The following is a 61,201-nucleotide window of genomic DNA, read 5'->3' on the forward strand; positions in this document are numbered from 1 at the left end:
CTTGTGTCACTTCTTACACGTGCGGAGCTGCTTGTGTCATTGCTATACACCGCCGATGCGCTTCATGCCTTCATTTCAATGACACTTGGCGAATTTCTACCGGTTTCGAATAATGACGCAAAACCTAGCAAAGCAAGATGCGTGGTGCTTTGTAATTGGTTGTATTTTGTGGACTTTGGTAGTATGATGTGTCAGCTTGTGATAGGTCGGGAATTTTCCCTCTCTACAATGGTATTGGCAAGAGCCTAGATTCACGAGATATGAATATGACTACAGTAGATTAGTTCAATACGTAGAAGTTTTTAATGTGATTTTTCTTTTGGTTGACTTCGAATGTAGATAAGTTCAAATTTTCAATCCATTTCTTACACATTGATAGCTGATGTTGGAGCATTTATTAGTGCGTTAACGGCAAGGGCATACTCAGGGAAGTTAATCATAGTTGTCAGATTTTTGGATGCATGATTTGGCCTCTAAATGGCAAGCAACCGTTACATGAAACAACATTTTATTGATGCTATCTGCAAAAAAAATCTTGTAGACAAGTGCACAAATTTCATACACAGTTTTAGTTCCCCCTCCGGAAAACAATGGTACTTATGAAATTTTCACAAATTTGAAGTAATAATGCTACGGGGTTGTTTCTTTCACACAACACTGTGATTTTATAACTAAAAACGTGAATTTAACTCATGTTATCGGTTTATTATAACACATCTATACTGTGTGAAAGAGAATTTTCTCATAACGTTAATTTGCATAAAAAGTAATGCTAATGATATTACAAATTTTACTACATTGATAATAGAGCTTACAAACTTATGTGTCATCAATCACAAAAAAAAAAATCATTAATTAGGTGGTTGAACTTAAAGCTTAATAATCACATTCTTTGTAACGGCAGTTTACAAGTTTTATATAGTAAAAGTTTTTGTAGTACCTTTTGCATTATTCATTTACATAGATTTTTAGCTAGCAATTTCATTTATTTACTGGAAATAAACAAATTATAATTACCAAAACAAAGGACATAAGCAAATTGACAGTGGAAAGACCAGCTTATTAGAATATAGTGGCATTCGTGGGAGTAGATTGAACATATAGCATGGCCTAGTTTCAAGATAACCCAAGCTTGGAGCCTCCTGTACTCAATTTCAAAAGAATGATATTCCCTCAGGAACCCTTAGGACCGATTGATGAAAATCAAAAGACAAAAACCATGATAACACAAGGCAAATGTAAATTGCTTCAGGAAATGTCTAGTATTAGCATAATGGAGACAATAACAAATAGTCAAAAATCAGAATTATTGAATGAGTTTATTTCAAGTTTCAAACATGATCCTTTCTACTTTTGAGTCGAAAATCCATATCTACATTTATGGAAGCCATTTCTTTGTCCATAAACAATTCTTCATCATGTGTAGACTATTCTCCATGAGCGCACCTATAGTTTCATGTAACATGTTCAACTTTGGCAGCCAACCTAAAGTTTCAATAAAATCTTTTTTTCCTAGCCAGTTCCTGAAGTTACTGGTCTGCAGGCCACCAATTATGACTTAACACCTCCCATATTATGTCCATCACGTCTCCATTAAAGATTTATTATGCAAATTTACACATGCTCGTTCCTCTTTCCCTAAAATGCTAGCTATAAACTTCCTCGTTCTCTACGTTGCAAGAAATTTTTATTTTTATTTTCACTGGTAAGTTACACGCGCAGCTAATATGCAAGAACTGCAGAGGAAACTTACCAGGGGAGGAGGCCAGTTGAACTAGAACTCACTAGCCAAGTTGCAAGAAATGTCTACATTGCCTCATTGCCAATTACTGCCCACAGTATGATCTTTTCATCATAAGGGCAAAACAAAAGGCTGAGACAAGATTTTAAAAATATTGACATTGTCAAAATTTTCGAGGTCATTAGCAAAGTTTCATCTAGAGCTCCCCATATGTGAATTTTTACAGCCAAATCCCAACTGATCATATGTTTAATCAACTGAAAATACAAAGGAATATGTCCAATTTTATTTTGCATTAAGATAACATTTGCTCTATAGACAAAATTAAAGAAGATTTAGTTCTGGATCTAAATAAAAGAAGATAGCTTGGGCTCCAAATTAGTAGGCCACAAACAGCCCTGTAAACAACACATAATTTCAATAGCAATAGCCTAACTAATGATATGTTCAAGTTTAATCGACTGAAAATTTGAAAATACAAAGGAATATTTTGACTTTGACTTTGCATTAAGATAAATTTTTAGTATAAAAACAAATTTAAAGAAGATTTAGTATTGGCCCTAAAATAGTTGGCCATAAAATAGTTTCTTGTATTACTTATGTTTTTTTTCTTTTATTAGCTAGCTGAACTCACCCAAGAAACTAGTAGACAATGAAAGAAAACTAAGCATGACTTTGTTATCTGACAACAGTGAACTAATACAACTGGTGTAACAGTAACATTCCGCAAATTTTGCATTGCTTGTGAACTGAACTAAGTATCAATTCAAGAATTGTTGAATCAAATGCTAAAAGGAAAAGGAAAAAAGAATACCATGATCAGGTAGGGGTCCACCCATCAATCATTTGATGAAACAGAAGAGATCTTATCCAGAATTTGATCATGTAAGTTGCCATTAGTTACAAGGATTCCGCCTGAAGGAAATATAATCCTCCGTCCATCTTTATCTGCAGCAAGATCAACTTGACTCCCTTTCCAGTCAGTAACCTGATTTTTATTCAAAATTTATTTATGTCATCAATGTAAGTGAAATAGTTCTCATATATGCTCTTTTTATGAATAACAATCTATGAGGACACAAAAAGCTTACAAACAAAAACGGCTGATAAAAATCCAGAAAGCCAAGAAAGGAAAAACAGAAAAAGGAAACTGAAGACTTTCACTGCTAATCAATGATCTCAACATGATACCTATTATATTTGACATAGACAACTCCCAGTCATAAATATGTGGAAGAAGAGGATGAACAATTGTAACTTGTTTCCCCTTATATGATGTATTATGTCACATTTATGCAAAAGGAAAAGGTACAAAATTTTGATGTCGACCAAAGCTCTACTCCTTGGGTAGGTCTTTTATACACATTTAAAAAATTGAAATAATGACATAATGGCATAGATTATCAATAAGCAACATGGTATAAACACTGCATACATGGTTTCCACAAAATCAAAAATAGCATTTCTTCTATGCACATGTAAACCTCAGTGAAAGAGATTTTAGCATGTTGGAGACGAGGGGCTCAGAGCCTAAGAGACGCCATAATTCCAATGTGTGGAATTCTATGCCATTATGTCTGACTGGAGTTTATGGAGGGAATCAAATTCTAGAAAATTCAAAGAAGTTGAGACTTTGGTCTTTATTCTTAAATCTTTGCTAAAATTTATTATAAGGGATATTGAGAATCTAGATTGTACTTCCTTTATTGAATTTCTAGATCTTTGTAATTTTAGATGTTAATTGTTTGGTGGGGCTCTTTTTTTAATAAAAATATATTACATGCAAATATATATATACACATACACACTTATGTGGAACATTTGTCTTCTCACATTATCTACTTTGTTGGAGATGATTACACATTTCTTCCTAAATTAAGTTCCATTAAACTTTTCATATATATAGTTTGAAAACACTATGAATGCGAGAATAACAATGACATTGATGAAAAGAATTCTATTAGCGAATGTTATTATTATTATTTTTTCAGGGCTCAAAAGTTTGATCAGTTTAGCTTGTTTGTGGTTTGAAAAGGAGTATTGCATACCTTTCCCCCTGCTTCGAGCACACATATTATGCCAACAGCATGATCCCAAATCTAAATTGTAGATAAGATCAGGAACTAAGTTATACAACCACAATATTTGCAAGAAATTGAGATCTAGAAATCAATGTGATACCTTAATACTTGTTTGAGCTTTTGCTCGATGAATATAAACAGAAGCCCTACCTGAAGCCACCATTAAATACTTGCATAAGCTGCATAAACCAAAAAGAATGTGTGACATACAAGTTAAAAAAATTCATAAATCCATTAACAGGTTGATGTGATGATTCACATTTGATAGGCAGAGCAGAAATTAGATAGCATACATGGAACTCAATAAGAAATTATGTGCTACAAGTTTTATTGAGATATCTGATTGAAAAATCAAAACAGTAGGTCCTTATGACACTGAAAATTTGTAAATTAACTCACAAGAAGTGTATACAAGCCTGCTTTCTGCCAAGTCAGGAGCTAATTATCAGGGAGCACCTCAGATCTCAAGTTAAAAAACCAAGAGTAGAAAATACAATTTTTGTTCCATATGCTTTTACTCTACTAAAGAATGCCAATGGCTTAGGCATTGGCATGTTGAGTGAAACTTAAATCCTTATGGAATTGAAAGCTGGCATTTTATTCCTCAGAAAGAGCAGTTGAGGATCCTAGGTAAAGAGCTCATTACTACAGAACAAAGTACTTAAAGCTCTTATGGTCTTGTTTTGGTACTTTCTTAACACCAAAACAAGATTAGGAAAAGAAAGAAGAAAAATCTAAAATGGTCAATGAAAATAGCAGTCAATTACCCAGTATTCACACCTGAAATGTAGAATGATTCGCTTTATGCTCTGAAAGAACTCTTTAGTTAGCAATATAACCAATGATAGGGCTAATTTGAGAATTTTGTGAAATTTTTGAGAATTTTTGTTGCGTCCCTAGCTTTATTGAGGGATTATTTCAGATTTTCCAAGTTGGGACACCATCTATATCAAGAGTTTACAAACATTTATTTCAGGTTTTTATTGCTTCAGATTTTTTTATTTTTTCATTTAAGATACCAGTTGACATTTTGAATTTGGAATTTGGGTTTTATGAGTGAGTTTTTGGGATGTAATTGTGTCCTGCTGTAATTCTTGAAGCTACTGAAAAGGCTCCAGGAATGGTTTAAGACATTGAACTTTGAATGAAAATTTTCTTTAACTTGGTGGTGATTCCAAACCCCTATGTGAAGCGTAGAATTTTGTATTCTACCTGTTATTTTCTTTTTCTTTTTTCAAATACATTCTGCATTGAACACAAAACAGAGTAAGGTAAAAGGCTGACCATTGAATAAGTGAGCTAAAAGGAACTAGACAAAGACAAGACTTAAGAGATTTCAAAAGTCAAGGAAGACAGAAAAAAAACAACCTGTACTTGTTGAAGCACACTATTGTCAGTATCTCTTTTAAGCCTTTCCTCAAATGAAGCAGAGAATCTTAAATTAAAAAGTTATTCTAAGCCTTAGAGGAACAACTTTTAATAGATGCATTGGTGAGAATGAAAATTACAAAAAACCAATCAGTATTTCAGTGAAAGCAAGGAAATGTATATGAGAAACAGTTACAAAAACCTAGAATTAGTTCCAGCATAAAATAAAAGAATCAACACTAGGACAGTTTGGATGCATAGAGGGAAGAGAAAAGCATGCGTGGAGAGAAGACATGAGTGCACAAAAAAGGAACCATAATTTATCAAACAAAAGAAAAACAAGAAAGAGTTTCAAATTAGTCTTCATGCATAAAGCAAAGAATAGCATCACCATATGGGAATGAAAGACTTTAACAAGGACGATTCAATAGAAAAATTAAAGAACAAGAAAATAAAGATAGAGAACCTAGGAGTTGGCACCTAAGCTTGCTTGGACTCAACACCGAGCAGAAGAAACCTCTAAGAGTCAACACCTAAGGTTGACTAGAGTTGACAACAGACCATGGAGAACAATTTCCACAGAGATTTTATTTGTCAGAATATTCCCCCTTCATAGGAGTACAATACTTTGCTCATATGGGAGTGCTAAATCCTAATTCTAACTGACATAGGAAAACTCTAATTGGCTTATATTATTAAATACCCTTGACGTTAAATAAAAATACTAACTAAATACTAGGACCTAAAATAAAAAATAAAGTTGACTCACCAAATAAAATAAAACTAAATAAAAATATGATTTTTCTTGCACTTCCTGCATCAACCTCTAATTCAAATTCTACATAGGTAACTTGACACTGCAAAACCAAACTTTGGTTATGTAAACACAAGAAATAATCCTCCCATAAACAAAGGCAGAAAATTAAGTCCAATACATGCATGTGTATGTACAGTAGATGTTTCGTTTTGGATCTATGCATTGGTTGATGTTGGCAGATAGAAGAACTCTAGCAATGAGTTAGCACCTTCTCGCAACATATTAGCAATCAGGATTTCAAGTAGAAGCAGGTAAGTAGGAAGATATAGTTTTACTATTAATGAAACAAATGTAAACCTTCCACAACATGTGGGCAAAAGAAGAATTTGATTATTCCCAGCACTGTCTGCAATTGTTGTGGTGCTAAATGTTGTTGACAGTGGAAATGAGTCTGATGATTGACTATCTGGAGCACAAAAGCGTGCCTCATGTATTAAGCGACATCCATCTACAAAGCATCTGGTCCAACCATTAATCATTTTGGTTGTGGTATACAGCATATCTGATAACCTCTTTGTCCATACTCCACAACCAATATGAGCAATCATTATGATACCTGACCCAGCTAAGTTTTTTCTAATTTCCTGGACCTCAGTAGTAGATTCAATGGAAGAATCATACTGCCAGTTAGGGCAACCCATAACACCTAGTACAATCTCTCCTTCAACTACAAGAGCCAAACCTACCTGAAAAGATTAGGGAGTTCCTTGAGCAAAAATCAAGATATTAAGAAGGATACCCTTATAGGGAAAACTATGTACAATTTCCATACAATGAATATATATCTTTGAAGAATATATTTTGGAATTTTTCTGTATAAATTATATAAAATCTGTTCAATGTTGTTTATTTGAGACTAGCAGCCCAAATGTTTAATTCCTTCTCTCCTGAAACAGAGAATCAATGAAACAACCATTATAGATAATAGATTGCATTTAGAAGTGTTTTCTTAACCTTGTCATCATACAAAACATACAATTACCCTTTTTTTAGTTTCGGAATTAGAAGTGTTTCTTGGTGAAAGTATCAATCAGTATCTATTTGGTCATAGAAACCCACTTCATAGCTACCATCAATGTCCAAGAAGTTGACACAAACTACCAATACCACAACAACTAAGGATCACATATCCAACCCATTACAAGCATTAATTATGGAAAAGAGTTTTTATTGTTACTGTTCTTGTATCCAAAACCTATTTATTCAAAAGAAAAAAGTTTTATTAAAAAAAAAATCAACAACAACAACTATAACAGAAACTATGCTATATGTAATTACAAATGTTATAAGTTCACTATCTATCTTACTTTTCAAATGTAAAGCACTCATAGTTCTTGAAGGATTAAATTTCATACTTCAGTCTTGAAATGATATAAGCTATTATATCAACAAGTTGATTCTATTCTATCCACCAGCTGAACAAAATCCAAAACTTCATTCTTATGCACATCTCTTATTATAACTTCTGATTTAAATTCAATTTAGTTTTACTCATGGTTTTAAAGACCATATTGGACTAGTTAGTCTGACTGGATCAACCACAAACCAGGATCTATACTGGTCCAGTCCACATTCAAAAACCAGAAAAGGTCAAAAACTGATCAACTGGTGGTTCAACTGCCAAAACTGCAAACCAAAATTAGTTTGGACGAATCCTGACTTTCTTTTAATGTGTTTGGATGAGCTTATTTTCATCAAATTATTTTGTTTATTATGTAAGAGTACAGTTGTACCTTGAAAAAAGTGAAGCTTTACATTCCAGTTTAAGATGGAAATGAGCTAACCCAAATGAGCAACCTTTCTAAATTAGAAAGACTTACCACATATAAGGCCTCACTTCCTTTTAGAAATCCTCGTGTGCCATCTATGGGATCAAGTACCTGCATTGAGTTAACACCTCAATAGAAGTAAATAAAGTACAAATCCAACCAAAAAGCATATTATGAAGTCAAAAACTATGAAATTAATTAACACCTAAAAGGCCATGAAAGACACTAAACTGAGAACCCCTTTCTGATAAGAAGCAGAAGGTACCCTTAGCCCACACTCATAGATCATATCATCATACAAGTTGCAAGTCAAGGAGTCCACAGATATATACCAACTAACACAAGCATACAGGGTGAGTGATCATCCCAAACAGTATAAGAACTCGTTAAACCAACCCAATATGTGGCTGGCTTGGTTCCAAAGGTAAAAGCTTCCTTCCCTCCTCTGTCAATTGCCTTAAGCACATCATCATGTGTCAATGGCTTATCTTCAGCACTTGCTTGACGAGTTACTGCCTTTACCACAGGATCTTCTAGATTATTTGAACGTACAAAGGCAGAATCCTCTTCAGCCACCAAGGGAATAGAAGGGAACAGTTTGCCCAATTCTGTCACCATAATCACAAAAGGAAAATCATTAATGCTTGGATTCTAGACAAAGAATTTTAAGATATCAACAAGTAAAAAATTTCTTTCACTTGGAGATTGCTTATTAGACAATCATATTATTCTTTTCTTATTTATACATTGTTTGATGAGCATTACATATAGCACAATTTATGGTTATGTCACTCTACAGTGTAAATCGCATGAAGCTCTAAGACTTGTGATATGAGACAAGGTGATGCCTAACTTAAGCAATATGCCCCTATTTCTTCTCTCAGGGCTGTTTGTGCTTATGTTTATTGCTAAATCCACAGTCATAAGATGACAGGCTTAATATTATCATGCAATAATGACGCACTGAAGCAACATTTGCAATATTAGATAAATTCCCTTGTCCAAATGTGCATCAAATGGTACAATCATGAAAACCCATCAATAAGAAATCACGATTACCAGTCAACATGTTTAACAGTCAAAGAGCAGGTTCAATTAGTTGGCATGGAGTAATTTCAGGGACATGAAGATCAATCCACGCATATCATATGTAGGAAATTTTACCTCTTTCCATTTTATCATCAGACTAAGACACTAATTCTTGTATTCACACAACAAGATTCACGCAAGGACACCCAAAAAAAAACACACATTAACAAATTTTCAATTAATAATAAGTATAAGCAAACAAAGAAGTTATAAGCAATGAGCATTTTCAGATAACTACCCAAACTGACCAGAGCCTGCACCCCAAAATCTGCAACCGTGACCGGAGTCTGGTCAATCTTTTCTACGATCCGTCCATCACTCGAAAACAAAGATGCTTTCACCTATAAAATTTTATCAATTACAATTTAATGAACATAAATACAATCAATTAAAGAACAAGAAAAATAATAAACCACAAAGTATTGTTTGGTTCCCTAGAAAATGTTAGAAAGAAAACAAAAGGTCTAATTCTCACTTCGTTATGCAGAGCTTTTGAGTTCTTTGCTCCACAAAATTAAAAACAAAACACACACACACAGCATCGTATGGACCAGCATTTTTCACAATAGAGTTCTTGCTTCAAAAACCAATAATTTGCATTGTAGAAAAAACAAGAAACAAGACGCGATCGATAGAAGCAGCAAATAGCGATTCAGAATGTTGCAAGTTGTTTTCCTTTCTGGCATTTTCTCAGTAACCAAACAGGCAATTAAGGAAGACAAAAACAAAAGGAAATTACGTCGACACAAAGATGACAAGCTCTCTCAACTACATCCACGGCAGCTTCCAGCTCTCTGTAATACTTCGCTTCCTGAATCGGAAATGGCAGACTCGCCCTGCAAAATTCACCGGACTATTCAAATCTTTTTTTTGTATTTCATAGAAAACAAATAAATACTAGCTAGCAACTTTAGCATAGCAAAGCAAGCAGAGGCTATATATATATGTGTATGAGTGGAGGAATAGAGTGCAGAGACCTTACAGTAAAGAGTCGTGTGCGAGTGATCAGTGGAGAGGTAGTAGTGGTAGTGGATCTGGAACGATGAAGAGTGTGGATGAATCGGACGGCGGGGAAAGGAGGAGCGAAGTGGAGGAGATTCATTGATGGAGTTTTTAACGGTGTAGATTTGTTGGATAGTGGAGCCGAGTCAGTGATGGTAGTGGCCACTGGGGAAGTGTAGGTGCTTGCTTTGGGTTGGAGTGTTTGTGGAGTTGAGAGAAAGAGCGGAAGGGGAGAGGGGGAAGAAATCTTAACGGTCCTTTTGGGCGAACACGTTGGTTGGTGAGATTGGAAGTTATGCTAAATGTCACACGTGTGGGATGACGTTCAGCTATTAAACTAAAGGCTATGTTTGGTCAAAGGGAAAAGGAGAAAGGGAAATGTGTTTTTTTTTTTTTTTTATTAAGAGTTTTAACTTATGTCGTCGTTCATTCGTTTTTTATAGTGTTTTTTATCCTCAAACTAAGATATCAGAGATTTTATCAATTTAGTTAATTGGAATCCATAGAAAATATTATTTGAATATAAAAGAGGTGAGAAATGAAAGGAATGCAATGTGTTTTACAATTTTATCCTTTTAATTTATAAAGAAATAACTATATAAATGTAATTTGACACAAAGAGTCAAAACTTTTTAGGGTATAAGAGTAAGTTTATGGATTCAGAGGGAAAGCTAAAAATACAAAATTGGTGGGATCTACAGAAATCTTTTCTCCCTTATATTCTCTTCTAACTAAACAAATGACAATGGCCAATGGATCTTTTCTCTTCCCTTCTCCCCACATTTCATGTGAACGACTTATTTCGGATGTTGAAATATAGCACTTCATTGAATTCTTTAGAAATTGAAGACAACCACCAAAATCTTTGTAATTTAATTGTTATCGAGAATGTTTTGCTACGAGGGCCAAAAATGCAAGATTAGCCCAAATTTTTCCTTGGGTTCTTTAAAAATGTTTATTTGTGGAGAATTAAGCCCAAAATTCCAAATATATGATTAATAAAAGACTAATGGTGCTTTAACAAGAATGAAATCAAAATGTCATAACTGAAATATAAGAAAATGTAGAAAAAGTACATAATAGGTCTGAAATTTCGACCCACAATCAGTAAGAAGAGGAAATTGAAAGAGGTTGTGAGGAAGAGAAAGAAAGTTCCACTATATCCATATTTCCACCTCAAAGCTTTAGAATTTTGAGGATGTTAGCTAGCTGAATGGGCTTTTGCTCTAAAGTTTCAACTTTATGGGAAAAATGTGGTTCATTGGTTTTTTAGTTGAAGAAGGACTCTTGTATTGAACTTAGGGTGTTGCTCTAAGAGTAAAATGTGGTTGGTTTTGTTTTGAGCTGAAATGAGAGTTTTATAATAGCCTTTAGATGTCCTTAATGACTGGTTTTTAAGCTAGAAGATGAGGCTATAGACCTCCAAGATGCTAAGTTGATGTTTGGTTTAGATTTGCTTTAGTTGGGTAGAAGAGTTAGCTTGCTTTATATATAATTTAGGAATTATTTGACTAAGCTCCCATTAGCTTTTCATTTTTAGTTGTTTCAGACTCTTGGAGGCTCACCTAAGTGAGGGCTAGCAGCTAGAGTTGGCCAATGAGAGCCAACTATTTAAAAAAAAAAAAATGGTTTGATTAGAAACTTTGAGTCTGAGTTAGCCAAAACATAAAAGCTCTTTTAGCGTGAAAATTTTGGATTCAAGATCTTCTACATGAGCCTGAAGTGCTACCAGTGTCCTTTGCCCATTTGGTAGCACGTATGAGTTGGGTTCATGCAAAAAGTCCAAAAGAAACCGACTCATACCCTCTAAACCATACTTTCTCAATTTCCCCCAATATGTCGCCGGGCTTGGGTCATACTTAAAAAAAATAAAATATAATACAATACATGAATTGGACTTGTAAAAATGTGTCACAAAAATAAGTATCAACAATTGTCAGTTTTTTTTTTTTTTAATATTTTGAATGGAGGATTCAAAAAGTAACAAATTAGAACTTAACCCAATTAATAAAGCCACGTTCTGTTTGGGGATTTAATACGGAATGAAAGGCTAATGTGTTACATTTCAAAATCAATAGAATTAAATTTCTCTAAAAACCTATCTCATATTATTGTTGAGTTGGATGCTCTTGTGGCGTTGTTTTTTTTTTTTTTTTTTTCTCACTTAATATTCATCCTAAGTTGTTGGCTTTGGTTGATGACTGCATATCGCTGTTGCGGAGCATACCTAACTCTCAAGTCTCCTATAAAAAAAAAAAACTCTCTCAATTTCACCATGTTTTTAGAGTAGAAAATAGAAGTGCTGATGCACTGCCTAGTTTGGAGTGATCTCAAATTGAGGATTTTGTTATCTTTTTTACCCTACACTCTATTAGGGGTGTTTTGTAATGGATAATTCTGTAGTGTCTTGCACTTGCACCCGCCTTTTTTCTGCTGTTTAGGCAGTTTTATATACAACCCTTTTTATCCAAAAAAGAAAAACTCAATATCTAATTTAGAGAAAATTTAATGAATGCTTTAATGGCATTGATTTAAGAAATATTTTTAAAAACTTTTTATGAAAAAATGAAAAAAGTAACTGGGTTTTTTGAAAAAGTTTATATTTTCTATAAAAATAGTATCAAAACTTTCTTGAAATAGTCCATTAACAAAAATCCTAAGGGCACCTGTTAATTGGGAGAAATTATTAGGTCAATTGGGATAATTATTGAAATGGTCCTCCTAGTCAATGAAATGATGTCACCTATGCAAATGTGTGAGTAAGCTTCATAATCATCATAATTAATAACTATCCTCTGAGCACGCACGTGCAAATGTGTGAGTCAGCTCCATAATCATCATAATTAATAACTAACCTCTGAGCACGCACTCACGCACGTGCTCAGAGGCTCTTCTATTTTTTGCGTAAGAGTTAATTTAGAGCACTCATTATAATTTGGGATTACTACATTTTTCAATTACAAAAAAATCTACGGACGTGATGAGCATTATGACTTTGTAGGTGAAATAATTTTCATCACACCCCTAGGTTTTTTTGGTTTAATGTCATAATTTTCATCACACCTCTATTATGCTCAAAAGCTCTTCTATTTTTATGGAAAAAATTTTCAAGGTTGATGTATTTTTCAGTCACAAAAATCTCTAGGAGTGTGATGACATGTAGCACATAATATAAACACATTTGGAAATACATAAATCTAATCACATCTCTAGATATTTTCATGATTGAAAAATGAATCAGTCCTAAATTATGATAAATGAAAAGTAGTCTCTTAGAGAAAAGTAAAAATAAAAAGAAGAGTCTCCAAGAACGTGCAAAAATGATAGTTTCTTCTAATGTGTTTGTCAAATTGTTTATATCATTAGAAAATTAGTTTTAGAAACATTACCCAATTTGAATGCTCCTCAAACTAATGCTTATGTCCAATAACATAAATGAGCTAAAATGTACATAATAGCCCTTTTGTGCATGTTTAGAGACTTTTCTATTTTTTAAATGTCAATACCTTCTTTATCTTAATTTTTTCCCATTAATATACAAATTGTAATTATAATGATAAGATACAAAAAGAACAAACTTTTGTCAATGGATTCATCTCTTCCTACCTTTACTTGATTTATAAAGAAAAAATTTACCAAAAATTAGTGTATAATTAATCCCAACATCTTAAAAGAATTATGTAAACATCTAGAATCGACTATTAAAATATTCATAATTTTTTGACCACTTTAAAGCCAACAAAGCATTTATTATTCAAGTAACAATACTTTGTATTAGTGTCATGATTATACTTTGTATTAGTGTCATGATTAATACGGTACAAAATTAAGACTCATCTTCAACTAAAATATTTATAAAAAAAAAAAACTTAAACTAAAATATTCTTCTTCTTTTTTTTTTTTTACATTCTTGGAGGAGAGAATAAAAATCATTATGGAGAACTTTTCAGTTTTTATAGAATCTAAATTCAAATGAGAAAAGAATGGAGGAAAAAGAAAAGGCCTTGAAAGGTAAATGATTTGTATATCTTGCAAAGCTATGATATTTCTAAAAGTTTTGAATGCATGTGTGTAGAGACCTTTTTATTTTTGTAAAATTCGTCATTAATGATTTCAACATCAATAAGTGTTTTTTTTTTTCTTTTGTGTGGGAGATCAAAGCATGCCTTTTAAAATACCACTCGTACTATACATGAATTTGAAATCCACTTTCATTTGTAAGATCTTAGACATATTCCCATTCACGGTTTTTTGGAGCCATAATTTGCTAATGAAATTGTATAAGAAATTATAAAATCTAAAAAGTAAAGGAAAAAAAAAATTCAAAGAATAAGTAAGACGTGATCATGAACATCAATTCTCAACATGTTCATCCTCACTTAATTTTTTTTTGATACAAGATAGAATTACTACTCTAGCCAAGGTTGTCAAAATCGGGATCCTACGTAGGATCGTGGGAGGTAGGTAGGATCGGAGATCGTAGGATCGGATCGTGAATCGTAAGATCCTACCTATTTTCAGATTTTAAGCAAAAAACTTATTGATAGTGACTTTGTATGTTATATAATTACTTAAAATATAAATCCATCCATTAAAAGAAAATTGCATCATAAAATGTAATTTGCACGCACTACATCGTTCTTATGTCATTCTAATGAAGCAAAATATATTTAACTTTTGACATAATGTATTTAAAAAGTTCAGTACATGTTTAATTAGCAACTAAGTACCAAAATATTATCTACACATATGAAAAATGTTTTCCAAATTCTAAGTTCCAAATCCAAAATAAGTTAGGCTAGTTAGCATATAAAAACTAGCTAACTACAATTTTACAATATGTAATCTAAAAGAAAATTCTCAATCTAAGGTAAACTAGCTAATTAAATAATGAAGATCCTATTTCATAATTTTTCAAATTTTACTTAATTTAGTTAACAAAATAGAAAAATAAAAACCTTAAAAGCTTTGTCAAAATCATATACGCAACACAACAATATGGAATTAAGCTAACAAAGTACAAATAAATGATAAACTACTAAGTACTAACTACCAAAACAAATTACTAGAAACCTTAAAGGCAGCAATGGCTCATGGCAACATTATTGAGAGGGTTGAGAGGTGCTGGGTTTTTTACTGAGTTTTTTTTTTTTTTTTTTTTAAACGTTAAACTTAAGTTAAGAAAGCTTAAAGGCAGTGATGGCTCACCATTAACAGGGCTGAAAGATGCTGTGTTTTTGACAAATGGCTAGTTATGGCATTTTTCACGTTTTATATTTTTGATAATATCGCAATCTCGATTGATCGAACTAGATGTCAAGCTTGAAATCGAAAATCTTATACGGTCTAGCCAGGAATCAAGCTAGCAGTCAAACTGATAGAAACTTTAGTTTTCTTGCTCTAAACTTGATTCTTTCTTGATCTGAACTTGGGTCTTTGTCTTGGACTATAAAATACATCTTTAACCCACTTAAGACACACCAAAAACACTATGAATTGATTACATTTATCGTATTTGCCAACTACAAAAATATGGACTCTACAAAATGCATTTTCTTTTCTATGAAGTTAGAAACACCACTGTTGTGAGTACTAAAACTGTTATTTCTAAGGTAAAGTTCCTAAATCTAATGCTTTAATGACATTGGTTTCAATTGTGTGGTTTTATTTTTTATTTTTGGTTCTAAAATTGATATTTACTTTTTTAGGTCTTATTATTCTATGAAAAAAAATAGTTCTTCTTAACTCAATAAAAATAATCACTTCAAAATTATATAAAACATGGTTGCCTACAGATAGTGAAACACAAGTACATCATTAGATTTTATGTAACAACATTTGTGAAGGCGATACAAATAGATGATTAATTTAGCATAAGTATGTTAATATTAAAAGTGAATTGGCTTCTACAATAGTTTAAAAAAAACAGGAACGGTTAAAGAAAGAAAAGGTTTTGTTTTTTAAAACATTAAACTTATACCATAGGTTTTTTTGAGATTTTATGTTGACATAGGGGTAAATTTGGGACTTCAATTCATTATTGGGCTTCTAAAACCTGTTGGGCTTGTGGGTTTAGGTTTACCCAAATGAATCCCACTTAAAAAAAAAAAAAAAAAAAAAAAAATTCAAGCCAAATGGTAGGATCTGTAGGATCGGTAGAATCCCATACGATCCTACGATCCTATACGATTCTACACGATCCTACCTACGATCCTAACATTTTTGCGATCCTGCTACGATTTAAAACTTTTTGGTGAGGTGGAATCGTAAAATCGTGCGATTCTACGATCTGGATCGCGATTTTGACAACCATGACTCTAGCATAATCTAAGTGTATATGTGTGTGAAACTCTCTCCTAGAGACTTGAACCCCGGCCCTTGCCCCCACACTCCACAAACATTTATACTTATGGAGTAACCATCGCACTAAGGGTGTGCGATGGTCATCCTCACTTAATTGAGTGTAAAAGAATTGCTCCCATACCAGAAGGTCTTGTCTATGCAAATCTTTTGCAAAATACAGAAAACCAACTGACAAAATTAACATGCTATAATTTGTTGATAGAATTATATAAGAAATTCTAAAATCTAAAAAGAAAAAAGAAAAATTAAAATTAAAAGATTTGGGCGTAATAAAGTTCTAGGTTTTAGGCATGCAGAAGAAATGCTATCATGGTCTTGAAATATTTTGGCAAACAGAAACCAGTAAACAAAAAACTAAAAATTGAAAAAGAATGTGAAAGAGATAGGGATGCTTAGCATATAGTTAAAATACTATATCAAATTTTTGTCAATAAATTACAACCCATAAAAACCAAAATTGGGGATCACAACACAAAAACTCAAATGTCAATAACAAAATATAGAGAGAGATAGAGTACCTTCCTTTTAAATTCTTTTTTGAGCGGTGGCACATTTTTTTTGCACTTCATCTCTACCTTTTTTCTACCTAGCTGAATTCCCTCACGATGTGCGGCACAACTTATTATTAGTTTTCTCCAATATTTCAATAATTTTTATAAAGAATATTGTAGCTTAACTGGTTGGCACTCAATTTCTAATAGAGACATTTATAATTTAGATCCCTCAATTATTGATGTGTAAAAAAAAAAATCAATAAATTTCCTTGTAAAAATTATAATCTTTAGTTATTTTATAGATAAAATAGAAAAATACTAAGAGTAGTGTAGTGATTTGATCACACTATATATATGTGTTCACTAATTGAAAATTACATGATATAATGGTTAATATAGATAAGCATGATTCCTCTCTCAAAAAAAAAAAAAAGATAAGCATGATTTGTGCCTACTAAAAAAGGCATATATACTTTTTTTTTTTTTAATATTCTTGATTGTGTGTTACTAATTTTCTCCCTTTTTGTTGGGCATTGCATCAATTGTTGCATAATACAGTGTTTCAATTGTTTCTCACGTAAAAAAAAATTGTTTCTAATATGATTCTAAGAAAAAATGATACCCCTCCATTCTAGTTTGTTTGTTCTCTATTCTATTTTGGAATGTCCCAAAATATTGTCCAGTTTCAAAAAATAAAAGTCATTAATATACTAAAGTTCCTATTATACCCCTACTTTATTTTCAAAATTATTTGAAAAAAAAACTACCAAATATTTTTAAAAATCAATATAATTGAGACACCTTTTTAGTTATCTTCTTAACAATAACTCTTTAAAAAAATTGATAAATTTATTTAAGAATAGTTTTGGAAACACAAGACAATAAATGATATTCCCTTAAAAAATTTGACTTTTCAAACAGGACAAACAAATTGGGAGGGAGTGAGTATTAAAATTTCATTATGCTATAACAAAATAAATAAATTTATTTTATTACACACACACTTATATATATATATATATATATATATATATATATATATATATATATATATATATATATATATATGAAAGGAGTTAGGAAGTTTAAAGGATTAGCAACTAGACATGAGTAAGAATGTCATATTCTAAATTTATTATTATTATTCCAACTAATAATTATTAAAGTTTATAAAAAATAATCATATACATTCATTTAATATATATAATTAATACACAACTATAGATAATTAATATATGCATTTAGATATTTTATAGAAGATGGTTTTGGATAATATTGTACATATATTATAAAGAAAAAGTAAACTAAATTAGAGTAAATAAACATATATATTTTGAGATATTAAAAATTAATTTAGTAGTTTCACTGGATATTTATAACCTTCTTAAGGTAAGATTATTTATATTTTTTTATAGTCATGAAACCAAAGATAAATGCAAAAAAGTAGTAGGACCATGAAAATCAACTTATTTGTGTTGTGTTCACATATTTTATACCGTAAAATGAAGGTATACCCAACTCTCTCACCGTCTTCTACTCATCAATAGTGTAACATTAAGACATGATGTAGGCAAGTGTATATGCATGTATCTTATAGATAATTTAAAATTAAATTATGGTAGAATATGACTTTACATTGTGCACCAAATATTTTCTCTCATTATATACCCAAAATAAAAATCATCCAACCAAATTACCCAAACCTAAATTATTTTTAAGCCCCTAATTTTAAAAAGAAAAAAGAAAAGAAAAAACCGTAGGGGTTTCAGCATCTTGATGGTAATGGGCAGCTGGTATAACAAAGGTAATGACCTCTTAGATTCCTCTTTCTCTCCCTTTCAAATATTTTGTCAGTCTCAGATCTTTTATTTTAGTAATATATAGTGAAACAATGCGTTTTATTTAACAATCCATAACGTTTTTGTGTCTTTCTATCTTTTTTGTGTCTTATCTAGTTAGTTATTACTATTAGTTCTTAATTATTATTATTTTTTAAAATACTAAAATAGTGGGTATACTAAAAGACATGAAGAATAGAAAAATATGTGGTGTAAGTTTAATCAATTAATTGATTCTCAAAAAATAGTTTAATCAATTAATGAGACATTAATGAGATAACAGTAAAATAAGTTGATGTGGACTTTCGGATAACAGTGAAAAAAAACTTAATGAAAGAAGTAAAAGAAAAAAAAAAACTAGATGCAAAATTAGAGCTCCACTTAGCAGGACTTCGTGCACTCTCGCATGAGGTCTCTACTTTTATATATACTAACCTCATCACATGCGTTTCGCATGTGCGATGGGGTTTTTCTTTTTTAGTGGTCCTATTTTGTAGTAAAAACAAATATGTGTTTTTATTATATATACATATAATTTTTATTTTGAGAATCTAATTTATAAGTAGATAAAGAAATTTGAAAATCAACAAAAGAGTGGCTCTATTTTTTAGGCAATACTTAGTGGGAGTTAATGTTGTATTTTTACCTAACTGTTTTTTAGTTTTGTTTCTACTTAAACATAGGAATATACAAGCATTTTTGAAAAAAAAAAAAAAGGAATCTAAATGGGAAAGCCCCATAAATAGTAGTATAGATATTGATTTTTTGCTTTGATCACAGTCTTCTCTATCTCTTAACGTAGGAAGGTTGGTTTTTTTTTTTTTTTTGGTTTGAATTAGCATTAAAGATGGGATGTGACGATTAGGATGGCTAGCCTTAAGGTAAAATTGTAACTGCAAGATTGCTAAGTGCTAACTAGTTGATGATAATGGGGAGTTTAATCTTTAAATTTGTATTTTTTTTTGAGGAACTTTAAATTTGTACTTGGGTTTGTACATGGGTGAAATTGTGGATGAGGATAACTATAAGTAGTTTTTTTTTTTTTTAAGTTTAATAGTTTTTATTTATTTTTGTTGCGTTAAAAGGCTTACATGAAAAAACTGAATAAATTAAAAGCATTTTTTTAGGAGTAAAATATGGGAAGTGAAATTTAAATATAATTGGTTTTGAAAAAAAAAATTTAGTAATTGAAAAAGTGGAAAATGTTATATTAAAACTAAAAGCACTTTTTTAGGAGTAAAACATGGAAAGTGGAATTCAATTTTTTTTTTTTTTTTTTTACGTATTTATCTTCTATACTATTATTTAAGGGGCTTCCTTATTTAGATTCCACATTTTTTTAGTTAAAAAATACCTCTATTTCCCTATATTTAAGTAAAGACAAAACTAAAAGACAATATGATAAAAATGCAACTCTAACTCCCATTTAAACATTACCTAAAAATAAGATCACTAACCTGTTAATTTTCAAATTACTTTATCTACTTATAAATTAGATTTTCAAAATAAAAATTATGTATATAAAATAAAAAACTATTCATATTCATATTTTTTTTCTACAAAAAAACTAAAGGCTAGTGTTCTCTAATTTGTTTTGTAAGGAAGACAAAAGCAATATATTCATATGATTATCGGTACATATTAAGAGGATTCAGAAATCTGTATATATCTGTATATATATGTATATATTAGGAGGATTTATTTGTATATCTGTATATATTAAGAGGATTCAAAAAATTAGTTATTACTTTTTTTTTCCTGTCAAAAATACCCCTAAATTAATTAACCAACAATTTAAAAATGTGGTTAAAATAGTAAATTGGCAAAAGAAAATTAGTTATTGCTTTTTTTTTGTCAAAAATACCCCTACCTAAAACTTAAAAATGGGGTTAAAATGGTAAATTGACAAATATATATTAAGAGGATTCAGAAAGTTAGTTATTACTTTTTTCCCTGTAAAAAATACCCCTAAATTAATTAACTAACAATTTAAAAATGTGGTTAAAATAGTAAATTGGCAAAAGAAAGTTAGTTATTGCTTTTTTTGTCAAAAATACCCCTACCAAAAACTTAAAAATGGGGTTAAAATGATAAATTGACAAAAATAATAAATTCCTACATCTACGTTGAAATGTCTTCCTGCTTATAATAAACTCTTTTTTTTACGTTGATTTAAATTCTTACATCTATTCACTAACTCCCTACAAAATAGGAGCACTCTTTTGTTAGTTTTAAAACTCCTCAAATCTACAAAACTCATCCCACGTATTCATCATACCCTTAGTTTTTTTTTTTTTTTTTTTTTTGTGATTGAAAAAAGTAGAAATTCCAAATTATAATAAATGTAAATTATTAATTTTTATCCAAAAAATAAAAGAGTCTCTGAGCACGCACGTGAGTGCGTGCTCAGAGCCTAGTTATTATTATTATTATTATTAATTTTTTATGTGAGAAATACAGTTCAACCTGTAACTCGATTAACTCAATCTACTCACAAACAGTTTAAGATAACTTATGTACCCTATTTGACTTAATCCATTTGCCAAATCTACTTATTTATAAAGGAAAAAATATGACATGGATTAAACAGAATTTTGCATCTATCCAAAATCCCAAATGAATCAATATGTATCATGTATGGTATCCATAGTTCACATTAGTTTGTGCAAATTTTTATTTGTTTATTTTAGTATAAGTACCCACTTTTTATATATTATATAACTACTTTTTTTCAAAAATTCAACATTAAATTATCCATTTTACACTATATTTTATTAAAATATTATTTATTTTATCAATTTTTTTTATTACTCTTCCAAATGATCTTATACTGAATTCAAAACTAATAATAAAAACTAATGTAGTGAATTATTTTAATAATGATGACCTATTCCATGTTTCTAATGTGGTGAATTATTTTACTATTTTACCTGATGTAAATATTTCAACTTTCTACATTTATCCATCAATTTCTTCATAATAAATTTTGTAAATATTTTCATATGCAATTTGTAAATATTTTTATAGTTACAATTTCATTATGCATTTTCAATATATGCACTATTTATAAGATTTATTCAGAGGATATTATTTTTCCTCCCCCTAAAGGTTAATACTAAATTATAGCATCATCTTCAAATCAATAACACATTGATTACTGCATAAACAAAATTGGCAAAAATGGATAATAATTATGGAATACTAGTCTTTGAGCAAGTGCTCACGCGCGTGCTCAGAGGTTCTTCTATTTTTTGGGTAAAGGTTAAATTAGATTATTTATTATAATTTGGGATTACTACATTTTTCAATCACAAAAAAACCTAAGGGTGTAATGAGTATGTGTGTGGTGAAATAATTTTTCATCACACCCTTAGATTTTTTTGTGATTGGAAAATGTAATAATCTCAAATTATAATAAATGTTTTAAATTAACCTTTACCCAAAATATAGAAGAACTTCTGAGCACGTGCGTAAGTCTAGTGTTAGTTAAAAAACTTGTAAGAGAATAGATTAAAGGTATTTTGGGCATCAAAATTAAGGAATCCAAATAGGAAAAGCTCTTTAAATAGTACTATAGATAATAATAATACTCCTTTCGTCCCAATTTGTTTATCCTGTTTGAAAAGTCAAACTTTTTAAGGGAACATCATTTATTGTCTTGTCTGCCTTATAAAAATGTACAAGTTTACAAACTACCCTTAAATAAATTTATTAGTTTTTTTTTTAAAGAGTTATTCTTAATGAGACAACTGAAAAGGTGCCCCAATTACATTGATTTTTAAAAAATATTTGTTAGTTTTCTTTTCAAATAGTTTTGAAAATAAAGTAGGGGTATAATAGGAATATTAGTAAACTAATAACTTTTATTTTTAGAAATAAGACAATATTTTGGCACATCCCAAAATGGAATAGAGAATAAACAAACTGGGACGGAGAGAGTAATAAACTACCAGGTGATGTCACACTTGTATGAATGACAACATTTTATTGGTTAGAAATACTATTTTAGCAGTCCTTCAGTGGACCTATTAATTTCTCATTAACCAGGCTCATCAATTTATTACTTTTAAAACTATGGTTTAATTTGCTAAACCCATAAGGTATAGGGCTTTAAATATTGTTTTCTTATTTAAGTATTTTTAATGTTAGAATACATTACACAATTATTATATTGTGTTTATTTTTTAAGAAATTTTATCTATACTACTATTTAAGGGGCTTCCCCTATTTGGATTCCTATTTTTCTAGTTCAAAAATGCCCCTACAGTTCTATGTTTAAATAGAGACAAAACTAAAGGACAATCCGGTAAAAACTCATTTTTTTAGTTCAAATATGCCCTTACAGTCTTATGTTTAAGTAGAGACAAAACTAAAGGACAATCCGGTAAAAATGCAACTCCAACTCCCACTAAAATATTGCCTAAAAAATAGGACCACTCTCTTATTAATTTTTAAATTGATTTATTCACTTATAAATTAGATTTTTAAAATAAAAATCATATATATATATATATATATCTATAAAATAATTAAATACAGTTTTTTTCTACAAAATAAGACCACTAAAAAAGAAAAGTCTCATCACACACACTTCGCGCGTGCGATGAGACTAGTTTTTAATAATAAAATTTTAATTTGTAAAGACAAGCAGTTTCCAAACATGCCTTAAGGATACGCCAGCCGCTATGTTTCCTAACGCTACTCGATTGGGTGCTGTCCTGTCCACCTAATACTATAGGATATGAATATGATGTATTCTAAAAATGGTCCCACATTGATAGCATCGCTTGTATATGAATAAGGCTTTTTGTAATTTTACATAAGTAGTAATGCTATAGTTACAAACTATTTTACAACATTTTTATAAACTATTGACATGACAAATTCTTATTTGTTCTAATATGGGTCCACCATTAATATCACATTTTTACTTACCAATAACTATTGAGAAAATGCTAAAGCCATATTAGCAGCTTGTAAAAATATTGTAAAATAGTTTGTATCTGTAGTATTACTCATTTTTCATAGTCAAAATTTGATGTATAATGCCAAAGGCTTTGCAGCTGAATTGACACCCCCCATGTACAAAATGCTTGAAGGTGTATGGGGGAAAGGGTTCGAGTTGCGGGATTAGCAGCATGTTGTAATTATTTCTCAAAAAAAAAATTAATGTATAATTCTCATGAAGTAATTTTTAATGATTAGGGGGGGTGTTTGGGAGAGTAGTTTTAGTTATGTTGTTTGGGTGTTTTTGATATACGTGTGGGTGAAAAAGTGTGTGAAAAAGTGTGTAATGTTGTTTAAAATGTGAAAAATGTTACTAGAACTAATCTACCAAACACGCTATAGATAACCTCTAAGTTGATTTCTATTAAACTCATAAAATGATTTAATAATTTTAAATTATAGATTAATCATTTGTGTCACTAAAACCGTAAAGGTTAACTTGAAAATAATATCAAATTATATAGTTTAGTATATAAGATTTCAAAATTTATTCTGTATGCACCCATATTTATGAAAAAAAATAAATTGTTACTTAAAGACTATGACACCTTAATCCTTTTGAAAGGTAACATTTTATTTTTTGTTGTAATTTTGTCTCTTCAATTAAAACTTGTACTTATATAATTCATTTTTATATTATTGTTTTTCTTTTATAACCTTTGAACTAAAAAAAAAAAAAAAGGAAAATTTTCTTTCTATTTTTCAATGAAGCTTATAACATATAAAAGAAATATATAAATAGAATATACATAAATAAACATAGAAAAAGAAAATAAAGTATGAAACAAGGACAATTTAAAATATATATATATATTTCTCTGGCAAGGTAGAGGTATTCCTAGGATCATCAAATTTTATGAGAATTTAAATATTAATAAAAATTATAATTCGCGAAAAATTTGTTGTAGGAATAAGTAAATTTTCATGATTTTTACAGAATTAATAGTTCAAATTTCAACTTTTTACAAAATGTACACCTCCTTCCAAGAAAGGATTGGAGAATATGATAATGTAATAATTTTTTTATAATTTAATAATTAGAATAAAGAAAATTAATGGATTCAAACTCTGGAAGGAGGTGTACATTATGAAAAAGCCAAAAGCCTTTACACGTAAGATAATTGACAAAAGCCTTTACATAATGAAAAAGCCAAAAGCCTTTACACGGTTTCCTTTGGACTTATTCTTCACATTCCGATTTTCAATAAACAATCTAATCTTCTCAATGGTGATTGAGATAAACACGTGTAAGATAATTGCCCCTATAAATGAAAAAGACGTTAAGAACAAAAACAAAATGGTATTACTTGCTACTTTTATTAATAGGCCTTTTTTTCAACACCCTCAAAATATCATGGCTTAGAAACATCAAATTATATTATCCGAATAGAAAAAAAAAAAAAAAAAAAAAAGAAGAAACTTCCAGAATCCTACGTAGACATCACTCGTCCTTATCCGAATATTTTAACAAGTAACCTACACGTGTCATCAACCCACAGGATCATACGCCAATGCGGCAATGCCCCTTGTTTCTTTGCAGACTTTTGCTCAAAACATAGCCATCACTGCCGGTTGTTTCCACGAAATCTAGAGGCTTTATTACAAAACCTTTGGCTTTGGTAATGGTTTACTTTATAAATATTTTGGGTCCCTAAAAAATTTGAAAAAACCCATCATTTTTGTTGCAAAATCTTCATAGTTCATGTTGTGTTTTATTTTTGGAAAAGCTAGGCTTTGAATGTTTGTGAATTTTTCGGCATGAGTAGGGCGTTGGGTCAGTCAGGAATGAGGGTGATACAGGGGATGAAAGACCAGGTTTCTAAGTGTGATTCCTCTGTTAATTCTCTAAGAGATTCGGCTTATTCTTCTTCATCAGCCAAGCAGGCAAGGCTTCTCTCTACTGCTTGTGATTCAGCTGCTTACAAAGCTGCAAATAGCGAGAAAATTAAGCAAGCTGAGGAGTCTCTTAGGACTGTCATGTACTTGAGCTGTTGGGGTCCTAATTGAACATCAGAAAAGTTGTATTATGAGATGAGAGATTAAGATTTGCATGGCAGTCAGATTGATGAAGAATTAATTAGTTTTCTGTTTTTCCTTTTTTTTTTGTTGCTTAGAGTTTTATATTTATAGACAGCTTCTAAAATTTGTAACTATGGTTTTGTATATATTGTCAATCAGATGCATGAACAATACAGGCTTTGTTGATTCAGAGCTCTTCTTCTTCGTTTTGTTTAATATTGTATTTGGTCCAAGTAAAAGATCTTTTTTTTTTCCCTTATGTAGAAATATGCTCCCTTTACGTTGTCATTACAATAAGGTTTATCTTGCTGAACAAGATAAGATGACAAGGCTTCCAACATGAACATTAGCATCTCATGTATGATGTTTGAATAAGGAATCTAGGTATAATCTTCACCTACAGAAAAAATTAATTAGAATATTAGTCTATTAATAAAAAATTATAATCAAGTGCGAATGCTACAGATTAAAACACTCTTAAAAGAAAATTAAGAGAGTTTAGTATAATTTATGTTGGAGACATTCACTCTAATTTAAGAACATAATTTCATAAATATCATTATAAAGAGGGATATATAGAAAACCTCAAACATCCCGTACACTTACAACTCATTCATGAGCAAATGAGAATTCACCCCCTAGTACCCTATTTCTCTATGATAAGAGAAACCTGTCGATGTTCCACAAAGTCGTATGACATATATTCCAGAATAGATTTAGACCAAAGCTTGCACAAATTCAAGTACTCCACCCTAGGTCTTTATCACTTCAAGCCATGGCAATGTAACGAAGCATTCTAAGGTATATGAAATTGGTGTAAACAAGTGCAGTATATCCCTCACGTGGTCATATAAAATCAAATCCATCATATATCATTAGTTCTTATTTAAGGAGAGGAGATATATATCATTCAATCCAAAAATCATTAAGTAATTAATATTTTAATCACAATATTAACTTTGTGATGATAATAACTTTATTATATATTGAGTTTTTGGCTTGTAAAGACTCCACAAAACAACACATGGGATGGAGGAAAATCCAAAATCCTGAAATTAAGGGATTAATTGGCCAAGCCTTTTATGAGGTTTGAAATGTGGATGGGCAAAACATCTTTTTTTTTTTTGAGAGGTGCTACGTCCACAACATTTTTACAACAAATCATAGGTGGTTAGTTATTATTGGTTCAAATTTGAACTTAACACTAAGATTACTTTTTTGCCCTAACAATAACAACCAGTAACAACCTGTCACTTAAGATTTGTTGTAAAAATGTTGTAAAAATGTTGTGGACATATCATTTCTCTTTTTTTTTAGGATAAAGAGAGATGCTACCTCCACAACATTTCGCAACAAATTGAGATGGTTAGTTGTTATTGGTTTAAATTTGAACTTATCACTGAATTACTTTTCTACATCACCATTAACAATCCGTAACAACTTGCCACATAGGATTTTTTGTAAAAATGTTGTGAAAATGTTTTGGACATAGCATTTTCTTGGGATAAAATATAGTTTTAGAGTTGTTTATGATGCAACTAGCCACTTGCATGCCAAATTGTCATGTGTTAAAAAGATGGAAACTTGTTTTGGGGGGTTGCAATGTCAGAAGACTTGATCATCATACAAGGTCAAAACTCCCCATAGTTAAAAACTTAAAATTAAAATGGGGGGCTACATAATTTGTACAAGATATGGAAAGTGCAAAATTTTCCCCTTTGAATTATATAAATTCATATTTGGAGCAGGTTTATAATAATTTCTCTCAAAATTGACTATTTGTTCCTCAATCTGATCGGTTTTTATTACCTTTTATCATTAGTTGTTGTTACCAATGGATGGAGGAATTGAATAAAGAAAGCAAACATAATTATAACACTCTCTTCATATCCCTCACTCACGTATTATACACACCTCAAATTTGATTATCTTTCCATCGTAAAGTCTAAAACTCTCTCAAGGTGATATAGATTTTCATTTACTTTTATACAATTTACATCTATCTATTTTTGTATTTGCATGAATTTGCATATATGAATGTATTTAAATGTTTATATTTATGTTTATGTATATGTATAAAGAAGTATAGCTTAGTTTATTATAATTTCATGAAACGACACTCCTCTTTGAGATTCGTATAAATATAAAGATAAGTCAATTCCTTTCACCCTATGATTTCCCCTATAGAATAGGCGATTTTCAAAAAAGATTCATACTCAAACTATAGACAAAAGGACACTCTCTCTTGAGGTTAGTAAACAAGTAATAATTATTTTTATTTTAAAAAGAATATCCCTCATAAAGTGATACTCCTTTATGTAGAATTATATGTTTCTTGATAGCAATATTTTCTCGATTTCTTTATACCACAACTGCAATTGCCTTGTTTTTTTTTTATGGCAATCACATTAAGTCAAAGTTCGTTTAATTTTTGAAAAAAGGCTGGTGAGTACAAAACTTGCATCATTATTGATATGCATTCCAACTTTTGTGGCTGTAGACAAGAAGTGTGACTTTGGAAATAATGAGAAGGCAATCTATAACAAATCCTCAACAAGTTAATGGGCTTGATTAACTTAGGAATAGTTAAATCTTGCGTTTAAACAGATGCTCATCTTGATTCTAAATAATTGAGTAACCACCACTAGAAAACTAGATAATTCCACTATAGCGCAACAACTATTCATATAGTCCAAATTAGTAGATTGATCTCAATTGATTATGTTTCTATATATGTATTAATTGAAATACCCTTCCCTCAATAAGGCACAAACCAACCCGTTAACATGAATTGTCACTCCTAACCTTAGGATTAATTGTAATAGAAGAATATTTTTGTAAATGCAAATCTCAAAGATGGAGGGAGAAGGAGTGAGTCTCCCTCCATTCCAAACAAACCATTAATTTCCAATTTTCACTCATATCATACCAATCAAAGTACTATTATTTTATGGAATCAAACCAATTATAAAATACAATTGGATGACACACACGCGCGCGCTAGAAGATGATATGTGATCTTAACACAAAGACGTACCGAAACTTCGCTTAGAAGCCATGGTCACACACATGTTTATGTTTTTGTTTACATAGAAAGTATAAAAAACATAACAAATTGTGGGAATTATAACTGATATTCTGGTACTTAATTTTAGTGGCATTTTTAGTGTTTCCTATTATCAAGATTCATATTTATAAAATAATAAATAAATAAAAGTCTCAAGAGAAAAAAGAAAAAAATAACATGTATTACCCCAAATCTAGCACCTAGCACTATGATTTTGCCATCACAATAAACCTTAAGTTGATAATGTATGATAAAAATTGTCCACTAGAAAGTGAGAAACAATTAAGGACAAGTAGCATGCTCTTGATTTTATGCTACTTAACTTCATTGACATCCTTCATTATGTTATACTATTGACATTCATAAAGAAAAAAAAAATTATTTTAAGAGGAGTACTAGTATAACTCTAATATGTATTACATATAGAAACAGTAACAGGGTTAGGATTTGACTTTAGGGGTAGAAAAACTTATATACGCTGTGAGTGTGCACTGGAACTTGTATAAATGTATATTACTTGATATACAAAGTAATTCATATGAATTTTAGTGATATTTAATAAAATAAGAGCTACATAATAATAGCATATTCTCTATATTTTGTTAAGAAGTAAAGCATATCTATTACAGCCAGTTGTTTCTCACAAAATGTAGAGGCTTTATCACAAAACCTTTGGCTTTGGTAATGGTTCACCTCTATAAATATTTTGGGTCCCCAAAAAAGGTTGAGAAAACCCTACATTTTTGTTGCAAAACCTTCATAGTTCATATCGTAGTTTTATTTTGGAAAAGCTAAGCTTATGTTTGTGAATTTTTGGGCATGAGTAGGTTATTGTATCAGTCAGGAATGAGGGTGATACAGGGGATGAAAGACCAGGTTTCTAAGCGTGATTCCCCTGTTAATTCTCTGAGAGATTCAGCTAATTCTTCTTCATCATCCAAGCAGGCAAGGCTTTTCTCTACTGCTTGTGATTCAGCCGTTTACAAAGCTGCAAATAGAGAGAAAATTAAGCAAGTTGAGGAGTCTCTTAGGACTGTCATGTACTTGAGCTGTTGGGGTCCTAATTGAACATCACCAAATTAAGTTGTATTATGATCGTGAGAGATTAAGATGTGCATGGCAGTCAGATTGGCGAGGGTTATATAAATATATATATATATATATATATATATATATATATATCCCTTTTTGGCTAAGAGTTTTATATATATAGCTTCTAAAATTTGTAAATTTGGTTTTGTATATATTTTCAATCAGATAAATGAACAATGCAGGCTTTGTTGATTCAGAGCTCTTCTTCTTCGTTTTGTTTAATATTGTGTTTGGTCCAAGTAAAGATCTTTTTTCTGTTGAAATATGCTCTCTTTACGTAATCATTACAATAAGGTTTAACATACTGAACAAGTCAAGATGACAAGGTGCTCAACATGTCTACTTGTCCTTTCACCAACAATTTTTTTTAAATTGAATAAGAGATATGTGGGTCAATTTTGTCCATACTAAAAATTGATTGGTATTTTGATTTGATAAAGAGCTATTATCAAAAGCGGATGGAATAGGTTAAAACGCTCTTAAAATTTTTTTTAAGAGAGTTTAATATAATCTTGTAGACATTCACTCTAATTTAAAGAACATAATTTCATAAATATAATGATAAAGAGGGATAGATAAAAAAATAATAATAATAATTAAAAAAAACCTCAAAACAATCCGTACACTCTTACAACTCATTCATGAACAAATGAGAATTTCATCCCCTAGTACACTGTTTCTCTATGATAAGAGAAATCCGTTGATGTTCCACAAAGTGGTATGACACATATTGCAGTTTAGATTTAGACCAAAGCTTGCACAAATTCAAGTACTCCACCCTTGGTCTTTTATCACTTTAAGCCATGGCAATGAAACGAAGCATTCTAAGGTATATGAAATTGGTGTAAACAAGTGCAGTATATCCCTCACGTGGTCATATAAAATCAAATCCATCATATATCATTAGTTCTTATTTAAGGAGAGGAGATATATATCATTCAATCCAAAAATCATTAACTAATTAATATTTTAATCACAATGTTAACTTTGTGATGATAATTACTTTATTATTATATTGAGTTTCTGGCTCGTAAAGACTCCACAAAACAACACATGGGATGGCGGAAAATCCAAAATCCTGAAATTAATTAATTGGGCAGGCCTTTTTTGAGGTTTGAAATGGGGATGGGCAAAACTTTTTTTATTTTATTTTTTTAATGTGGATAAAATATAGTTTTAGAGTTGTTTACGATGCTACTAGCCACATGCATGCCAAATTGTCACGTGTTAAAAAGATGGAAACTTGTTTTGGGGGTTTGCAATTAAGGTCAGGAGACTTGCTCATCATACAAAGTCAAAACTCCTCTTAGTTAAAAACTTAAAATTAAAATGGGGGGCAACATAATATGGACAGGTATTAAATATGGAAGGTGCAAAATTTTCACCTCTGAATCATATAAATTTATATCTATAGGAGGTTTACAATAAGTTCTTACAAAACTGACTATTTATTCCTCAATCTGTTAAAAGTGTTCCAAAAATCTAGTAAATACTAAATAGCTCTACAAACAAATAGATCAGATCAAATTGAAAAAATGGAAAGATTTGTACAAGTTATACCTTCTCTTGTTACCACTTTGTGAAAAATTGTTTGATATGAATATATTAGATACTTGTAATTTGATTGGTTAAAATCATGAAACAGTATCTCTCCAAAAAAAAAAAACCATGTTTTGTTTTTCACCGCCACGCAAATAAACCAATTGTGCTGAAACTTGGAAGAGTGAACAAGTTAAAAAAAACATGGTTGGCTTTTGATCAGAATTGGTTAGCTTTCAGAAACAGATTGACTACCCTACAATCCACATGATACATCCCTCCTAAGCCTAACCATTTATTCCTTTCACCAAAAAAAATAAATAAATAAAAATACTACCATATATAATAACTTTCCTTTTGTTCGTCCTCATTTGATTCCTATATCCGATATAAATCTTCCCATAAGGAAAATTGCCATATAATTTGGGATTAATTGCTATGCATGAGCACGACCAATCTCTATTCTCTACCAAACGAAAAAAAAAATTAGTATACATCCGACCTATACAATTTATGTGAGACTGTCATGTGTCTTATACGCCAGCAATAAGGCCTACATATCAATTTCACATAAGTCTTATACGCCAAATGTAACTCACATGTCAGTTTCACATAAATCTTATACACCAGACATAACTTAACAGCCGGTAAGATTAGTAGGACTGAAATTAGCCCCCAATCTACTTGACAGTGCATTCCCAAGGACCCACTTGGTCCAATCATATAATTGGATGTGTTCCAAATATATGATATTTACACACCCATCTCCACCACATAATGGTAACTTGCAATCAAACAAAGCCGATAAGCCTTTCTCTTCCTCATCTTCTTCTTTCCTCTACATAATCATTAGCTCCAAAAGAAACAAACCAGTTTTTGCTCATAAGTGCAAAGTATGATTCTCTTGAGACCATGTAAGAGCTTCTTTAACTCTCCATTTCTACACAACCCTTCCAAGCTCCAAAAACGAACGATAGCACAAACCAAGTTCGCACCAAGCAATAAGGTAGTGGCTGAGGATAGAAGAAAACTTGGGGTTACAAGATGTAGCGGAGAAGAAGGAGAAAAGAAGTCTGAAAGGCGAACTTTCTTGAGCCTTGAGGAAGCTGGGTTGGTGGAAATTTCTGGCTTGAGCACTCACGAACGCTTCCTTTGCCGTTTAACGGTACAATCTCCCTCTCTACACAATATGAATGCAAATTTTGTACGCAGTTTTTTGTTGAAAGTTGGTAAATGTGTAGTTGTATTTAGATAGAAAGTATGGTCTTAAAAGACTGTATATTAATAAATTAATTAAAAAGTTAAAAGAAAATATTGTTAACAAAGTACATTTGAGTAGTACTTTTAACTTGAGATGAAATTTAGATACACTTTATTAGGTGTTATATTAAGTGTACTTTAGGTTCTCTAATAAAATTATATTATATCTTTACATTGACCAATGTAGAATAAAAGATGTTATATTCCCCCAAGGATAATTAAACTCAACCATAAGGTTCATTAATTAATACAATCACATAATTGAATTTTTATTCTTTACTAGTGTTTTGAAAAAATATTACCAGTTGGCAAACGAGGCTCTTTATCCTATTTGTAAATCTATAAGGAAAAATGTAAGATAGTGTCACGTGGTAAATGGTAATATTTTACCAAACTTTATTTGTTAAATGGTAGAATTTGAATTACAAGCATGAGACACCATAAAAGATATCATTATTATGGAACTATCACTTAAACTTGAAAACCCTCTTTGTACTATTGACTTTATGACTTTTAGATTTAAAATGCTTGTTTAATTTCTATGCAGATATCGTCACTGAACTTACTAAGAGTGATTTCGGAGCAAGAAGGATGTCCAATCGAGGAACTGAATGCTGGGAGAGTATGTGATTGGTTTTTGAAGGATAAGCTAAAAAGAGAGCAAAATCTGGATTCCGCAGTACTTCAATGGGATGATTCTGAGTTGCAATTTTGAGCATTTTATTTTCTGAGTTAAAGATGGTTTTGATCTTTCATGAAATACTTAATTTGATGTGTACATGTATTGGTTCGATTCAAAGCCACTAATCAATATACTTCTCCCCCATTTGAAAAGGGTAGGGAAGGATATCAGTCCGTGTGCAAGATTTCTACTTGGGCATAACCATAGCGTCCTTTACTTAAAAATGGCTTGACTATTTATTATTGATTTTTGAGATGTTTCACATCGGAAAAATGGCATATAATGCATATTTTCGTGATGATGCATATGGTGGAATAAACAAGTATTAACTACTAAATAATGGATTAGTATTAAATATTAAATACTTTAGGGGAAAAATGGCATATAATGCATATTTTGGTGATAATGCTTAGTGTATAAATATGGTGGAATAAACAAGTATTAACTACTAATTTAATGGATTAGTATTAAATATTAAAGAATTTAGGGGAAAAATTTAGAAAATGTTATTTGCATAATAAATTTAAGGAAATATCTTGTGGTAATCTTGCCGTACTTCAATTAGTTTAATTAATTTATATAAAATCTTGAGTTTCAAGTCTTAGGGAATGTTGTTATTAAAAAAAAAGCTTAGAATGTACAAAAATTTAGTAAATTTCAGTCACCTACTCATCTCTTAACTCCCATTCCACTCTTTTCTTAAAAAAAAAAAAAAAAAAAAAAAAATCCCATTCCACTCCGTCCAAACATAAGGGATAGTTACATAATTGTCATCTTTATTATATAATAAAAAAACTGCAATTATTAACGATTTGAGTTCTTATTTGGTTTTGTTTTTTGTTTTTCTATTGTTCATCTAAAAAGAAAATGTACAATTTTAAAACTTTATATATATTTTTAGTGCAATGGTACTTTTATTTGACTTATTTTAAAGTACAATAAGTCAATAAAAATAAGTTGTACCAAACAAAACTACTTAATTTTGTATATAAATTATTACATAGCATTGGGTTTCAATGACAATAAATCAAGGCAGTCAATTACGTAAAATTTGCTTAGTTTGCTTACCGATACGATATATTTCGAGATACGATAATAGGTGTACGTTTCAAGTTTACCGCTATTATATATATATATATATATATATATATATATATATATATATATATATATATATATATATATATATATATATATATAGACACACACACACCAAATTCTCTAGAACCATGTTTATAAGCATATAATATTTCACTTATATTATAGTAAATATAAAAGTTTATCATAAAATATTACCTCAATTCAGAACAAATTATTCATAGTTTTAGACTTTAGTATCAATTAAAAGGAAAAAAAAAAAACACAATATAAAAAATAGAAAGCTTAATTGTTCATTGCATACTAAGAAAATAAATAATACTAATAAGTTAATGTAAATAAGTTACCATTATACCCTTACAAAAATTCAAAAATTAAAAAACTATAAAAAAAAAAGTTTTTTTCTGTACCGGCCGATATTGCCCAAAATTGGCCGGTACGCAACCGGTACAGTCGGTATTTTTTTTCGGTACAAAATAGAAGTGTACCAGTACCAGTGCATTGGCCAATACGGTATGTACTGGTACGGTATCGACCACCCTGCAATAAATACATCGCCCAACTTATTCAAGTCAAGTTTTGGGTATTGATACAAACTATTATAATGAACTAATCAAGCAAAGATAGTGGTTGATAAATATAAAGTTTTTATGAACTTCTAGAAGGAGGGTTTCACTTGGGTCAAAGAAATGATGACTTTGCTTCCAAGTTTCTTGCTCCAATTAGTCTCTTCAAGTGAGAATAAGTGTCTTCTAAAAAAAAAAAGGTGAGTGTAAGTGTGTCAAAACTCTTGTAATTTAATGGTATTGATTGATCTCATTTATAATGAGAATTATGATTCAAATCTATCTCCCCATTAATTGTAACAATTAGTAATTTTAAATATATATAATAATAAAAAACATAAATGTAAAAGGCTCATATATTTGCAAAAGAAATGACTATTGCAACAAAAAATATTGGCTTGATTGCTATCAAGCAAAAATTATATTGCCTTATGAGTATGTGAGCCTTCATAATTTATATATTTGTGAGTGATCTGCTTCATAAAACAGGCTTAAGATATACTTTCTTGATTTATACAACAAGGAAGTCCTCACAAGTATGTGTTCGTCTGTTTGGCATTAACTTATAAGTTCAGCTTTTAGTTTTTAGATTTTATATATAGCTTTAAAACCCTATTTTTTCTCAATTTTTTCACTTTTTCAAGATATAAGTATACTTTTGAATAGCAAAAAGCTTTCAGCAAAAACCTAAAAAGACCGCATATTAATAAATTAATTAAAAAGTAGGAAATATTGTTAACAAAGTACATTTGAGTAGTACTTTGAACTTGAGGTGAAATTTAGATACAGTTTATTAGGCGTTATAGTAGGTGTACTTTAGGTTCTCCAATAAAATTTAATTAATCTTTACATTGACCAATGTAGAATAAAAGATGTTATCTTCCCCCAAAAATACTTAAACTCAACCATAAGGCTCATTCATTAATACAATCACATAATTGATTTTTTGTTCTTTACTTAGAGTGTTTTGGAAAAATATTACCAGTTGGCAAACGTTTTGAAGGATAAGCTGAAAAGAGAGCAAAATCTGGATTTCGTAGTACTTCAATAGGATGATTCTGAGTTGCAATTTTGAGCTTTTTATTTTCAGAGTTAAAAATGGTTTTGATCTTTCATGAAATACTTAATTGGATGTGTACACTGTAAGTATTGGTTCGATTCAAAGCCACTAATTAATATACTTCTCCCCCATTTGAAAAGGGTAGGGAAGGATATCGGTCTGTGTGCAAGATTTCTACTTGGGCATAACCATAGCTTCCTTTACTTAAAAATGGCTTGACTAGTTATTATTGATTTTGAGATGTTTCACATCAGAAAAATGGCATATAATGCATATTTTCGTGATGATGCATATGGTGGAATAAACAAGTATTAACTACTAATTTAATGGATTAGTATTAAATATTAAATACTTTAGGGGAAAAATGGCATATAATGCATATTTTGGTGATAATGCTTAGTGTATAAATATGGTGGAATAAACAAGTATTAACAACTAATTTAATGGATTAGTATTAAATATTAAATACTTTAGGGGGAAAAAGTTAGAAAATGTTATTTGCATAATAAATTTAAGGAAATATCTCATGGTAATCTTGCCATACTTCAATTAGTTTACTTAATTTATATAAAATCTGAGTTTCATGTCTTAGGGAATGTTGTTATTATAAAAAAAAAAAGGTTAGAATATACAAAAATTTGGTAAATTTCAGTCACCTTCTCATCTCTTAACTCCCATTCCACTCCGTCCAAACATAAGGGATAGATACATAATTGTCATCTTTATTATATAATAAAAAAACTGCAATTAGTTTTAAATTAATCTTAACGATTTGAGTTCTTATTTGGTTTTTTTTTGTTTTTTTTTCTCATCTAAAAGGAAAATGTACAATTTTTAAAACTTTATATTTTTTTTAGTGCAATTGTACTTTTATTCAACTTATTTTAAAGTACAATAAGTCAATCAAAATAAGTTGTACCAAACAAAACTACTGTATTTTTTATATACTACATTATTACATAGCATTGGATTTCAAATAACAATAATTACATCACCCAACTTATTCAAATCAAGTTTTGGGTATTGAGATAAGCTATTATAATGAACTAATCAAGCAAAGATAGTTGTTGATAAAATTAAAGTTTTCATGAGCTTCTAGAAGGAGGGTTTCACTTGGGTCAAAGAAATGATGATAATGGTTCCAAGTTTCTTGCCCCAATAAGTCTCTTTTAGGAGAAATTATTAGGCCCACTAGAGGATTGTTGACGTAGTCCTCCCAACTAATGAAATAATGTCATTTATGCAAATATGTAAGTAAGTTTCTTAATCAGCATAAATAATAAAAAATAAAAAATACTAGGGGATGTCACATTTGCATTAATAATAATATTTTATTAGTTGAGAGGTTAAGGAGGACCACGTCAACAGTTCTCCTAATAGACTTAATAATTTCTCCTCTTTAAGTGAGTATAAGTGTCTTCTAAAAAAAAAAGTGAGTATAAGTGTGTCAAAACCCTTGTAATTTAATGGCATTGATTGGTCTCATTTATAATGAGAATTATGATTCGAATCTATCTCTCCCATTTATTGTAGCAATTAGTAATTTTAAATATAAAAAAATAAATGTTAAAGACTCATATCTTTGCAAAAGAAATGACTATTGCAACAAAAAATATTGGCTTGACTGCTATCAAAAAAAAAATATAATGCCTTATGAGTATGTGAGTCATGCATAATCTATATATTTGTGAGTGATCTACTTCATAGAACAGGCTTAAGATATACTTACTTAATTTATACAACGAGCAAGTCCTCACAAGTATGTGTTCATTTGTTTGGCATTAACTTATAAGTTCAGATTTTAGTTTTTAAATTTTATATACAATTTTTTAAAATCTTATTTTTTTCTCACTTTTTCAAGATATAAGTATATTTTAGCATAGCAAAAAGCTTTCAGCAAAAACCTAAATAACTTTGTGAGTGGCCACCTCATGAAATTGGCTTAAAAGATGCTTTTTTTTTTTTTTTTTTCCTTGCTAGGGAGACACACACACACCTATAGAAAGAGGCTATAGTGAAGGAGCAACAAGGCCCAATCTTCTGTTATGTGTGGATGATGGTAAACATGCCCTTGAAAGTTGAAACAGTCTTTCCCACAGCAAATATTTATTAATGAGATATATACATTCTTGTTCCCCCAATGGCTAGTAAAAGCATTGAGTCCACCAATTTTCACCACACCCAGTTTCATTCAAAAATTGATTTCTAGTGACACATTGTAGTGGATGCCATGGGCCCCTGGTTGGTCTTGCACCTGCTCTCTAATGGCCTCTAATTTTTTGGACTTAAACAATGATTTTGTATTCTTTCAATTAATATATCATCAATTTTGCACATTATTCACAAATCTCACCTCCAATTTAGCCGTGATTGATTGCCATTAGTGAACTTGGTGTAGTATGCCTCATATTTTGCGTCAGCCTGGAAATTAAGTAGTGACGCCTCTTCGTTGAGTTTTAGTGACTTTTGCACTACTTTCTTGTGTTCACATTCAATCCAGTTCTTAATCAATGACTTGAAAACGCGTCGGTAACCTTTGTTTTTTTTGAGAATGAAAAACGCGTAGGTAACCTGATACTACAATTCCTACCATAGAAAATAATTATAAAAAAAAAACCCCCACCTTTGAACTGCTCTTATTTTTTATTCGCCCAATAAATTACATTTGTTGTCTCTCAAATTCAAATATGGGGTCAATCATTAAACCCGACCCTCAATTATTGAACTATATATATGACAAAAGTTTTTAAATTCTCTCAAATCATTCATTCTTAAAATTGTCTAAACCACACTTTTAATTATAAAATCTATCATCCATCTGTAAAATAAAAAGACTACTAAATTATTATATTCTAAAAAACTTTAAAAATGTAATTATAAAAAGTTTAAACTAAATATGAACAACCTTTGAATTTTTATTTTTATTTTTATTTTTTAAATTAAGAGTTTTAAAGCTTACGAGCCTATTTGGATAGAGAGATACTAACTCTACTTTACTTTCTCCTATTCTCTTTTATTTTCCATCTCTCTCTCTCCATCTAAACAAAAATTAACAACTTGTATACTTCATTTAGAATAAAGATGTGTTTGTTTGGAGATAAACAAGGTGGATGAAAAATTTTGAAAAGAAAATGAGGAGGGAAAACTTTTTAAAAAGTGTTTAATTGAAAGGAAGAGAGAAAAAAATGTAGTGTATTTTCTCTTCGGGTCTACCAAAATATTTTCTCCTTAAATTAAGGAGAAAACTGGAGACAACAAAAATTGACAAAAGCACCATTGTGCAACTGTGATGTTGCTCAATGTTAACTGGGTTTTGATTTATTAATTTTTTTGATAAGCAAACTGGGTTTTGTTTTAGGTGTTTTTTTTTGTCATTTTCTGTGCAACGTTTACTTTTTTTTTTTTAATAATATATTTCATTTCCTACTTTGGTTTTTGTTTTTTTTTTTTTTTTTTCTATACTTCACATATTCGGTTGTTCTTTTCTTCTTCTCTTTTCGTGTTTCATTCTTTTTTTTTTCTTCTTTTTTTTTTGGTTCATCCCTTCTTTCTTTCTTTCTTTTTTATTTTTTATTTGCTACTTTTTTTTTTTTGTTTTTAATTTAGTAGTGATATAAAAGTAAATTTATATAATCTATATTTTCTATCGTTCCATCCTAAACCAAACACTACAAATGAAAACTAAAATATATTTTAGGGCAAATTACAACTTACTTACCTGTGGTTTAGCTGAAATTTAAGTTGACTACCTGTGGTTTAAAATTTGACACTTTACTTACTTGAGGTTTGACCAAAATTTAAGTTGCCTACCTGTGGATTAAAATTCATTGATGAAAGTGTTCCGATTGATAGTTTTTGATCTTATTTAATCTTGTATTTTTATGTTTATTGTGTTTTTGGGGAAGAAAGACATAAAAGTGAAGCAAAATTAAATATTTAGCTCTGTTTTTAAAAGAGGTGGGTTACAGAAATTTAATTGAGCTAATCTTAAGTGGGTAAAATATCAAATTTCAAACAACAGGTAGACAACTTAAATTTCGACCAAACCACAGGTGGGTAAATTGTAATTTACCTTATATTTTATCTTCCAATTTTTTTATTCTTTCTTTATTTTTTATCTTCCAACTTTTTCATTTTTTCAACCAAACGGACCCATAAAAAAGAAAGAGTCAAAATTGACCAAAATTAAGCTATCTTTAATCCATTCTAATCTATTTATGGCTTTTCCCTCGTTTTCCCCTAATCCAACGTAAACATAGAGATTCAAATACTTTATCCCCAAATATCGAATTACTAGAGGAAAAAACAAGACAAATCCAATTATCCCAAGTCAACACCCCACGTCAAAGACAAATAGCGAATTACTTTGGTTTTTGTTTTTTTTTCTTTCTATACTTAATATATTCGGGTGTTCTTTTCTTCTTCTCTTTTCATGTTTCATTCTGATGGGACTGATGAAGTTAGACATAGACGAGGTGGTCTTACAGACGAACATGACCAGTTATCGGCGTCATCGGAGGAAGAGTTAATGTCATTAAATGCTGTCGATAAAGCCTCAACCGTTACAGGACCAGCTGGACGAACCAACGGGAAGGCATTAACGCCCATTACTCCCCTAAAGACGTTACAAGAAGTATCATTAATACCCCAACGGGTGTAATCCCCAAGGGTATATAAAGGCCCTCACAACACCAAAACAAGGTACAAAAAAACAACATCACAACCTGAATCATTTTTATTGATATTTCGATTATTATCTTCTTCGATACTGACTTTATCATCGGAGGCGTTGTGGCAGGCACCACACCGGTGACCACTTGAGTAAGTTCTTGCTCCCGCAGGGTCGTCAGAGTACTTCCAGGAGCCATCTGGACGAATCCCAGCAAACCGATGAGATACTGCTTCATCACATTCTTTTTTCTTTTTTTTTTGGTTCATCCCTTCTTTCTTTTCTTTTTTTTTTGTTTGCTACTTTTTTTTATTTAATTTAGCAGTGATATAAAAGTAAATTTATATAAACTATATTTTCTATCGTTTCATTTTTCTATCATAAATCAAATATTATAAGGGAAAATTAGAATATATTTTAATTTTTAATTTTTTTATCCTCTCTTTATTTTTTATCCTTTAATTTTTTCACTTTTTCAACCAAACGGAACATAAAAAAGAAATGATCAAAATTGACCAAAATTAACCTATCTTTAATCCATCCTAATCTATTTATCGCTTTTTCCTCGTTTCCCCTAATCCAACATAAACATAGAGATTCAAAAAACTTTATCCCCAAATATCGAATTACTAGAGAAAAAAAAAAAAAAAGACAAATCCAAATATCCCAAGTCAACAACACCCCACGTCAACGACTCGTCTTTAATGCCACCAACTTGCGTAAAAGACCACCAATAGTTTTGATTCATTCAAATCCACCACAAACCCGACGACGTCGTTTTACAAACCCACGTCAGGGTCCCCCAATCAAGTACTGCCAAAAAGCGAACAAGAAAGAAAGGAAAGCGCACACACACAAACACAAACACAAACACAAACACACGGACTTGAAACCTCATCACTTAAATACGCTTAAATCCACCCCTCTTGAATCCGACTCACCTCTCTCTCTCTCTCTCTCTCTCTCTGCAAAACCAAACCAAACGCAAAAACACCGAAACTTCCATTTTCTTACAAATTCCACTCTGACTGCGACCTAGTCAGTTAGTCAATCAATCAAACAAACAATACGACACCGTTTTCCCCTCTCCTCATGCTCTAAAAAAACCCCCAAAACCACCACCACTACCTCTACTACATGGCCATAGCTGAAGAGCAGCAGCAGAAATCTCCGTCAGACGGAAAAGTCTGGAACTTCTTCAAGCTACCTTTCCGTCACTCCAATACGACGCCGTCTTCTTCGTCTTCGTCTCACAACGCTCCTCCACCTCACGCGAATAACAATTACAGTGCTAATCACAGCACCGTTTCGAATAACAACAACAGTAGTATTATTAACATGAATAACATCAGTAATAATCATCATCATGTTGAAGGATCGAACCCTCAGGGTTCGAACTCGGTTTCTTCCGTAGCCAGGTCGCTTCTTCCAGCTCGCCGTCGACTCAAGCTCGATCCTTCCAATAAGCTCTACTTTCCCTGTACGTATTTATTTATTTATTTTTTTTTAATTTTTTTAATTTTTTCGTGTTCGATCTAATTAATTGTTGAATTTGATGATCTCGATCTATTTTTGGCTTTGGTGATTTTTTGTTTGACCAACTAAAAAAAAAAAAGCTAGTGCATATTGACTATAAAAACTGACCGTAAAAATAGCAGGATAAAAGCTTTATATCTGATTTTGTCGTCTAATTAGGGACCTAGGTTTGAATCGCGTTGTACGTATAAAATTAGGCCGTTTGGGTGTCTTGGGTTGATAGTAAAGAGCTATGATTATGGAGCAGATGCCATAGTTTCAAATCCCGGTCAATTTAATAATTAAGCGAGTTTAGACTTTAGACTTTGATAAATTGTTAGGATAAAAATGATTTTTCGATGTTCTTAAAAATGTTTTGGTACTTGAATATGATGCATTTTTGTTGGGGAGGTAGGGTTTGATATAATAACATGTTGCGACACTACATTAAGCCAATGCACATCAACCTATGTTATATCAATTACTCCCTCTTATGAGTACTCCAACAATGTTGATAATCCAAGTTCAAATGTATCGGGACCTTACACTGAAATGTTTGTGTGCTGAATCATGTTTTGCAGTTTTTTTTTTTTTGGGTACTTGTGTTCTTCTGATATTAGTCACTTATTCTTACCTGATGATTTTTTTTTTGAAATAATTTCTTTTGAAGATGAACCTGGCAAACAGGTAAGGAGTGCTGTTAGGATTAAAAACACAAGCAAGTCCAATGTAGCCTTTAAGGTAATGAAATTTCATTTTCTCCTTATGTTTGTGTTTTTGTGGTTTTTATCCGTAATGGATTATAGGATCTTAGATTATGCGTTGAAATTAGGAGAACGTCATAGACATTCACGGTCTCTGTACAAGACTATTTCTCATAATAGCATGTTTTGGTTGATTGTGTCATTATAAGGAGTGTGCTTGAGCAAACCTTTTGAATTTCTAATGAGTTTTTATTTTTATTTCTCCTTGCTTTAGTTCCAAACAACTGCGCCAAAAAGCTGTTTCATGCGTCCTCCTGGGGCTATTCTTTCTCCTGGTGAGAGTATCATAGCTACTGGTAATAACCACTTTACCTCTCATGCATTTCTTTCATTTTAATGATATTGAGTCTTCGGGAAGATAATATATCAATTTTGTCATCTGTCTGTTTGTTGAATATATTTCCAAGTTTATCCTTTTGCTTTGGATATATATGCCAGTGTTCAAGTTCGTGGAGCAGCCAGAAAACAATGAAAAACCAGAAAAGAGCAAGCTTAAGTTTAAAATAATGAGCCTTAAGGTCAAAGGAGTAACAGATTACATACCTGAGCTGGTGAGTTTCACTTTCTGAATAGCTATTAGATTATCATGTGAATTTGATGAACATAATCATTATGGACATGAACATGTATATTCTTGGTGGCCAGACCATGATTGGGTAAAATTATCCTAAATTGTTGCATTCATAATTTCTTTCTATTGGTGGCATAAGTATAATTAGAGCCATTCAAAAACCTGATGCACCCAAAAAACACTTACTGATCTGATCCGACCCAGCCCGTTTTGGTCTGTTTTGCAGATTAGCTTGGTCTGATTAGGTTCTGTAACCCGCTAACCCCGAACCCAACTTGTTCCTGTTGCTTTTGGGGTTGACTCCTTTCAATTCGATTAACCCAAACTTACCGAATCCCATCTCTCAAGTCCTATCGCTGCCACTCACCATCCTTGTCCACCACGCCTCACCCCCCTCCTTGATTCTCACTGTCCCTCCTGCCTTGCTCACCTCTTCATTTCAATCCACTCACCCTTGACACTATTTTACCCTTGCTGTTGTTGTTGACGAGGCAAGCTGATGGGACCAACTGTTTCCGACCAGCAACTCAAAAAGGAAGTTTGGTTAACCCAATCCTTTTCCAACAGTGTCGATTACAACTTTCAAACCCAATGTGATCAAGTTAGGCGGTGGGTTGATCTTCAACCCAACCAAACTCTACCCATGAACACCCTTAAGTGCAAACTATCATTAAATTGTTAGGTGCTGAAGGACAGTATATATACGAGCTTTTTTATTAAATTTCTTTCAGATTCTAATCGGGTGTTTGAGCAATTAGAAAACTGAATGCTATTCGTCTGCCTAGTAGATCAGATGTCTTCTTCTTCTTCTTCTTCTTTTGGCTAGGGCCTTGAGGATGTCCTTGACACCTTGTACCAATGAATTGTGAAATGCTATGGTTCTTAAAATATGTTTTATTAATTTATTGAAGATCAACCTGCAGCTCCAAATAGAATTGCTGCGTGTAATCATGATGTACCTCTTGATAGGGCTTTGAACCACTTTACCATTCAGTCTTAATCAAATTCTGAGTTGCTTGCCACCTCTATTGGATGATTACTTTTCCGGCATGTTCTATTCCTTACTAGTTGCCTCTGTAATAATTGTCCTAGTGCACAAAACCTTTTTCTTAACTGTTCTTGGTGAACTAATCTTTGTTGTTGTATTTCCCGTCTGCCCTTTCTTTTTCTTCAGTTTGATGAGCAGAGGGATCAAGTAGCAGTAGAGCAGATATTGCGGGTTGTTTTTCTAGATCCAGAGCGTCAAAGCCCTGTAAGTACTATTGTCATTAATTTTAAATCTCAGTATGATTGCTTCTGCATCTGCAGTGTATTTTCTATTTAACATGCATAAAATACATATGTAGAGCATTCCTGTTAATATGAGGTTTAATTTTTTGTTTTCTTCAAGGCCATGGAAAAATTGAAGCGCCAGTTGGCTGACGCTGATGCTGCAGTTGAGAATCGCAAAAAACCTCCAGAAGAAGGTCCAAGGATTATCGGGGAAGGTCTTGTCATAGATGAATGGGTGAGTTTGCTGTCTCATAACATTTTATGAAGATTTTCTTGTAAACTTTTACTTATATGGTGGACTTCATTTCTTTTTATGCTATTGTTCTCTCAGAAAGAGCGAAGGGAAAGATACCTTGCTCGACAGCAGGTTGAAGGGGAAGTCTCTGTATAGAGTGGTGCTTGCAGTTCTTCCAAGTAATTACTTTCATTTGGTGGAAAATTGTATAATCTTCTGTTAAGTATCATTTGCAACCCTACCAAAGATTTTAAGTAATGAGAAGGATGTTTTATTTATAGAATTGGTTAGAAAAATTTTAGACATCTTTTGGTGAAAAAAGACAGGTGTGAATCTTCTATACTTGGAGTGACTTATTAATGATCAGCAAGACACTACTGCCTGTAGATAATGTGATTTTTGTTTTTTTCTCCCCAAGGAATAAAGTGGTATTTCTTGATGTGTTCCAGTAAATTGTTCACTGCATGTTTAGGAGTGCTCTTATGGATTAACAATCATTTTGATGATGTTAACAACTTAGCATGGCCTTCTTGGTAATTTGCAGTGCTTTATCCCATATGTTTTACTACACAACACTGCATACATTTCTGAGATAGCATATCATTATGGGTAATCTTTTGCAATAAATAGAGTAGTGAAATATTTACTTCTTGAAGGGAACTAATGTTGCAAATTCCCACAGTTGTGGTTGACAAAGAAGTCTGTTCCTGTTACTAGTTGAATACTCGAATCTGTTATTCTTGTTACCAATGTTATGTAACAGACATGACTTCCCTCTGCTCTGTATCTTTTTTTTTTTTTTTTTCTCGGGCGATGATCTAGTAGTCAATTTTGTGATGTTGTTCATGGTTATATATTAAGAATGGGATGGAGGAAATTCATTAACCCTTGTTGTGCCAATAATTATCATATATATATATCCGATATGCATTTTCTCTCTCACAGCACATGGGCTCTACAATTTGGTGGGACTCACGTGCTATGGGGAGGTTGCATATGCCGGATGTATGAGGTACTTTCATATGCTAAACAATTAGTCAATTCATCTTAATCTTAAACCACATTGCCTTCAGCATGCAAACTGATTATATAAATAATGATTGATTTGAGTAAGTGGGAGGAAAAAATCTCAGGTGAGACGGGTGGGTTCCACATGTCAGTGAGACAAGGGGCTTACACACCCGTCTCACGTAATACCTGCTCAAGTGGGAGAGGAGTAAACAATTCAAACAGGGGACCAATTGAAGGTCTTCTCAACCAGCTCATGTAGCCAACTGTAGTTGGAAAGGTCATTGGGACAACCAGCAATGATGAGACGATAGAAGGACAGGCCTACATTGAAACCTATTGGCGCCCCAACTGGCATTGATGGGCGTATAACTTGTGCCAAGTTATTTTTAGCCGCTACCTATGATCATTGTTGTTAGTAATGGTTTTGCATTACCTTCTTCTCTTTTCGTTGTGGTCCTTGTGGGCACCACAACGAGTATCTCTCTCTTTTTGGCTGGAAAGCACCAGGAACCTTTCATATATACAGCTCTTATTTGGTTTATATATGATGTGACAATAAATGGATGTGTTCATGTATATATAATAATGTAACTATCTAAAACTCTATCTATTTGCTGCTTAACATGAGTCTCTACTTAGAGCATCCACAATAGTGGAGCTAAAAATTTAGCAATTTAGCTCCACCAAAAGTTACTTTATCTATTTTACCTACACACATGCTGCAGCAGTGGATTTATTTTAGCTTTCAACACAATAAAATATTATAAACATCACAATAAAATAATATATTTACCACAATAAAATAATACATTTCACTACAATAAAAACACAACAATAAAAAGGTAATGTGAACACACAATAAAAAATTAATTTTTTTTAGCTCTCATGAACAGTGCACATCTATAGATAGATGTGCACTGTAGCAATGAGCTAAAAAAATATAGATTTAGCTCCACTGCTGCATGCTTCTTTTTGGTGTTTTGGTGGAGCTAAAATAGCTATATACCTATTTAGCTCCACTGCTGCAAGTGCTCTTACCAAGAGAAAAATCCCATTAAGGTAGAAGTGAAAACGCGGCGGGGGGGGGGGGGGGGTATTATAAAAAAAATTATCATGCCTACTGTACAAAGTTCCCACTCTTACTGTTTGGTAGAATTAATGGATAGATATATTTACCTAAAATTTTGAAGAGGCCACGACAATTTGCTTGAATGGAGGGCATTTATGAATATGCTTGGATCCGAGGTGTGTTATTGAAAAATTAAGCTAACTTGGCCATTTTGCTTTACTTAAAAAAGAAAAAGTCTTGTTCGTGTGCTAAAACTATAACGTTTTTTGTGCTTGTCTTGTTGGGTTTATGAGGATAAACTAGTGAGAAATTGCCAAGACAGTTGCTGTGTACATTATCCCATATTAAATCCATAAAATACAAAACCTCGCCAATGGTAAAACCAGAAACCATGGACTCCCCACCAGTGGTTTTGCTATTAAAAATTTTCTACTCCCCAAAACCACTCCCTCAGCCAACTGATACTGCTCCATTGCTCCCTATATATATATATATAGAAGTGTACCTAAGAAAGAAATAAGTCAGTTAACATTAACATAAGCAAGGAACTTCATTGAGAATCAAAACTAAGATGAGTTATTTGAGCAGAGCTTGTATGGCAGCTAGTGTGGCTGTGATTGAAGGAAGCACAGGCCATAGTTCTCAGATGAACTCTGGCGTTCAACCTCTTGATGCTGTTAAGCAGAGACATTTCTCCTCCATTAATTTACCTAATGATGGACTTCATGTCCAGGGCAGCAATGAAGACAATAGGAGAAAAGAGGCTGAAGAGTCTCTTCAGAGAGTGATGTACTTGAATTGTTGGGCACAAAGCTAGCCAGCTGATTGGGGAAAGGAACTCAAGAGAGTCAGAATTTGCATCAGAGGTTGGATGCTTTGCCTGGGGCTTACCAAATGAAAGAAAGTATATGATTCTTAGAGGGAAGGGCAGAGTTTGGGTCTAATGCTCTTGTGCACTCGACCTAAGGCAATCTTCAAGCATCAGAGCACAAAATGGGCTGTCGATCATTTAATATTCCATGAAAAATTGTTGGCTATTTTGGTTATATATAAGTGCAATAATATGACTACAAATTTATAATGGATGATTGTTCAGAGATTTTGTTTGCTTCTCATGTTTGACAATATGATATGTAACAATTTGTTGAACGTTTTAGTAGAATCTTTTTTTTTTTTTTGTGATAAACACTCATTCTCTAAGATATCCCAAACGATTCTGTTTTGATGGGCCGCATATGGATATTGGTCTAGTGTGTTGGATATGCTGGGATTTGACTTTTGAGGGCTGGGTAGCCTAGTCCCCAATTGAACAAAAGTAATGTGCGCATAAATTATTATTATTATTATTAATATTTTAAATGGGAATGTCCATATAATTCGTATAATTATTGCTGTTAATTCTGACAACATTTTAAATGCCCTAGTTCCTATATTGTAATTTTGTGTAGCCCAAGTAATAGGATAGTGTCCAGTAACTCCTGCAGCATCATCTATCATAATAAACACCTTTAAAAATTGTGTACAGAGGATTTGTATTGGTGTACACATCGCATCATCGAATTCGAAACAAGCACACTTCAATACCAGATAAATTGTCATGTTTCTTTGATTAAAAAGGAACTAATATATATAGATGATCAAATTGATAGTAGCACTGCTTTTTGTTGAACCATCGGGGGTGTTTGGTCGAGTAATCATATGCTCAATCCTATGGGTTTGAGAGGTGAAGGTTCCACGTTTAAATCCTGCAATGGGAAGCGTTTAGGAAAAAAACTCATGTTTCAGCTCATGCTTACTAGCATATTAGATGAGACTTTGTGCATAGTTATGGCCTATTCGGATTATCTATTCTTATAGACTCAGGCCTAATAGGTAGAGTGCCGCTATAATCACACTTAGTGGAAGACATCAACTTAGGTCTTCCCTCTACCCAATTTTCTGTCATAAAAAAACTACCTTTTGTTGATTTAGGATGGCTTAATTTAGAGGCTCACTTAATGGATGTACAGCGTATCCCCCCTATGTAAAAGAAGATTTTTTTTTTCTACCTTCATCTTGATTATCATGTTCTGTCCCCTATCATTGCTAACGGCCAAAAGAAAGAATAAAAACAGAAAAAACAAGAAAACGAAAGACATTGTTGTCCAATGTTTTGTGCAATCCGCCATATAATATTTGAAGGGCAACAACTTAATATGTAGAAGTTAGAACCAAGAATTCGGCTGCATAGAGAAAGCAAATGACAACTATTATTTTGGCTACTCTCTGTTGGTCTTTTCTCAGATTTTCTACTATAAATGGAGTTTCTATGAAGAACAAAACCCACTAGAAAGTTTATATTTGAAAAGAAAAAGGAGAAGCAAGTAAAAGAACATGGCAAAGTCTACCAACGCTATAGCCATAATTCTTAATTTGGCTTTGATGCTCGCTCTTCTTCACATCTTCCCAGTGGCTGAAAGTCAATTTTTTGGGAGTAAGTGATTTATTGAGCTATGGTATAGATACAATTTATTTTTCAAAACTTATGATAACATCAATTTTACATAATTTATATTGATACAAATCTTTTTGGAAAAGTTCTATTCTACACGTGTGAATTTACATACTGTCAAAATATAATTAAAAACATGATTTTAAGTCACGTTTTCAAGTCTAAAAATGTAACTTAAAATCTAAAATGGTGACTTAAAGTCACAATTTCAGTTGTTTTGAGCTGTGTGTAAATGCACACAATATATACAACAAATATTGCCTTATTTATTTATTCATAATGTACTAATTACATTATGCAACGTTAACAAAAAAAAAAAAAAAGTATATTTAGACTTATTGTAATATATTTTCTTATTTTGACATGTTATCACCGTTGCATGCAACGTAAATGTTTTCATCACTTTGATTTGACGGTCTAGTTCTTTGACAATTTAAGTTGAATATTAACGTGATCTATTAAGTCTAAATGGAAAAATTGACATGTTCTTCTTTTTTATCTTTGAATTGAAATAAGCAGATGGGTTATCCACGCTCACGCCAATCCACGTCCCAGTTTGTGATCAAGTCTACGGTGTAAATAGTGGAGACACTTGCCTTGACGTTGCAAAGAATTTCAATTTGCCTACTGATTTTTTTAATTCCATCAATCCCAACCTCAACTGCAGTGCACTCTTCATTGGTCAATGGCTTTGTGTTGATGGGACTGTAACTTAAAGGTCTAAATGAAGTACATATGAATTCATTTACAAGAAAAAAAAAAGAAAGGAATTTACACATGTTATTCTAAAAAAGGTTTGGAAACAAATCTATGAATAAGAGAGAACTGTTTATGTCTCCATGTACATCTGTTTTTATCTATTGGCTTTTGGATTATGTGTCAATAGCCAATTGCATTGTTTTTTTTTTTTATGTGAAATAAATATTTTTCTCTCTCATCAGATTCATGGTCTCTTTAGCTGAATTTAATTACTTAGCAATTATTTCAATATTACCTTTTCAGGCTTTCCCCCATTAAGATGAAATTTAGTGGGATATTTTTAGGGTAAAAACAAAATTCAACTAAATTTATTGGCTTTAAACAAGTAAAATTTTTAATTTTTAATTGAGAGTAGTATGGAAAAAGAGTTCTAATTCCTAACCATAAACTAGTACTTGTCCAAAAAACATTAGCTGATAAAATGTGATAAATTTTATAATTTAATCACTATTTTAACAAACGTAGATAGCATATACCATACCAAATGGTACTGTACCATAATAAGTGCAAGCGCATATAAAGATGTGTAGAAAATGTTACAATATTCCTAACTAAGTGGATTAGATTGGATTGAATTGTGCGAGTCTCTTCAAAGTCCCAAATCAGAGCATTATAACAATTACAAGCCTATATGTGTATTCCTCAAGTCAGGGCTATGAATTTTTGGGATAAGAGCCACATTAGTTTTGTTAAGGAACTCAGGAATTTTTTTTGTCTCAAAACATTTCTTTATTTCTTCCACAACAGAGCCTCCAACTATCATCCAAAAGCGCTGAAAAAATCCAGCATGGAGACCATCCGGTCCCGGGGCCTTAAAAGCCTTAATAGACCAGAGAGCTGATTTGATTTCTTCCACAGTTACTGGCTCATACAAACTGTCTCTCTCCATATCAGAAAGTGTCGCTTGCCAAGGAGAAGTGGGACCCAGATGCAGTTTTGCTTCAAGGTGGCTAGTGGTGTACAACTTGGCGAACCCCTCTCGAATGAAACTCATTATCTGGGCCTCCTCATGAATCCATTCCCCAACACTGTTCTTTAAACAAGAGATCCGGTTCCTCCTTCTTCTCACAATGGTGGACACATGAAAGAACGACGTGTTTCTATCACCAAGAATCATCCAATTCACTCTAGATTTCAGTGCCCATAATTCCTGCTCTTGATTCAGAACCTCATCTAACTCTCTCTGGAGGGCTTTTTCTAATTCCACCAGAGAGTCTGAAGGCCTTTCACCTAAAGCTTTCTGAACACCGTCTAATCTGGCCATGACACGTCTCTTCTTTGCAAATATATTGCCAAAGTGATCTCGGTTCCAAGTAGTAGCATCTCTAGTAAATTTTTCCACTGTTGTATTAAGTCGGTTTGACTGACCCCAAGCATCCCTTACTATATTAGGAAAGGACAGGTCATTGAGCTAGAAGCTTTGAAATTTAAAGGGCCTGTTCAGCCTGATGCTAGCCCCCGGCTCGAACTCCAGCAAAATTGGGCAGTGATCCGAATGAACGCGAGTTAGATGAGACACCCTTGCATTAGGGTACAGGGTGCACCACTCAGGGTTCCCAAAAAATCTGTCCAGCCTTTCTTGGATGAGATTTCGAAATCCCGGACGATTAGACCAGGTGAATTTTGGTCTAGAGAAACCCAAGTCCACCATATTACATGCATCCAAGCAATCCTTAAAGAAGGGACCAATTAGCATTCACTACCCTACCCCCATATTTCTCATAATCTACCAAAGCTTCATTAAAATTCCCTGCAATAATCCATGGACTTCTATGCAAACTAGCCACATTAACAAGATTATTCCACAACACATAACGTTCATTAAATCTAGGACTAGCATAGACGGCGAGAGAAAATGCATTCGAGTCGAAGGTCTCACCTTGACAGAGACATGAATTTCTTGCTCGGTGGTGGCAAGTGGTTTTACTATGACCCTATCAGACTTCCACAGCAGCCACAGCCCGCCTGCGTACCCTATAGTTTCTGTATGGATGGCCTCGTCGAAAGGAAGCCTATCTGTGATCTCTTTAGCTCTGTCCCCGCCAACACGAGTTTCCATTACAATAAGCATGGCTGGATTATGGTGTTGAACCAACTCCCTTACATGGTTCTGAAATTCGGGCTTCAGAGCACCCCTACAGTTCCACGCAATGATATTCATGACTAACCAATGCACTGTGCAAGGACTCCTAGAGCAACTACTAGGCAAGTGGTGAAGAGAATCAGGTGGGAGAAACCAGAGGCGGGGTGGTTCAAACTCAATTCAGATGGGTCCTCAACGGGTAATCCAGGCCCGGCTGGTAGTGGCGGCCTCATCGAAATGAAGATGGAGATTGGGTACGTGGGTATGCTAGGAAGATTGGAGTCACAACGAGCTTTGCGGCGAGAACTATGGGGGCTCGAGATGGCTTAATGCGGTGTGTTAGTCTTCATCTACCTGCCGTTGAGATTGAGATTGACGCCAAAGCTATAGTTGATCCGTGAATAACTCTAAGAATGCAAAAAATGTTATTTCGGCACTGGTGGATGATTGCAGGTACCTTCTCACTCAACTCCCTCAGACTCGAATTAAACATTGCTTCCGTGAAGCGAATCGATGTGCTGATGTCTTAGCAAGATTGGGCTCCAATCATTTAGAGGATTTTTCTATCTTTAGTAGTCCGCCTGTGGACATTAGAGAGCTGCTGAAAGCTGATTCTGATGGCTTGTACTTAAATAGATCTTGTATTGAGCCTATTCTGGCTGTTTAGTTCTTTTAATATACTCCTCTGTTTACCAAAAAAAAAAAAAAAAGATAAATGATATTAAAAAATCATTGTGTTGTGTGGGCCCACACAACACAATGATTTTATACACATGGGAATGTACGAGATCAATCTATATTATAAAATCAACTATAGGGAGCTCTAATTTGAAGTAATTCTTTTGAGGTATATAGCTAGGGCTTTTTCGAGTCATAACATTGATAACTAAAACATGTCATCTTAAACGTAAGCTTACCTTGAATTAAATAAAAAATAAAAGCAAGATCTGATTTGAACCAAACCTTTTTGCACATAAGACAAACTTTTTTATTTTAAGTAAATAGTAATACTTATTAGAACATACGAAAATAGTTTTAGTATTTTAAATCGGGTTTACAATGACATAAGACAAACTTGGATAACTGTTTGTGTAAAGGAATCAATTGCAAACTTGCAATAGACAAAATTTATGAACCGGTAAGATATAACCAACATGAGTAGAACCAAAATTGCTTGCAACTTGTAAGATTTCGTTAAAAGATATACATAATATTTTCACAATAAATTATATATGCCAAGTTATTATTGGTAGGTAAAAAAAAAAATAGTGGCAGACCCAAATTAAAATTAGTAACAACTTGTCATATAAGATTTAATGTAAAAATATTATCAACATGGGATTTCTATTTCGATAATCTCAATTTAAAAGATGATCGGCTATTGAGTGAAATTGAAAATGAATTTGATACATTGCTTTCTGATTGGGCCCAAGGGCCAAGTCCTATACATTACCTTCAACAGCATTGTTTTTTGCCTCCTCAAGGTTCAATTGGGCTGTGAATTATAAACTTACAAACCCAAATCAGACCCAACCACTTTTTGTAAAATTAAGTTGTTAACCTCCCGAAGACAACGAACCAAAAAAAAAAAAAAGAATTCATGGAGTCCATGTTAATCATATTTATTTTTAAACAATTTTTTGGGCTTAATTGTGTTAGTGAAGATATTTTTCTGAAGTATTTGTATTAGGAATAATATTTGTGTAACATGAATATTCCAGTACATTTAAAATAAAAAAAATAAAAATCAATTTGGGCATGTTTTTGGGGGGTAAAGTGGACAAAATTAAAGGATTCATTTCACAACGAACACTTCCATGGCCATTTTGTTCCAACTTTATTAAAATTCAATCACACACTAGAAAAGAAGTGTTTGGTAAGTGAGAAAACTTTGCTATGTGCAATTGTATAAAGCCTCGAAGAAAAAAAAATATATATACAAAAGAGTTCTTTATATAAGAGAATTAGAGATGAGTTGGAAAGAAAATTAACCCCTATCAGACAGTACACGCGGCTAACAAATTAGTAACTAATTTACACCTTTTTAGCTTTATCACATTTACAATCAACAACTTGTCGTTTAGTTCCTCTATCTACAGAACGACTTGTAGTTTAGATAGAAACTCCAGCTGTAACTTTTGCAAGTATTTAATCTTGGTCTGCACTGATCTTTACCATCTTTAATAAACTTATTAAGATCCACTTACAACTTTCAATGAAAGAAACCAGATTCTCCTTGTAAAGGAAAAAATGAAATCAGTTAATGTCACTGAGTTATAAGGCTCTTAATAATAGTGTATATAAAATCAAATTAGGCTAGTTGAGCAAATTTTCTAATGCGAAGCCTTATAGCAATGAAGTGAATCTAATTCCTTTTTATAACAATAATAAATCTAGGGAAATAAAAAATTTTACAATTTTTTTCATAATTTAGGCATAAGTTAGTGCATAACAAAATGTAATTTCAACATTGGGTTAAGTGAAAGTGATGTTTCTCCAAGTACAACTTACCACCTTATTGATTTATAGTGTTTCTAGGGTGTGTTATAAGCAGTATCCTAAGTAGTCATGGTTGTTAAAATCGCGATCCGGATCGTAAAATCGCACGATTTTACGATCTTACCTCACCAAAAAGTTTAAAATCGTAGCAGGATCGCAAAAATGTTAGGATCGTAGGTAGGATCGTGTAGGATTGTATAGGATCGTAGGATCGTAGGATCGTATAGGATCGTAGGATCGTAGGATCGTATGGGATCCTACCGATCCTATCATTTGGCTTGAATTTTTTTTTTTTTTTTTTTTTTTTTTTTAAGTGGGATTCATTTGGGTAAACCTAAACCCACAAGTCCAACAGGTTTTAGAAGCCCAATAATGAATTGAAGTCTCAAATTTACCCCTATGTCAACAAAAAATCTCAAAAAAATCTATCGTATAAATTTAACGTTTTCAAAAACAAAACCTAAACTATTTAGAAACACAAAGCTCCACCACGCACCTTTGTCCCGCGCCTCCTCAACCCTCTGTCAAAAACCTAGCACCTCTCAGCCCTGTTAATGGTGAGCCATCACTACCTTGAAGCTTTCTTAACTTAAGTTTAACGTTTTTTTTTTTTTTTTTTAAAACCCAGTCAAAAACCCAGCACCTCAATCCCACGCCTCCTCCCTCCTCTGTCAAAAACTTAGCATCTCTCAGCCCTCTCAATGATGTTGTTGTGAGCCATTGCTGCCTTTAAGCTTTCTGGTAATTTGTTTTGGTAGTTAGTACTTAGTAGTTTATCATTTATTTGTACTTTGATAGTTTGATTCAATATTGGTGTGTTGTGTATATGATTTTGACAAAGCTTTTAAGGTTTTTATTTTTCTATTTTGTTAACTAAATTAAGTAAAATTTGAAAAATTATGAAACATGATCTTCAGTATTTGAATCTTTGAGAAATATTAGTAAACACAATTAGTAGTTTAGAATTGCACACAACCTGTTTGATGAATTCTCTGTGTGATTTTTTGAGCATGCTCTGTATCTTGGTGTCTTTTTTTTTGCAGCTCTAGTACAAATATACAATGTCTACTTTGGCTAGAAAGAAAATTAAGCGAATTTTCCATTTGTGTAGATAATATTTTGGTACTTAGTTCTAATTAAACATGTACTGAACTTTTTAGATACATTGAGAGGGTTTGGATAGAGATTATTTTTTCTGCGTTTACTTTTTTGCGTTTTGCTTTTTTTTTTTTTTTCTTCGTTTGCTGCTGCGGTGGGGGACAAATGCACTGTGCGTGCACTGTTCATATACTTTTTTAACAATTTTTTATTAAAAATGGGTCCCGCAACACTATTCACACATTTAAAAATTATTTTGCTACAGTGTTTTCAATTTTCAGCAATAAGTTCTATCCAAACGGACCAATTATGTCAAAAGTTAAATATATTTTGCTTCATTAGAATGATATAAGAACGATATAGTGCATGCAAATTACATTTTATGATGCAATTTTTTTTTTAATGGATGGATTCATATTTTAAGTGATTATATAACATACAAAGTCACTATCAATAGGTTTTTTGCTTAAAATCTGAAAATAGGTAGGATTTTACGATCCACGATCTGATCCTACGATCTCCGATCCTACCTACCTTCCACGATCCTACGTAGGATCCCGATTTTGACAACCTTGTAAGTAGTTTAATCTTAGCTCCCATAATGATTGAATAGTATCCTAAAAAAACGTCTAATTTATTGGTAAATTACACATATCTCTAGTGGCTTAGATATACAAGTTTATTTTCTACCACATTTTTACAAGAGAAAGAAGTATCATTTGAAAATTTTGAATTTACAACTCATTACTGAAGAAAATTTTAACATTTTAATAAAATATGTTTGCATTAAAAAATTCCACAAGCAAAAAAGTTGTGTACTACGTAAAAACAATGATGATTGATGAAAAGTTGTTGTATTGGCTACAATTTAATGAATTACCCGAGGGAGGGGGATGGTTATGAAAGTCCCATGTGAGATGAAATTATGAGGACTAGAAAGTATTAATATTTAAATGGATAACGTTTTTGTTCATTGTATTGGAACATTGGATAAGATTTAAGATAAATAGACGGACAATTTTGAATATATGTCATTCCCATATCACGTTTAGTACCATAATTCACTCTTGACTCGATGCGAGTCAAATTTGTAAGTCATAACAAATTATTTCAATACCAATTTAGAGAGAGAGAGAGAGAGTGAGAGAGAGAGAGATAAACCAGCAAGAAATGAATTCCACTTGTCGAATTCTATCTTATCTAAAAACATATCTGTTAAGGCCAAAATTTTCCAATATCCAATATAATTAAAAAGTGTGGTCATGCGATTCTCCTTTGCTTCATTGCAAGGCCGTGAACAAATTGACTAATAACAACCTTTCCTGATATGATATCTGATTCGTATAATTGGTTTTATTCAACTTCACGTTTGTCACCGAAAGGCCGTACAGACTCTCGTTATTACATCATAAGAAGAAAAGGAAATGCTTCTTCGAAAGCATGTGAACTTGATTCCCCCAACTTGTGATAAAGTTGAAAATGTTGCATATATTCATTCAGTTTGCGGATTATGTTTTCCTTTTTCTGGGAAAATGCCTTCCACATTCCCATATCAATTATCAGGCCACAATATGCATCATTATCTATTTTCTATTTTACTCTTTGAGAATCCATTATATGGGTGATGCTCATTCAAATATGTAGAGAAGTATCCGAATAAATTTTATCCACTACAATACAGTATAGAGGCAAAAAAGTTTGAACTTGGGAGGGCTGTGGGCCTAAAGCATGTATATGTCCATTTGGCATTCAATAATTGGATTGATACAACAAATTTCACAATAGTTGTAACCCTTGTGAATTTTAGTTAACTCAACTAGTAAAGTCTTTGATGGTTGAATAAGAGATCTGATGAGGTTTAATCTCCGTCTACACCAAAAACCGATTGGTGTCTTGGTCTAATGATAAAGAATTATCAATAGGAGTAAACGCCATAGGTTGAAACTCTCTAAAAAAAATCACAATACTTTTCATAATTGTTGAGGTAATACGTTGTTATTGGTATATATTTAAAGTGATATAAATAATAACCCCAATAAAAATGATTGAGTACCAATCATAATTTGTTATCTCAATAAGTTGTGAAATTTGTTGTAAAACCATTATATGTAACATTGTTATACACAATTTATAGCAAGAACATTTCAAAATTTTGGCAGTAGGTATCCAAACATTTTGACAAATTATTGCACAATAGAAGAATAGCAAGACTAACGCTCTGTTTGTTTCAACGTAAAATATTTTACATGTAAATATTTTACTTATAAAATATTTTACTATAAAGCATTTTCAAGTGTTTGGTAAGTGTTGTAACATAAACATTGCAAATATAAATCAACCACCACATACCCAGTCACCACCAACCATTGCAAAAACACACCCTGTAATCCCATCCCATCGGCCACCGTCATCCACCTACCCTAACACCCAACAGCCACCAAAATACCACCAGCCACCAGAATCACCGGCACTCAAAAAATAGCCATCAAAACCACCACCAAAGATTTAAAAAACCGCTCCCAACTACCCAAAAAACAACCACCAACCACCGAATCATCACCAACCACCCAAAAACAACCACTAACAACCCAAAAATCCATATCAGAAAGGCAAAACCACCCACAAAACCAAATCAAAAACCTGAAAAAAAAACAAAAAAAAAACCCACGAACAAAGAATCTAATATGAAAATCCAACAACCCTGCAAAAAAAAAAATCCAACAACCTAGCAAAATCTAGCAATGGCGAGATTGGAACAGCCATCGGTCGGGGGTGATGCCGGTCGGCGGGTGGCGCTGGTTGGGGGTGACGCCGGTTGGCAAGTGGCGCTGGTCGATGGGTGTTGCTGGTCGGTTGGTGGTGCTGCCGATAGGTTTTGAGAGAGATGGTTTAATGGCTGAGAAAAGTAATGTTGGGTTGTGACTGTGAGAGAACTGAGAGGGAGAGATAGCGTGAGAGGGAGGGAGGGTGAGAGTTATCGGGATGAGAGCTAGTGAACAAATGTAAAATGTTTTACCAAATTTTAAGTGTAAAAAATTTTACTTTTGGTTGACTAAAATTTTAGGTTGTTTTGGTTGACTAAAAATATTTTACTTTTAACTAAATATTTTACTGCAAAACAAGCATGGTAAAATAAGCAAATATTTTCTTGTAAATATTTTACGTCAAAACAAACATAGTGTAAGTAATCAAGTTATTGTTTATATGGTTTTGAAGTTTGATCATGTTTGTTCAAGGCCAACCTCATGCCTCTTTTGTTCTTTTGTGTAATTAAGGTTGTAAATGAATTAAGTTGTTTATTAATAGCTCGAGCTTGGTTGGGGAAAAGACATGTTTATGTTTGTTTGTTAAACAAACAAGTCAACCTCAAGCTCATGTTTAAACTCGACTATTAAACGTGCTAAGATTTAAAAAAAAAAAAAAAATCGTTCATGAACATGAAGATTGAATTACCTGTATATAATATTATATTTTTATATGTATATTTATTTAAAAATATACTTATATAGACTTTAAATTAGATTTGTAATATTTTAAATAAGTTTATATGATATCAAATTATTATTTATAATTTATTGCTAATATAAATAGTTCATTTTATAGTAAAAATTTATAGATTTGTGAAAAAGAATTAAAAAAAAATAGTCATGTTTTTACTATATATGAGAAAATAATGAGTTAATTAGGTAGCTTGTGAGAAAATTGGAGTTTGTTTGACTAGAAAATGAACCAAGTTTGAACTTGCAATATTAATTGATGATAAGTTTGAGTTTGACTTGTGTTCAAAATAAAATAAAATAAATAAGTTAGAACTTGTAATATTTAGCTTGTTTATGACCCTAAATTTTTCAAAGAGTTGAATATGTCAGAAGATTGAAAAAAAAAAAGAACTACATTTAAATTTCAGCTCCAACTCAAGAAGAAAATTTTAGTAGATTTGTAGCCAACTAATGCAATTATTCTCTGAAATAGGCACAAAACCAACACAGTAAGCTTTATCAAGTAAATATACACCAAAAGAGGAATTAGTGTTTAATTCTTGTTGTGGTGTGAAGATAATCCAAACTTGGAAAATAGACAGAGGTCAAGGATAAATTAAGATCCTAATTAAATTTTTTTTATGGGGAAGTTTGATACCTTCAAAAATCAAGATGGAGAGAGAAATGAATTTATTTGTTCTTGTCTATTTTAGAGGGGTAATTATTAGGTACCCCTAGAGTACCACAAATGTGTACTTTCTTATCTCACATAATTGTGAGTGTCACTAATTAAATTTATGCTGAGATTCACAATTTATGTAAAAAAGTGGAATACACATTTATGATACTTCTGAAATATTCAATAATTTTCCCTTTAGAGATAGTCATTGTCTATCTCTTGGAAAAGTTGGGAACAAGTATTAAATAGGTATCTTTGGGTATTGGAGAGTGTAAAATTTTACACTTTTTAATAACAGTAGATAGAGTGCACACGGTGTTCAAAGAGTGTAATTTTTTTTATTAAAAAAAGTAACTTTTATTGATTGAAATATTTTGGGACAATGCATTCTAGGGGACATATTTTATTTTATTTTATTTGGGAAAAGTAAGAAGATCTTAATTATATCTTTTTGGGTAATGGAGGGAGTCTTATTTAATTTGGGGTCTTTAGGTCACTGCCTTAGTGACCTATTGAGAAAAACCTTGTTATATGCTTGTTTGTTTAGTAAATAAGTTAAGCTCAAACTCAAATTTAGACTCAACTAATAAATGAGTCAAGCCCAGATATAATAATGAGTTTGTGAAAAAGATTGTAAAAATGAGGTTCAATTTAATTATATATAATTTTATAATTTTATATGTAGACTTATCTAATAATATAGTTACATAGACTTGAAATTAGATTGTGTATGTACGTAAATAATTGCATATGATATCAAATTATTATTTGAACAATTTATTTGTAATACAAATTCATAGATTTGTAAAATATTTTATAAAAAAAAAGTCATGATTTTGCTATATATAGAAAAATAATGAGTTAATAAAGTAGCTTGTGAGCTTGTTCCGTGAAAACAAATGAACCAAGTTTTAACATGTAATCTTGTTTGGTGATGATGTTGAGCTCAACTTATATTCAAAATAAAATTAAATGAATCGTTCTAAACTATTAAACTATTAATAATTTATAGTTTGCTCGTTTAGGGCTGTCAACAAGAGTTGGTTATGATAGAA

General features: G+C 31.8%; 4 protein-coding genes across 7 annotated transcripts; 2 read left to right on the forward strand and 2 right to left on the reverse strand.

The window, feature by feature from the left end:
* Nucleotides 1-863: 863 nt before the first annotated feature.
* Nucleotides 864-10,176, reverse strand: LOC142633494 (putative 3'(2'),5'-bisphosphate nucleotidase, mitochondrial). 4 transcript variants are annotated; one of them, XM_075807736.1, is made up of 10 exons: nucleotides 9,848-10,134; nucleotides 9,605-9,718; nucleotides 9,104-9,206; nucleotides 8,173-8,384; nucleotides 7,828-7,887; nucleotides 6,305-6,693; nucleotides 3,923-4,001; nucleotides 3,790-3,840; nucleotides 2,556-2,729; nucleotides 864-1,142 (listed from the first exon to the last, which is right to left on the reverse strand). In XM_075807736.1, the coding sequence occupies exons 1-9, from the start codon at nucleotides 9,965-9,967 to the stop codon at nucleotides 2,580-2,582; spliced, it is 1,278 nt and encodes a 425-aa protein (XP_075663851.1). In that variant the 5' UTR covers nucleotides 9,968-10,134; the 3' UTR covers nucleotides 864-1,142; nucleotides 2,556-2,579. The 4 variants fall into 4 exon arrangements, with proteins under 4 accessions (XP_075663851.1, XP_075663850.1, XP_075663852.1 ...); XM_075807735.1 differs by having other exon boundaries at nucleotides 864-1,998; XM_075807737.1 differs by lacking the exon at nucleotides 864-1,142 and having other exon boundaries at nucleotides 2,395-2,729; nucleotides 9,605-9,701; nucleotides 9,843-10,176.
* A 21,873-nt stretch (nucleotides 10,177-32,049) lies between these two features.
* On the forward strand, nucleotides 32,050-33,398 carry LOC142634294 (uncharacterized). Its single transcript, XM_075808587.1, has 2 exons — nucleotides 32,050-32,451; nucleotides 33,094-33,398. Exons 1-2 carry the CDS (start codon nucleotides 32,182-32,184, stop codon nucleotides 33,259-33,261), a joined length of 438 nt encoding a protein of 145 aa, XP_075664702.1. The 5' UTR covers nucleotides 32,050-32,181; the 3' UTR covers nucleotides 33,262-33,398.
* An 8,129-nt stretch (nucleotides 33,399-41,527) lies between these two features.
* LOC142636418 (vesicle-associated protein 4-1-like) lies at nucleotides 41,528-45,426 on the forward strand. Its single transcript, XM_075810636.1, has 7 exons — nucleotides 41,528-42,101; nucleotides 42,807-42,877; nucleotides 43,115-43,196; nucleotides 43,339-43,451; nucleotides 44,646-44,723; nucleotides 44,862-44,978; nucleotides 45,075-45,426. Exons 1-7 carry the CDS (start codon nucleotides 41,759-41,761, stop codon nucleotides 45,132-45,134), a joined length of 864 nt encoding a protein of 287 aa, XP_075666751.1. The 5' UTR covers nucleotides 41,528-41,758; the 3' UTR covers nucleotides 45,135-45,426.
* Nucleotides 45,427-50,927: 5,501 nt separating this feature from the next.
* On the reverse strand, nucleotides 50,928-52,469 carry LOC142635808 (uncharacterized). Its single transcript, XM_075809889.1, has 2 exons — nucleotides 52,188-52,469; nucleotides 50,928-51,719 (listed from the first exon to the last, which is right to left on the reverse strand). Exons 1-2 carry the CDS (start codon nucleotides 52,467-52,469, stop codon nucleotides 50,928-50,930), a joined length of 1,074 nt encoding a protein of 357 aa, XP_075666004.1.
* Nucleotides 52,470-61,201: the final 8,732 nt, after the last annotated feature.

Source organism: Castanea sativa, chromosome 5, assembly GCF_040712315.1.
Source record: "Castanea sativa cultivar Marrone di Chiusa Pesio chromosome 5, ASM4071231v1".
Taxonomy (NCBI): Eukaryota; Viridiplantae; Streptophyta; class Magnoliopsida; order Fagales; family Fagaceae; genus Castanea; species Castanea sativa.

Excerpts from the sequence above, each read along its gene's own strand:
- LOC142633494 (XM_075807736.1), bottom strand. The coding sequence starts at position 9,967 with ATGAATCTCCTCCACTTCGCTCCTCCTTTCCCCGCCGTCCGATTCATC. Across the intron at positions 4,002-6,304 it reads TTGCCCACATGTTGTGGAAG|CTTATGCAAGTATTTAATGG; the intron begins GTTTACATTTGT and ends TGGTTTATGCAG. Across the intron at positions 3,841-3,922 it reads AAGCTCAAACAAGTATTAAG|ATTTGGGATCATGCTGTTGG; the intron begins GTATCACATTGA and ends TCTACAATTTAG.
- LOC142634294 (XM_075808587.1), top strand. The coding sequence starts at position 32,182 with ATGATTCTCTTGAGACCATGTAAGAGCTTCTTTAACTCTCCATTTCTA. Across the intron at positions 32,452-33,093 it reads GCTTCCTTTGCCGTTTAACG|ATATCGTCACTGAACTTACT; the intron begins GTACAATCTCCC and ends ATTTCTATGCAG.
- LOC142636418 (XM_075810636.1), top strand. The coding sequence starts at position 41,759 with ATGGCCATAGCTGAAGAGCAGCAGCAGAAATCTCCGTCAGACGGAAAA. Across the intron at positions 43,197-43,338 it reads TGAGAGTATCATAGCTACTG|TGTTCAAGTTCGTGGAGCAG; the intron begins GTAATAACCACT and ends TATATATGCCAG. Across the intron at positions 44,724-44,861 it reads ATCCAGAGCGTCAAAGCCCT|GCCATGGAAAAATTGAAGCG; the intron begins GTAAGTACTATT and ends GTTTTCTTCAAG.
- LOC142635808 (XM_075809889.1), bottom strand. The coding sequence starts at position 52,469 with ATGAATATCATTGCGTGGAACTGTAGGGGTGCTCTGAAGCCCGAATTT. Across the intron at positions 51,720-52,187 it reads AAATTCATGTCTCTGTCAAG|CTCAATGACCTGTCCTTTCC; the intron begins GTGAGACCTTCG and ends CAAAGCTTCTAG.